Below are 72,089 nucleotides of genomic sequence, written 5' to 3'. Positions count from 1 at the left end.
AAAGAAAGAGATGATAATATAGACGTATTTAAACAAAGAATTAATGAATTATTTGAAATAATCAAAAAGAAATCAAAAACAGAAACAACTTTTGAACAGAATATAACTTCCAAAAATAGTAACCTTAAATCAAATAAAGTTTCAATTGAAAAACTTTTACCGAATGGATTAATTGATGCAACAGATCAAGAATTAGAAGATTTAGATATATTTTCTGATGAAGCAATTAGAGAAATTATTAGTATAAGAAATGAAGCTGATAAAATTGAACATAATAAAAGTATAAGAGATCAAAAAATTATGTATTTGGAAAAAGAATTAACTAATGCAAATAAAGAAATAGAACAACTAAAGTCTGATTTAGATCATCAAGTAATTGATGAAATAGAGTATAGGCAAAAAGAATTACGAATTAAGAAATTAATAATTTAAAAGATAATTTAGAAGTACAGAAAGAAGAAATTAAATTATTATTAAAATCATATGATTATAATATTAATAGATTAAAAGTTATTTTTAAAGATTTATTGATAAAACCAAATTCTGAAATATCATTGAAAGATAGAATAAAATTATTATTTAAGTTAGAAGGAATAACAATTCTTTCAATTATAACAGCTGTAACTATGTTATTTACAACAATTGGTTTAGCAATATCAAATGCTTTAAAATCTACTCCTACTCCAAATAAACCAGATAAACCCCCGAATAATAATTCTATACAAGATAAAGTTAAAGATGGTTTAAAGAAATTAGCAAAATATTTATGGGAACTATCTAAAAAATCTGCTGCAGCTTTACCAGGAATTATTGCATCAATTGTTGGTTTTATATTGAAATCTGCAGGTAATATTCTTAACTTTGCTGCTGAACATATTATTTTATTTTTAATTACAGTTGTAAGTGCTATTATTTTAGGGTTAGTGAATATGATATCAAAAAATATCAAGAAAAAAATAATAAAAAATTAATAATTAATTTTTTTGTTAAATAAATGAGTGGGGGTTATATAAGTCCTAAGATTTCTAGAATATCTAATGCTATTAAAGCAGAAAGATCACATAATATAATTACTCATAATCCTTCAAATATTAATCCCGATGAAACTTTATATGTTAGAATCCCTCGATTAACACAAAATACTTTTTATGTTCCAAATAGTATTTATTTATCAGCCGATATAAAAGTAACCGGTCATGATAATAATTATGTTGTTGATAATGTTGGAAGATATTTGATTAAAAAATTAACTATAAAGATTGGTCCAGAAACAGTTTTTTCATTAGATGATTATAATTTATTTATGCATTATAAAGATTTATGGTTAACTAAAGAAAATAGAAATAATATGATATTTCAAGGCATCCAATCAGAAAACCATAATAAATTAAGATCAGGAGCTAATGACGCAATAGTAACTCGTGCCACAGATAATTTGTTAAAAAGATTTATGGAAGCAAATATAAAATTCCATTAGACTTTGAATTGATAAATAATAATGCACCTTTATATAAATATGTAATTCAAGAAGATATTATATTTGAGATAACATTTGCTCCTGTAAATGAAATTGTGTTATCTAGCGTTGTTAAAGATATGGGTTATAAATTATCGAATATATGTTTAGAATATAACACAGTAACTAATGAAAATATTGCTAGTATAATTCAAACTCAATACAATCAAGGATTTTCATTATTATATGATTATATTGATAAATTTAAAATTGCAACATATTCTAATGGTGCAATAAAGGTAGATAATTATTATAATCCTGAAATAACAAAAGTAGAAATAACTATCGAAGGAATAGCAAATAAAATATTTTGTCAAGGAATGAGAATGATAGATCAGTGGCCAGAAATTAGAAAACATTTTATGAATGAAAAAGTAAAATCATTTGAAAATTGTAATATTAATCAAATTGATTATTATACCGGCAATAAATATGCATTATGGTTAGATTTTAGAACAACAGAGGATAATTCATTACATGGTTCTGGGAAAAAACTACAGAACACTAAAGATGGAATACAATTATTCATAAAAAAGAAAAGAGGAGACAAAAATTTTAAAATCCACATTTATATTATATCTGATGCACAATTAAATATTGTAAATTCACAGTTAGATAGTATTCAATATTAGAAATATAAAGTTAAAATTAACGATATATAAATGGGAGGTAAAAAAACTCCTAATACTAAAGAACAATATTTAAGAAATTTATATTACAACCCTGAGAGTTCGGTTGCTTATTCTTCTACTAAAAATAAATGGCGTAAAGTAAAACAAGATAAATTAGATAAGATAATCCCACACAATTTAGTTAAATATAAAGATATAAATGAATTTATGTTAGAACAACCAACATACACAACACATAAAAAAATTGTTAGAAAATATAAAACTCGTAAAACTATGGTAAGTTATGTAGATCAACAGTGGCAAGGAGATTTAATTGATATGAAAAATGTTAAGAAAGATAATGATGATTATTGGTGGTTATTGAATATAATTGATATTTTTAGTCGTTATGTATGGAATTTCCCACTTTATAGAAAAGATGCTGTACAAACATCAAATGTTTTAAGAAAATTTCTTTCGGATGATAAACTAAAACCAGAAAAAATACAATTTGATGATGGAAAAGAATTTGATAATTCACTTGTTCATGAACTCTTAGATAATCATAATATTGAATATTTTTCAACAAAATCGGATAAAAAAGCAGCAGTTGTTGAACGATTTAATAGAACATTAAGAACAAGAATGTGGAAATATTTTACAGCAAATAATACTTTTAAATGGATTGATGTTTTACCAGAATTGATAGAAGGATATAATAATTCTTATCATTCTTCTATTGGAATGAAACCTATTGATGCTAGAAAACCTGAAAATGCTGAAATTGTTTGGAATAATTTATATGCAGCATTTCTTGTAGATGATTTTGGTGAACCTAAATTTAAAGTTGGTCAAAATGTTAGAATTTCTAAGTATAAAAAGATATTTGATAAAGGATACGATCGAAATTTTACTAGAGAAATATATAAAATAAAAAAGGTAATAACAACAAAACCATATGTCTATAAATTAGAAGATTTAAATGGCGAAGAAGTTGATGGGTGTTTTAATGAAGAAGAATTGAGTTTAACTACTGAAAATCTAGAACAAGAAAATAAAAATTGAAAAAGTATTAAAAACAAAAACTATTAAAAGAAAAAAATATTCTTTAGTAAAATGGGTTGGATGGCCGGATAAATTCAATGAATGGATATTATCAAGTAAAATTAAAAATATATAAATGAATAAGGAATTATTCATATTTGAGCCTCATAATATGTTAATTTCTGGTGTAACAAATTGTGGAAAAACTTATTTTATATTAAATTTATTAGAAACTGTTTATGAAAACTATTTTGATAATATAGTATCATTTTGTCCAACATATGAATTTAATCAAACTTATGATAGAAATATTACTAGGAATAATAAATTTATTATATTAGATCCTAATACAGTAAAAGAAAATTTAGATAATTGTATTAAAATAGCAATTGATATTTATAAAGGATCAAATACATTATTCATTATAGATGATTGTGCTAATCTACATGATTCAAAAGTTAGAGAAAGTGAGTTATGCTATTTAGCTTTTTCTGGCAGACATTTTGGGATAACAACTTGGGTTTTAAATCAAAAATATAATTCAATTGTTAAAGACTTTAGAGAAAACATTAGATTTCTAGTTTTATTCTACAATAAAGATAGAAAATCGATGAAAAATGCACTTGTGGAAAATGATATTATTCCACATGATTTACATAATGAATATATGGATAAGTTGAAAAATATTAAAAGATCAAAATTACTATTTATATTACAACACCCATTTAAATATGAATTTATTTAAATTCAACTAGCTTGTTAATCTAGTTGAATTCTAGTTGAATTCTAGTTATTGGTAGTTGGAATAAAAATCAACTAGATTTAACAATATTTCAACTAGCTTGTTAATCTAGTTTAATTCTAGTTACGTTCTAGTTGAATTCTAGTTATTAGTAGTTGGAACAAAAATTAACTAGATTTAACAAGAAATAAATAAAAACAACAATATTTCAACTAGCTTGTTAATCTAGTTGAATTCTATTTACATTCTAGTTGAATTCTAGTTGCAACAACACAACTAATTTATTTGTTATATAAATGGTAGGTGAAAAGAAAATAAAAACTAAAAATGGTGATGTTCCAATTGAAAAAACTTTAGATGATTTAGGAATAACAGAAAACAAATTAATTCCAGATGATGGTGCTTTAAATAATGTTACAACAAATAATAATTATGAATATTATCTTTATTGTAAACATCAATTAGAAATATTAATAGCATCTGGAAAATGTAAAAATTTGTCGGTAAAAATTTAACTTATAATGAACTAGATACAATGAAATCAGATGAAATTATTAGATTATTTAAGATTTATGAAACCGCGAGAACAGCTAGAATTAATGACGCGATATCAGAAAATGTAGTAAAAGGTTATAGTAAATTATGTAATTATATACTAGCAATTGAAGATGAAAATAGATTATATTCCGATTTAAAAAATGACTATTTAGTTATGACTGAATTAAATAAATGGATTGGATATTTATCATTTCAATTAGGCGGATTTATGACATTATTATCAACTGGGGTTATAACATTTTCAAATATTGAAAGTAAAAATATTTCTATAATAAATGAGCGAGGTGAAAGAAGTGAAAGAATTAACTGTGAAGAAAAAACCTAGATCACAGAAACAAATTGAATGGTCTCGGCAATTAGGAATTAAATCACAAGAATATAAAAAAGCTGTAAAAGAAAAAATAATAAAAATGTCAATAAAAATAGTGAAAATATTGTTATTTTTACTCCTTCTGATAATAGAATATTTGATAAATATTTATATTTTACAGTTGGATTTGTAATTGTATTCATTTTGATTGGGTGTAATTGGTATAAGAAATCAAATAAAATTCATGATATTAATAATTCTGAAACAACTGCTATTAAAAATGAAAATACTTCTGAAATTCCAAAATTGACAATAAAAAAAAATGGATTAATATTTTAGAAAAAAAGCAAAAAAAATAATTTTTTTTAATTAATTGAATATTAATTGAATATCTCACTACTTTTGTCTATCACTGTGTGGGTGCCGTTTATGGCACCATCTATGCGGAGCAATTAAATTGTCCAGATAAGTCATTTCGGATTCTAGATATTCATTATTTTTATTAATTTATTTTTTTTAATTTAATCAACAATTTCTAAATCATGATGGCCGTCTTCATTTTTTCCATGATAGATTATTTTAAATCCTTCTAAATCTTTTAATTCCTCTGTACTCAATGAAACCCATTTATCAGGTAAAAATACTTTAAATTCTCGCGATGTACTAACATTACAGTAGCTTAAATTAGCTGATACTTTCTCTCCATATTTAGTTTTTATCTTTTCTAATTTCAATATTTTATGTTCAATTTCTTTTGTAACATCAACTAACTTTTTTATTTCAAATTGTTTTTTTGCTGGTTTTATTCTGTTATTTATTGTTGCTAAGAATGCTTTTCTATCTCCCATTTATTAGGAAAAGAAATTACTTGTAGTGATGAGTGGGGATTACTTCCCCTTGTATATAACAAACACGCTATTAACCGTTCTCACCCAAGCCTCACAGCATCTATTAGGAGCAGTAATTATAACTGTCTAGATAAGTCATTTCGGTTCCTTGATATCAAATTCCTCAACGTATTGTTCATTATTTGGATCATTGTTCCATAATTCAATAAATTTCTTTGCCTTTGTTAACTGTTCTAAATATAACTGTAAATCTAGTTTATTAGATTTGATTTGATTTTCTTTCTTTTCTAAAGGCCGTAAATTTTTCCAACCCCACATAAGTTTTTTATTGTATTCATCATTCCTTTCCATTTATAAGGAAAAAAAATTACTTGTGGTAATGAGTGGGGATTACTTCCCCCTATATAACAAGCGCGCTATTAACCGTTCTCACCCAAGCCTCACAGCATCTATTTATCCGGGTACAGTTGACACGCAATCACTGTACTACAGTAATAGCACACGCGTTAATAACCGTTCTCAGTAGAGACTCACTGTATCGATCAATCCACGCGCAGATGTTGTTACGCGCACTCACTGTATATGTGTGTCACAGAGCAATCGTCCGTTCTCACTAGAGCCTAGCTGTGATGAGTGGTGTCTCATACTCAATTGAATTATTACTTGTGGTGATGAGTGGTGTTTAGTACTCTAGTACTCTGGTATGAAACCCCACTTTTACAATTACTCCAAATGTATTCTCTAATGCCGAGATGGACACCTTGCCTGAAATTCGAACGCTCCCAACCTTGTCTCGATATAAATCCAGAATTCGATCAAATACGCTAAAAACAGCCTACAGCACTACAGATATGTCAATCTTAACTCGTAGTAATGAAATAAACCTGAACCGCTTGCGAGTGGATTTACTGCTGCCAGCACACTATTTTCGTCATAATTTTGAAAATGCAATTCACTTATGTGAGTTTTGTTGTCAGCGTTTTGATACAATCCACCTTTTTATCAAATGTCGTAAACCCACAATAGTTAACCTTAGAAACCGCCTTCACCTTTCCTAAGAAGTATGACATTTATTCAAACTTAAGCCAAAAAGATAAATGTAATTTCCTCATTCATGGAAGCAATAATCTTGATCATGCTGTAAATCTACAAATAATAAGTATAAGCGCATCTTTTATTCAGCATATTGTCGTCTTTGAGTGACCATGAATTACTTGAACATTTATCTTCTTGGCTTAAGCATGTTTATTCTATATTGTCACCGACTTCGTTAAGACCCATACGATGAGAAAATACCTTCAGATTCTTGAAACCTGTAGAATGTAGACTTTCAACAATCATGTAACTAATATGTCATGTAACCGCTATATTTACGTAATATTTTGTTTTTCTTCTCGTTCCGAGACCACATGTAATGTCCCCGGACGATTTGTGGTTGTCCATTGTATATTGTTAATGTTATGTTTATAACAAAATTTCAATGGTTAAAAAAAATAAAATCTCCGCATCCGTTTCTTTCTCATTCTTCCTTCTCTGCTGGCTTCGCCACCTTGTCTCCTGCTCTCTCTTCCAATTTATCTACTATCGTCAGCTCGCCCACTCCGATTTCCGTCTCATCTGACGCTCCCGAGGACGACTCAACCTCCTCCAAACGCGGTTTCTCTTCTTTTTCCGTCTCTTGACTGACTGACTTCCGCTTCGGGATCGGGTCTAGAATACTGACGTCCGGCGGGTTGTCCCATTTCTCCATTACCAATCGAGAGACGCACTTCGAGGAACCGTTGGCTCGCTGGGCGTGACGCATCGGGCGTGACGTATTCTTCGTATCGGAACACGATACCATCGTGCGCCAGCAATTAGCACCCTTCCTCGTGTCTTCTGAGGCTGTCTCGGTTCTTATTCTCGTAACGGCAGCCTCGACATTTATGTAGAGACCTTATAGACAAAAAAAGATTTTGTGTTGATTATGATGAGATGGTAAGGATATAGCATAGTTTCCCCGGGTTGGTATCGTCTACATTTAATGAAATTCAGGAGATCGGGTTATAGGGCGAGCCCGTCTACTCTGCCACGTACTAGAGGTTGTCTAGGGCTCCTGGTCGCTGGTTCTCTCCTCTTCCGTCGTAGCGATAGGAAGGGTCCCATAACAAACGCCTAGGTACAGTTTCAAACGGTCAAAGTGCACCAGCTTGGCCAGTTGCCAGTTTGCCACTGGGGTGTCCGTAAGAAAGCTTGGGCTGGTACAGCCATACTCGGTCTTGTGAAGTGTACGCTTTATTCTCTGCCCAAAAACGGGAAGAGCGACCCCGAAAACATAGGAATCGCTACCAGTATCACTGTGACAACTCAAGATCGGGATGTAACCAAAATCATTTCATAGGTATTTTCATGCATTTGTGGCCTTAGTTACCATGGAGACAGTCAACAATGTTGGAGTACAACTTTTAACAGTATGTGCTTCCATGGTGATTCTATTTGTTTGATGTTGATGTCCCACCGCAACAGGAAAGTCGGTTATCCATTTATTGAAAGGATGGAGACATCAAAATCTATGGTGTCATAGCAACGGCGTTTCAACAATGACGGCCATTATGATTCTTCATATGATTTCAAACGTTCAAACGATTCATGCATACATATATATATATATATATATATATATATATATATATATATATATATATATATATATATATATATATATATATATATGCATGAATCGTTTGAACGTTTGAAATCATTTATTTTTTACAGGGCTGGAAATTAAGTTTCTGTTTATGCAAAGACACGGGAATCATATTTGTCAGTTATACATACATACATACATACATACACACATACACACACATACGCACGCGCGCACGCACGCACGCACGCACGCACGCACGCACGCACGCACGCACACACACACATACATACATACATACATACATATATATATTTATATATATGACGATTTTTCTTACGAATCCCCGTATTTAGCGCCCCCTATACGCCAAAAGTGAAAACTCCCAGAGTGGCAGACAGGTGTTTCAAGGTGGGGGGGGGGGGGCTCACCATTCATTTAAGCCCGGGTGCCAAGCTCTACCCAAAAATCCCCAAAGATTGATGAATGAATGAATGATTTATTTACTTATATGTACAAGATTATAAAGATAATTGAATTTGGATATAATTTTGCCCATTTCTGACAAAAGGGTGTAAGTCAAAATTTTTCGAAAATCAGGTTTTGATTGATCTTACCTGATTTGGACCTGCTCTTTCATTTGGTGTAATCCTCAGATCATTATCTCTCACCGTTAGGGAGATAAAAAATGAGAAAAGGAAGTATGTCTTATCATTTCCCTCATATTAACTGACAACATGCAGTAAGCTATTGTTTGAGCGACTGCTAGAAGTATCAAATGACAAAAAGAAGTATGTTTCGCTAAGTAACCTGACTTACTTCGTTTTGTCAGATAAATCATCTGATATACTTCTTTTTGTCAGATCATCGCACATACTTCCTTCTGCCAGGTAAATTGTCTGACCTACTTCCTTTTGTCAATGCATTTTTTGAAACTGAAACAGTTTTAATTGTTGGAATTTATGTTGTTAGGATTCTTATTTCAATCATCCATGATAGCATTAGGTTAAAAACGAATAAATTTGAAGTGTCTGGATCTTGAGTACTGCAGGTATGTATCTAAAGTTTTCACGAAATAATAGAAAAATTTCCTCTGTTCCAAGCATGGATGTTTCATCACTGTTTTATCATTATCATTATTATTATAAGGCCTATCACTGGATTGCAAACTGATCACTGGATTGAAAACTGGCCTATGCCATGTAATTTCAGAATTTCTATCATTTTCAGCATGGCCAGAGCTATATAATGCTACAAATTTCGATCTCTCATTTTTACACTTTTCAGGATGTCCCTCCTTAACTTTAGTGACGTTTTTAGAACCCTTTGAGAGGCAGGTATTGTGGATGACGGAGAGAAAATTTTGAATGCGTATTCAACGCAAGCCACTGTACCGGTTGAAATTGAAAGTAGCGCTTCAACGGGTGAAAATGACCCTCAGCATAACGACAGAGAAAACGTAAAGGCCGCCCCCTAAGAAAAAAAGGCTCACTCCAACTGAACAGCACGAAAAACTTGTTTTGGACCATCCATTACTTTTAAGCTGTGCAGAAATCGAAAGACGAAATATTCATGACAGCTTTTGGAATATTACTGATTATAGTGAGCGAAAAGCTTGGGTATTCTATCATGTCAAGTGCTGCGATTCCAAATCTGCAAGCGATAGAAAAGTTCGTAAATTCTATCTGCCAGTGGCTACGGCTACTCTTGATGTTGAAGTTTGCCAGACATTCTTCTTGCAGACCTTAGGGTATAAGAGCGATCGGATTCTTACGCATACCTTGGCAGCACAACAGGGTCAAAATGTATTTTCGCCACCGAAAGACAAGAGAGGAAAACATGCTCCAAAACATGCCAAAACCACAGAACTACATGAGAATCGCATGTTGAGTCCTATAACCCATCTATCAGTCATTACAGAAGAGAACACGCTCCTCATACTCGATATCTCACTACAGAAGTAAATGCCACAGTAATGCATGATGATTTCAACAAACTCTTTCCAGATTCCAAAGTCTCCTATGTTACATATATCCGCATTCTAAAAGAGATGAAAATTAGTTCCAAACTGGGGGAAGAGGAATGTGAAATATGTATCGAATATAAGAAGCATCAATGCAGTATGGAAGATTGTCAGATATGTCAATTCCATGATAAACACCAAGATTGTGTGAAAGAAGCAAGAAGAAAGAAGAAAGAAGCAAGAAGTATGTATAAGAATATGCCAGTAAAATGTATGATGGTGAAACTATGATTGTATCCGCTGATTTAGAAAAGGTTATAATGTTACCCCGGTTACCTGGTGCGAAGACGGCTCTGTTTACAAGACGACTGGTTGCCTTCAATGAGACTTTTGCGCCACTTGGAGCAAATCATTCGAGTATGAAACCTACAGGTGTGATTTGGACAGAGGCAGTAAGTGGAAGAAATGACGAAGATATTGCCAGTTGTTTCGTCACATTCCCGAGATCGGCCCCGTGCCCAGATACGGAAAATATTATCATTTACTGTGACAACTGTAGTGGTCAGAATAAGAATTGGACCCTATATAGTGCTCTGTGTAGAGAGGTTAATATTAATGACGAAAACAAAACTTGTAGTCTTGAAATACCTTGAGAAAGGTCACACATTTATGAGTGCGGATACATTCCACAGTAAAGTTAAGAGAGAAATGAAAAGGCGAAAAAATGTATATGATTTCGACGATTACAAATCAGTCATTGAAAAAATGGCACAGCTATCGTCATGCAACATACCGACTTCGTTAGGTATGAAAATGAAATGTCCAGTGGAAGATATACTTTGAAACCACACTTAGCAGCGGTTAAAATCGTTATGTTTAAAGCTGGATCGACTAAGATTTTTTCTGGAAAGAATCCTACAACTCAGTAGAATATAATGAGGGAGAGTTTCTGAAAAAAAGGTTGCTGCCATGATCCTTAACCGCCAATATATGTATCAGCATCGTGAAAATGACAGAGGTATACCAGATGCAAAGAAACAGGATATTTTCTCAAAACTATGTCTACTTACACCGATGAACAGAAGGTCGTATTGGGAAAACTTAGCCATCAATGATAGTTCTCGCGACTTGATGAGTCTATATGAATAGACTAAAGAGCATGATTAAGCATAGGCTAATAATTATGAGTTTTTTTTACAAAGTTTGTATTCGTTATATTAGAATTATATCTAGTATAACGAATAATATAATGATGATCTCTAGGGTGAGATCGAAACGTCGTGTCTTTTATATATTTTTGATTGAATAAATAAATTCTGGTTTTTAAATTCTTTTAATCTGTAAATAGTGGGATTTTATCTTATTATCCGTTCACCACGTTTGAGTGTGGTTATCGTTCTATTATCTCTTCAGTTTCTGGTGTTTCAGTTATTACTTCAATGTCAGCTCCAATGTCACAGGCACAATCGAACTGTTCTCTATAAACAACAACCTTTTCTTAAATCGCTGTTTTCTTTTCTCAGCAGAAAAGAAACCTGTCTCCAGGGAAAAATGTGTGGCACTACTCCAGCTTTTAAAATTTTATTAACAGCGGTCTCCTCTGCAAAACAAAATGAAAACAATCCCTAATTATCTAGCTTTTTGAGAGTAAATGAAAACGAAAAATAATCCCTTATTAGGCCATGCAAAAAACTAGCTTGTTTCTCATCAGTTTTTCATTTTCTGCGCTCATCAAAAAATAGTTTGTCAGTGAAAAACAAAAATAAAATGCGCATCGCACATCAAGAAATCTTGTTTTTGTTCCCCTTTTTTTGAATAAGTAAAACATTCCCTGATAAACAACCTATCCCTATAAACAACCTAATCACACTTTTTCATGCTTTTCTTCATGGTGGCAGGTGAGTATTTCAGCCTGAATTTTCCCCATTTGAAAATTAGTTGCCCTCATCACTTTTGGAATATGCCTCTTTTATTTCTCCTTTTCTTTAAGAGAGGTAAAAATAAAGACCTGCCGCCCTCGTCACTTTTCCAAAAAAGGCTGACGAGAAACAAGGGTATTTTTGCGTGGCCTTATTTGCCTTTTTGAGAATGAATAAATTAATAGCAAAAAAAGTATTTCAAGCGGTGATGCATGTTGCAACAGCGGTTAATAGTGAACCGGCATTGCACTCAGATCTATCGATTTCTGAGGGTTAAAGTGTAAGGTTTTGTTCTAGAATCTAGAGTAGGCCTATCATCACACATCGTAGCAATAGCTGGATTGCTTTTTTAAATTAAATAAGCAAATAAGAAAAGCAGTTTAGATACAGGCAATTCAGTATTCACATTAAAACATGTGTAATGGTTCTTTTAACTTACTTTCTTTAGTTTGCAAGATGTAATCGCCTTCGTCGAAATGGGACTTACACACGCTGCTTTCGGTAGCCAACCGGGCTCGCCCCTTTTCACAGCTTGAATCCACCATTTTTTAGTTCTTCGTCCTTTGGAAAACGATGACCACCTTTTCCGACGCATTTGGGTACACAACAATGGCCTGGCATTGAAGAATTTCGAGCTATTTTGTCAGACACTTCCGGGTTTGTGAGTCGTACTATCATCGCGCGCCCTCTGACGGGATAGCTGGTGTGCCGGAGTCCCATTAGTTTCCAAGTTTTCCGACTATTTGTTCCAAACGATTCAATTTTCTGTTAATAGTAATTTATCTTTTTTCTTCTTCTTCTTATATAATTTAGTTGATTTCTATATGTTATGTAGTTTTTATAGCGTTGATCAGATCGGTCTAGGTTCATAACCTTTTAAAACATCTTATTACATTTCATTGAACAAATGAAGGGTATAGGGTAAAACTAAAATGGTGGTTATGGGGAGTCATTTTGTTATCATGTATTGCGTGCCGTGGAATGTGCACTTTTCTCGTTAGACCCCTACATGCTACTATATTCAGTTATATCAAAAATACATAATAGTCCTGTTTATGTATTTTTGGTTAAATTGATTTAACTTAACCAGGATGACATGCATGATGTATCACCAAGGTGTATCACCATACGAATATGATTTATGAACGGCTTAAGATTAAACAAAAATAATTTTCATATACATTAAATTTCAATTTTATACTATACATTCATTTATTTTACTATCTATCATCTTTATAGGTTATTTGGAGAAAAAGGTGACCCAATGCTCAGGCCAAAATTTTGGTTGAGCGAAAACATTTTTTTTCGAACGAATGTTTGAATGAACACAATTCTGTTCGATTGAACGAAAGACTTAATACTTTTGGTTCGGAGAAAAACTTTTTACAATATACTTGTTCGAACGAAAAACTTAATGTTCTGACAAGAAAATTCTGTTCAAATTAAAACGATTCTGTTCGATCGAACGATTGTTCAAATGAAAAACCTTTCGTTTGGACAAAAAAAGTTTGTTCAACTTTGTTCTAACGACTTTTTCAAATTGGTTCAATCGAACAGAATATTATTGGTAAGAACGAAATAAATTTTGTTTCGACGAAAGAATTTTCAAGCGAAAGGTCTTTTGAACGAAAAAAAAAAGATATTTCTGGGGCTCCGCAGTAACTTAAAGCCGGACGTAGGTCGGCCTTGCAACGCGATGCGATCCTCGCGTTGCAGTTGGCCTTTTGACAAAAAGGTGTGTAAAAAAATAATGATAATAATAATAATAATCATGCGACTATCAATAAGGTTTTCTGTGAAGAAACAGAAAACCCTAATTAACCAGCCAAATAAATAACAGGGACAATCCCTATTGTTAGATAAAAAAAAAGATGTGCAAGGCACAAATCAACATTAGTACACAAGGAGTGTGTGCCTTACGATAGCATGCAATGGGATAGCAACGCAAAAAAGATGGATTCTATGAGGGGACAGGCCAGTTTCGCATTTTGAAAAAGGTGGGACTCCCGACTCAAAAAAAACTTTGGATTCTGTCACGATGTACTAATCGGCCTTTTACGTATGGTCAAATAAAACCAATCCTTTTCTACCAGTGATGTTCTTTGCAGTATTTATTGTATATATTTCCCGATGATAAGATTATTAATATATGAGTCTCGGAAGCTGCTTATTCCATCACATTTGGGCTTGCACCATATTGTATCAATAACTTGCAAGCAAATGTTGGCAAGGCACCATTTTGCACGTTACTGTACGATGAATCGACTTCTCAAAATATAAAACAGGTGGATTTATATGTTAGATTTTGGGATGTTGACAGAGGTTGTATTGGTAGTAGATATTTAGGGACAGTTTTATGGGTCATGCTGCTCAGATATTATTCTTGATGCTTTGGTAGATTATCTAGGCAAATCTAATTTGTCTTTAGAGAAACTGATCAGTCTGAGTTCAGATGAGCCGAATGTGAACAAAGCTGTCCAGGGAAAGATGGATGAACTGTGTGTTGAGAAAGGTGGTAGTAACCTGATAAATACCGGTTCTTGCAATCTACATGCTGCCCACAATTCCTTCAAGGCAGGATTTTCTGTGAAGGAATGGAAAGTCGATGACTTCCTGAATTATGTATTCTACTTGTTCAAAAAGTATCCATCTAGAAGGGAAGACTATCAGAATACCGGGCGAGCAATTGACTTTGCAGGAATCTTCATACAAGCTGTTCAGTAGAGGTAACAAGTCATTCTTCCGAGCAACTGTCCAGCTGAAGAAACTAACCTTGGAAAATACCCTGCTTCGGGATGCCGTATGCCTCCATCTGTTGTTAAAAGAGGAACTAAAACAACTCATATGATTGTTCCACACTTGTCGACTGTGTCTCAGTTCTGTGATGATGTGTTAGGTAAATGGAAGGAATACTAGAAAGAAGAAATAGAGAGGAACTGGTTTGTTGAGAATGAAGGCAGTCTTCCAAATGGTGATTCTTTTGTCACATTTCGGCCTGTAGATCAGTATTGGAAAAAATCTGTCTTCTCACAGACAGCATGGAAAAAGCAAAATACTCATCCCTCATATATTATAAACCGGTTAAATCAAAGAAATTTGAAGTATACCTTCAATGCTTCTTAAATAGAATATTTTTGTTGTAATCAGCTGGGAAAATAAAAATTAGTTTTTTTCTTTTCTGTTCAAAAATTTCCTTTGATTAAGTTGAGATTCCTGCATCACAGTCGCTAAAGATACGCGGTGGGGTCTTTTGGGCTAATTGAGCCAATGGAATTTCATGTAATATGTCCTATTACTGGCATGCAGGTAGCTTGAATTGGTCATTTATTGAAGTAACTGATAATAAGTACTGAATAACTATTTCAAAGATTGAAATATGCTGTATAATACAGAAGTTCTTCGAATCGGAAAATATAGAGAGCACAAGTAGAATGTCCCATTTATGCCTGTAAAAATATGAATAACCGTTGAGTATTGGGACTAACTGTTAACGTCATATGTGAATTATGTATCAAAATTTAACCAAATCGGATCGCCATCTTTTAAGGGTTAATCTTGTTAAAAAAGTAAACAATCATAATCAAGTGTAAACTTTATAATATGTTAATGACTCTGCCCGCGTATCGTGTAAATATATCATGTAAATTAAATGTTTATGAGATTGTGATTGAATATAGTTAAAGAATTAAATCTTATCTATTCTAGATTCCTAATGAAATTTAAGATAATGAGTGACAATTATTCATCTAATGTCTGAATTGAAATTATTCTTTTTTCTAAGATTATTCTGATTATTAACAACAAACCAAGTAGAATTATCAACCTTTGAAAATTCAAGACAATTGATGACAATTCTTAATTCATTTTCACAGAAAACAGATCGGGTCCTCTCACGCCATCTGCAGAATATTCTGAGCTTGACACGCCATATAGAAGGCATCGTGGTTTTAGGAACTTTTTCTAATGGTATCCGTAGTAAGAAAAATAAATTATTTCCTCGTGATGGGTGGTACAAAACACGGGTTCGTACTGTCATACACTGTGGAACGCAACAATCATTCGGGATACGAAGCGTTTGTTCGAGAAAGAATCAGAGCAAGTGTCATCCATTGATTCATGCGGTAGAAATAGGTTGTTATAGGCAGCATTAACTCGGGTACGATAAAACTCATTCATTGTTGTTGTCACTTTCAAAAACCCCATATATGAAACGTACGTAACACATGAATATTTCTAATTAGGATAAGATAGTCATAGTCGTGTTGATGATACATCAATCCCGGTAAGAATTCATATTTCGCCACGTGAAATGCCCGATGATACGCGGAATGAAATGCCCAATGATACGCGAAATGAAGTCCATTCCCAAGGAATGAAATTTCCGATCGACAGCGGATTGAGACGAACGAAAAGGAAGGAATTGGCTGAAAGGTAGCCTTTAGGATAATTCTCATTTGATGTGCTGTTTTAACCCCGACATACCGGCACTCCCGACATACCGGCAATCCGACATACCGGCACTCCCGACATACCGGCACTCCCGACAATCTGACATACCGGCAATCCCGACATACCGGCAATCCGGCATACCTACACTCGCGACTTTCCGACACAGTGGCACTCCCGACATACCGGCAATCCTGCAAACCTACATACATACATTCCAGTCATGATCATACCAGGACAGTTGCTTTGAAAATATTTATTTGAAAGGCTGGGGCGTTCGGCTCCTAATTTTTCCCTTTAAAGAGGTGCTGGGATCATGGGGCGTTCGGTTCCTAATAATCCCCGGTAGAGAGGTGCCGGGATCGTGTGGCGTTCGGTTCCTAATAATCCCCTGTAAAGAGGTGCTGGGATCGTGTGGCGTTCATTTCCTTATAATGCCTTGTAGAGACGTGCTGGGATCGGATTACCGGTAGGTCGGCATTGTCGGGTACGTCGGATTCCCGTTATGTCGGGATTGTCGCATTGCCGGAATGTCGGGATTGTCGGATGGCCGGTACCCGGGAGTGTCGGAATGTCGGGATTACCGATGTTAAAATTCAAATACAGAACTATGAACCGAATCACTCATTCATTTTATCTTAAGCTTTCGAAATGAGGCACTATATTACCGTATTTCCTACGTGATCCGTTATTACATTAACAAATACACTTGCAACTTATCTCGAAGAACCAAATTGCAAATAATGCATAATATGCATATTACTTATAATACTTATAATATGCAAAATGCATAATACATTACTTATTATAAAATACCTATTACAGAATGGTACAGATAAGGCGGATTTCGTCGTGTATCCGTATTCAAATTGGAAAAGCTATCTGCACGCCATGACAATGAAAACGACGTGGGCATAGTCCGGACCACAGCAGACAGCTTGGTACGACAAATAATTATTTATACTAGTTCTCTGGCTTATACAGTTAGTGTGATAGATCCCGACACAAATAGGCAATATTCCGATTAAAATAGGACATTTACAAGACCTGCATCATGTTGCTCAGACCTGCGGAAAAAAGCGAACAAACTTTCGAAGAAATCCAATTCCAAAGTGGGTATAGGGAAGTAGCCAGTCACCAGGCGCCATTTTGAGGCGGTCCCGCGGATCCCGCATTGTTGGAAAGATTTTAACTTTTTTTGCACTAAAACCTCTAGCGCGACTTATTGTCATTCATTCCCCTTTTGCCACAACTATCTAAATGATATATCGTTAGAAAGGTGACATTTTCTGTTTGTGTTTATTTCATTTTTCTAGGCTGCAACAATCGGACCGTTACAGTTTTGAAATAAAACGTCACTTTAAGGAAGACGGTAAGTTAACCAAGCGCGAGGTAGTTAACATCAAAGTCAATAAGTCATTCGACCCGCGATCGGAAATTGGAAATGTTTTTGAAATGTACATATTCTAGATTTCGACGCACTGTAAGGACACTTTTCCAAACACGCTTCGACCCGGGGAGGTGAACGACGACGACGACGACGACGACGACGACGACGACGACGACGACGACGACGACGACGACGACGACGACGACGACGACGACGACGACGACGACGACGACGACGACGACGACGACGACGACGACGACGACGACGACGACGACGACGACGACGACGACGACGACGACGACGACGACGACGACGACGACGACGACGACGACGACGACGACGACGACGACGACGACGACGACGACGACGACGACGACGACGACGACGACGACGACGACGACGACGACGACGACGACGATAATAACAATAAAAATAACAATAACAATAGCAATAGCAATAGCAATAACAATAACAATAACAACAATAACAATAACAATAACAATAACAATAACAATAACAATAACAATAACAATAACAATAACAATAACAATAACAATAACAATAACAATAACAATAACAATAACAATAACAACAACAACAACAACAACAACAACAATAATAATAATAATAATGATAATAATTGACATTTATATAGCGCAGGTATCCAAACAAGAGTCTGTCCAAATGCGCTCCAAACTTGGTATTATTACCCCCAGCCTATAACTCTATTCCATGTATCAGTCATCTCTCACAAATTACTCATTTAAAAAGATATTCGACTCCTTATACTCAGAAAAAAATCTGTACTAGCTTTTGTTTATAATTTCACCTAGCATTTCACCTTGTCCCGGACTGGTGTTGAAAAAAATAATTCATTAAAAAATGTAAGTAAACTGTTATAAATTCTCCAAATGTTTGTTTTAAATAGATTATTTTGTGGTAAATAACTACTCAGAAAGGATGAAATGAACATTTAAAAAAAACATGGAATAAATCGTGATGGAAATCTTTATTTCGCTTGTCCCAATTTTTTTCTCATCTACGTCACGCTTTAGAAATAATGTTGCCTAGCAACAACAAGATATATTCACACTGTCACGTGATCACCAATGAAGCGCGGGGCGCGCCATATTTGAATCTAATCAGTAATCAGTAAGCAGTAGTTTAGACGTGTGACCAGCGATGGTCTTTCGTCACTAATTGAAGTTGATGTAATTCGGTTAATTTGATAAATACGATAATTTGTCTTTTGACCCATGATAAAAATTTCGTCTTTTGTTTCGTTGAAAGTGCGCGAGAGGTCGCTAAAAGTCGTGTACGTCTGCTCCGGTCGCTTCCCAGTATTTATCGAGGCGGGCTTTGAGAGAGTTTAGTGAAGGTGCCTCGATTACATCGGCGGGTAGACTATTCCATTGATTTACGATTCTGAACGCGAAGTAGTGCCTTCGTAGGCTGGTCTTACATCTCAATTTTCGAATCATTAGTCTATGACCACGGGTGCGAGTGTTTGTTTCCAGCGGCGGTACGAGTTCCTCTGCATTTGAGTAAAGATTGTAGAATATCTTGTACGCTTCGATCATGTCGTCCCGCTTTCTCCTGTGGCTCAAACTAGGGAGTTTAAGATATTCGAGTCTTTGCCTGTAAGGAAGTGAACGTATATTCTTGAGAAGCTTAGTTGCCCGACGTTGAACCGATTCAAGTTTCAAGATGTCTTTACGTAACGACGGGTTCCAAACTGCAACGGAGTATTCCAAAATAGGGCGAACTAAGGCTTTGTAGAGTTTCAGGAATAGTGATCTATCTAAATGATTGAAGGAATGTCTTATCGTATAGAGTACCCTGTTGTTATGTTGGTTATGTTGTTTATATGGGATTGGGGTTTAAGGTCGTTTTGGATGAGGACACCTAAGTTACGTTCTTCACTACTCGATTCAAGTGTCACGTACTGTCCTGTTTCGTCTGTCATTTTATATTCATACGGTGGGTGGCGTTTTCCGATTCTCAGACATTTACATTTTGCCAGGATTAAACGATAGTTGCCAGATTCGAGACCAAGATTCGAGTTTATTTAAGTCACTCTGTAGTGTCTCACAGTCGGAGTTTTTATTCGGCGGTAAAGCTTACTGTCGTCGGCGATCATCTCGATATGGCTGCTTACGTTCTCCATGAGGTCATTTACAAAAATGAGGAAGAGGGTCGGGCCTAATACTGATCCCTGAGGGATGCCACTCTTGACTCTGGTTGGTGCGGAAGACTCGTTTTCGATCACAACTCTTTGTGTTCTGCCAACCAGGAATGCTTCGAGCCAGTTTAACAGGCGACCAGTTATTCCGAAGTTTCGTGCCTTCGGCGTTTATGTGGTATCGAGTCAAAGGCTTTTTGAAAATCGAGATATATTATGTCAACGGACTCTCCGTCGTCTAAAAATTTAGTCCAGTTGTTGTGACATATTAATAGGTTTGATGTGCAATTTCTCTTAGGGAGGAAGCCATGCTGATTTGAAGAGACGATGTTTTCGGTTGCCAGGTGGTTCATAATTTCGTCCCTAATAAGTGTTTCTAATATTTTGCAACATATGCATGTGAGACTAACTGGTCTGTAGTTGGATGCTCTGGATTTATCGCCCTTTTTATGGATCGGCTTAACTATCCCCATCGACATCGATGGCCTAGATCCCATCGAGGGCCTCGCTATCTTGTCGGCTATTTCTTTCAACAGTCTGGGGTGGAGGTCGTCTGGGCCTGGGCTCTTGCTCACTTTGAGGTTTTTCAGTTTCTCTAAAACTGATGCAGTTGTGACATGTTGATCCACATGGTCTAATGTGCTACCTACTGTCAGCGGCGTAGGGTGGGGGATGTTGTGAACATCCTCTGTAACGAACACACTGCTGAAATATCTATTTAAAATCTCAGCTTTTGCGGTGTTTTCCGTAGCGATGCCCTCGTCATGAAGAATGGCTGCAACTTTTGATTTTGTTTTAGTCTTTGACATTGTGTATGCCCAGAAGGCTTTGGGATTTGTCTTTGCCTGGCATGCCAGTTTATTTTCATATCTTTTAGTAGCTCTCCTAATTTCAATTCTAGCTTTTTTTCTCAAGGTATGGTATATTTCGTTATCTTGATTAGTTTTAGTTTTCAGGAATTTCCGCCAGGCTTTTTGTTTGTCTTTGATGGCTTTCATTGTTGTTGGTTCCATCCATAATGGTTTTTGAATCCAATTTCAACATTGTCTGTCGCCTCGATTTTGTTTGACAGTTCTCCCGTATCAATGCTCTGCCTCATAGTCGCCGCGGTCGTATTTATGTATCACCGTGGATGACACTGGGGGTTCTCTATATTTAGCGCTGTACTTGAAGGTGATAACTATGTGATCGCTTTTTCCTATGGGGTGGTCATAAGTTACTTGATCAATGGCGTCTTCACGGTTTGATAGAATTAGGTCTGAAAGACTCGGCTGTTGATTAGACCTGTACCTAGTTGGTTCGTGTACGAAAATCGTAGTGATCGCGCGCGATCCACTCAATATCCTCCGAAAATATGAATCTTCACGAGTTGAGCGACTAAATCGGGAAGAAATTATGTTGGTTCAATGTCAGTTATTTGTAGTTTAAACGTCCTGGTTCTCGTACGACTAGACCACTCCTGCGCATGCGCACTCTCTAGCACAAGGTGATTACCAAAATAACATTTATCATATTGAAATTCTCCGACGATATGTTATATATAAAGCGTACTATTATGAAGACGTTTAGGATATATATATATATATATATATATATATATATATATATATATATATATATATATATATATATATATATATATATATATATATATATATATATATATATATATAAATATTATTGGGCTTTCATGAATTATACCAATAAAGCTTTCGGGAACATAGTAGTAGGGTTCAGTTATCAGCGGTTAAACAATATCAACAAGTAGTGCATGGAAGCTGGTGTTTTCATGGCCAGTATTGCATTATCAGACAACCTGCGTGGATATGCACATACATGAACATAAATAGAAATTATATAAATACACAAGTGTGGAAGTGACGTATGTGTCTACGTAGGTAAACCAAATATGGTGCGGCCATGGACTCCGTTGAGTGCAAAAGTATATTTTTAGAAAATTGTGACGTGTGCAGACACGTCATCGCCCATATATGGATGGGAGGAATGTTGTGACGTATGAATACGTCACAATCCATGAATTCCAAGCCATGTGTGGAAGAGGACTTGCACACGTTACAAAAGAGAAAGTAATATAAATAGGGAGGTTTTGTAAGCACGATAGTAGAGCTCCGGGGAATGATCTGTATACATCTAGTAAGAAGAATAAACGAAAGATAACTTAAGCAATTGTTAAGTTATTTCTGGAGCCGTGTAGAAGTCAAGACCAAGGACGGAGATCTGATCTAAGAGAGTGTCCTCGCAACATCATCAAGAAGAATTATTACCACGACGCTAGTTGGACAACCCAATCCGGATTCAGCACTGGAAGATATACGAACCATAACATAGGTGGAGGAGAAACCATACACACAACATTGGTGGAGTAGAATCCATCACCACAACACTGGTGGAGAACAGTGGTGTATCCTGCACCACTCGCTGCCAAGCGATCCAGTATATTTGGTGAGTGAACACGGGGTGAAAGTAAAAGTATAAGATGAACGTTACATTGCGTACATTTTATTCATTGACATACAAAACATTACCGGTTAGATTAAGATATAAAATCAATGTAAAATTATAATTTGCTAATAGAACATACAAGTGTGATTAAAATATGCCAAGTGGTCATCAGAAAAAAATATCATATAAAATTGACTATAATCGTGTTATCAAATAAAAGTGAAGTAGAAGTCATTTGTTAAAATTCATTAGACAGGAATTCATAAATGAAAACTAGTGGTCCAGAGACACCATGCTCACTTAGGAAGTGGTTTGAAATGCTCAACAATCGGTCAAACTCGCCATTTCTCAACGTCCCCTGGTGAACATATACAAATACCAAGTCCGTGGTGGTGAGAACATAACAATATGTAATCCCAATCCATGTTTCCTGACTGCATAACAATGGACTGATCCAAACACCTGAAATCTGATATATTAAAGGTCTCTCTCCATAGTATTCCAATCAAAAATTTCTATGTTGCATGAAGACAATAAAGAAGCAAGAAGCCACAGAATTCAGACATATAATGACCTCTTTAAGAGCAAGAAAATTCATAAAACAGGCATCTAGTTTCGGACCAAACCAATTGTTATTGTGGCCCTAAGGGCATTATTATTTGCTAATACAGTCACCCGCTGATATACTGCCCTCCCACATACCGCCATCCCCGCCTACCGCCAGGTTTTCTCAATGTACATCTTTATAAAAATACATGGTAAAACACCCCCGATATAGCGCCATACTCTCTATACTGCCAAAATTGTTCTGCACCGATGTGATCGTGTATTGGGGGTTGAATGTACTGTAAAACAAACGTGTGTGATTAAGATCATGCAGGCAGTCAGAAGATAACAAAACAACATATTAACTATAATTGCATGATCAAATAGAAATTCATACGGAAAACCCAAAGACACCCCAAAATAAAAGAATCTTCAACATTTCCCACTGAAACATCAAAAATGTGCAAGTGTGGATTTGCGGGACAACTGGCCATCTTGATTCTGATCGGGCCACTTTAGGGCCACAGGTGCATCAAGGATAGGTACACACATAAACCAAATATCAAGACCATACATCAAAGTGTGTTGAGAACTTCTCAAAACTAAAATTTTGACCAACATCGGTAGGCCTACAAAGTGACCGATGACAGACAAAAGTGAACACAATAACCAACAGCAAATTTAGTCCCAAGTGGGTTTAAAAGAATATTTTTCTAAACACGAAATTGCACAAAAGTAGAAAGCCCATATTCCGTTAGTCTGAGATGACCAGCGAAAATCGCCTTACAATTCTTTTCTAGCAGTAGTAATTTACTGATTTTTTATACACAAATATAATTGTTTACATCTAACAAAAGATACTCAAGTAATCATCTGACTTGAATAGAAGCTTTCTCAAATGAGATTAAAACTGTAAGAGGTGAGATCATTTTTGTAAAACTCAAAAAATACATATTTACTAATTTGCATAATTTTTGAATAATTTCCAAAACTTGCTCTTTTACCAATGTACTTTCGAGGCTAAGATTTTAATAACTTTTTGTAAGTTGGGTGATAAAATGAGTAATGCATGGTATTTGGAAATAAACATTTGTAGGTTCATATCGATCTAAAATATATGTAGTGTGGCCTTAACACAGGTGATGTTTCGACGATAGAATATTTGTTGAATGGTGATAATGGATCAAATTTCTGAAGGGGGTCGGGACCGCTGCCTATACAAAAATCCAGATGCAGTTTTTCTAGACAGGAATATGATGCCATGTGGCCAGTGAACCATCAGCCTTTGTTGGACTTTAGTGCGACCAAGGCTAAGATGACTTATTCACAAAAATACATAATTAAGTAATCAGCCCACCGTCCCATGTATATTCTGAAATGATAAAATGTCTTTATAAGTGCCTAATTGCCAAATTTCAAAAATATGTGGTACCAAGTAGGTACAATTACCTAACAATGCTCATGAAATGGGTCTTTGCATCATAAATTTCAAAAATTATCTTCTAAAACAGATACTGGCCTCTATCAAGTACACGGCAGCTGAGATTTGGAAGGTTTTGATGTTCCATCATTATTGACATCATTCATAATTGATTGTACACTAACAACTCCAAGTATAAATGTTCCTAATACAATGAATATAACGGCAGTTATCACTAGAACCCAATACTTCCAACGTTTTATTGAACTCTCTTGAGCGAAAGCCACTTGTAGCAGACATAAACCTGAAACAAAAGAAAAATACAACAAACATCAATAATGCAATCAACAACTAGAATAAGGCTATGCCCTGCACCACATTCAGCACCGCATGTGTAGTAACAGGGTTAGAAGTGAAAGCATTGGAAATATTGTGGCTGCTATTATTTCTCAAAAATAATATTAGGCAATGGGTGTACGAAGGTAAAACAATTGTGTGTCAACAGTTGCAGCCTCTAGCTGTCTTCCCCTAGTGGCCATAATTTGAATTGCACGGACTAAATTTCAAAGAGGGTTCTGCCCCAAGTTATGCCCTACTTGTGTACCAAGTTTGAATGAAAAACCAGTCAATAATTGCAACATCTAGGCTGTTAACATTTTTTGACGCCTTATAAAACGTTACCATTATGAAACCTAAACAATGTTAACCATTCAGCGTCATTTTACAAACGACAGCCGTAAATCGATGTGCAAAACGTCACAGGTCTATGTGTACACAAACAAGCTATCTGGCAAAATATTATTGACATAGATGTAGAATGGCTTCCTGTGATTATATAATGACCTATATTTGAACGTCGAAATGTTATATTGCATTGAATATCATTAGAAGACGTATTGTAATAGTAAAGGATGTATGATTATATCAGAAGCTGCAGGCATAAATAGAAATGATAAGTAAATCGGATTATTCGGTTAAATTGCGGATGTATACACGATTTCGAAGTCTGATATAAAAGTCAGATCCTGACGTGGGCATGCCGGTGGAATGACGAAGCTATCTACGATGTGTGTAGGGCCGGCGTGAATTTCATCAGCGGCTACAAGCGGTCAAAATGAAAATGTGTAAACACATAATTTCAATATTCAAACGTTTTAGAAAATATGTTTGATATTAGGAGTATGCAGGTTTCGTGAGATTAGCAATTTATAATAGCATAGCTGTCATATACGGCTCCGCGTCCTCTGATGGCATGTGTATTAGGTGACAATTCAATTCAATTCTTTATTGATCCTTATTACATTGAAATTCCGGGATAAAATTCCCAAATTCAATAAATACAAATTTTAAAATAAATTAATACAACATACATGACACACGGGTAATTCATACAGAACAACATACGCATGTTATTTTAAATGACAATGTCTACTTCAACCCACCCAGACTCAAGACTCTAGGATATCGAGTGACAGCCAAACCCGTCACCCGGGCCCGGGGACCGGGCCGGATGGCTAGGCCACACGATATGCTCGAAGTCATGATGAAGCAGACATCAGAAGAGCTCGTTCTTCAACCATGGAGGCAATGAAGTTGCAGACCAGCTTAGAGGCATAAGTAAATGAAGTCGGTCGCAAGTTCGCGATCAATTATTGAGAATTTTCAATAAAAAAATTTAAACCACTACTAGAGTCGAAGAGCTGTATCATCTACCCAATCGCCAAATCTCATCATTCCCCAAATTTATTAAAACTTCGATTTCAAATTTGCAATTCCACATTAGCTTAGCCCAGAAATTCTACATTTTTTTCGCAGGCGTCAAATAATTTTCTAAAATTAATTTTCTTGTTCAATTTGTGCCCTGGTGGCCGTAATTTGAATCGCATCAACTAAATTCTAAACAGTTTTCTGCTTCAAGTAATGCCATTTAGTGAACCAAGCTTGAAAAAATCAGTCGACACTTGTGGCCCATAGGATGTTATTCATGTCAGCCCCTAGTGGCCATAATTAGAATCAAATCGACCTAATTTTAAATAAAATTCTGCCCCAAACGATGCCCTACTTGTGTACCAAGTTTGAAAAAAAAAATGTATCGACCATTGCAGTCTCTAGGCAGTTAACATCAGTTGCGGCGGCAGCAGCAGCGTTTCCGGGCAGCGTTTTTCAAATGTGGCTAAATCTATAAGTCCCTTTCAACTTTAGTTGAGCCGGGGTTAGAAAAATTTACGAACAGTTAGTTTTGTTTCAAAAGTCGGAAATGCCCGGGATCCAGTTATTTCATTCTTAACACGAAATTGAAGACACACAAGATAAATCAAGAAGAGACAGACTGTGGACGATTTTCAATTTACCTTGTAGAGTGTTAGCAACTTACCAGGAAAGAGAAATATAAATAGTGCCGCTAGACTGCCTAATAGTGATATCACAACTCCAATGTTTGGTATAAATACCGCGAGTGCTAAAGATGACAAAAACCAAATAGTTGTTTGAACAATTCGCCTTCGTTTCTCATGCATGGCAATTTCATCAGGAGGTAATTTCAACATTGAGCACCAAACGCTGTCAAGAGCTGATCTGAAAAAATACAGACATATAATTAATCAACACAGATACGCATTAATTATCTAATCAACAAGATCAGGAGCCACTTCAACACACTACCATTATAAAAGATCTTGACCTTCCATGTCAGCTGACAGTGTCATGAAGGGCGTCTAACTTTTCTGTTATTGCCTCAGTGGTACAATATATCTCATAGGCTAGTAGGTTCATTTGGATTAGTTTCCAGAAGGATTTTTAGGTACATTTGTAAATTATCCAAATGGGAGTACCATGTTTACAAACATTTGTGGGAAATCCTTTAGAAGAACCATTGGTTTGCTGTCTTTCGAAATCCAAATATTGTTACTATTGCTGAATATCCAATAGTATTTCAGCTTGGTAGTAATTCTAGGTCAAAAACATATGGATCGAGTTTTATGGACTAGGTCACCCTAGAATTAAATACTTGGCATATGCTACGGTATTATCTCAGTGAAAAATATGGAATTATCATATTGATGAAAAGAAATATGATTGAAACAGTACCTTCCACAAAAAGCAAGAATCGGAAATGTAGTGTACGTCTTTCCAGCCATCATCGCTATAGCGACAAGTACTGCGGCATCAGGATAATACGAAACCAGAATATCGCTGTCAACATTATCTCCAAAAGTCAAGTATCCGAAACTAGCAGTTACTGAATACGCTAATGCACAAATGATCAATGCAAATACCAATGTCTTTGAGAATTCGATGACTGAGCGATTTTTTAGACATGAGTATATAGGGACTGCACTAACATGGCACTGGAATTAACAAAACATTATAAGAAAATCTTTTCATATATAGAACCTACTTGAACTCAATGCATGACAAAGGTCCAGATCAGTATGATCAATAGATAAAACAATGTTCTTTCCACTCCAAGGACCTTGGTAGATTAGGTGAGGATCATAAAAGTAAAGCACTGCTAAAAGGTAGGCATAGGTCACAACCAACAGCTGCCCTTGCGACCTACCGTAGGACCCATTAACACACCGTTCCCGCCCAAATAACGTACAGCTTTCACGCTGCTACAGTAAACCATGCATAAGTCAGATTGTTTGGGTCCAAGAATCCTCTGACTTAGAAAGAGTCCGACTTAAATAAGTCGGATTTCTAACTTTTTTCTGAAAACTATGACTTAAACAAATTAATTGCTGTATCAGGAAAAATTAAATAAAAATCTAAGGTACAAGAAACGATTTAAAAACACAGAAATATTTCGAATTTATTTTTCTAATCTAATACACTAACCACAACTAACATAACGACTGTTGGTATGTATTGTCGAATTAAAGCCAGAAATAGGGGTCGAAACAGAGAAGAAATCAAACTACATGAAAAAAGGGAAAAATGGGAAGAAAATAGTAGGGCCCTCTGACTTTCGATGAGTGACTATAAGTAAATGTTTATTTGGGATCAAGAAAAGTACTACCAGATAAGTAGGTTGCCGACTTTTAATATCAAACCTTGGAATATAAATTTCTTTGAAATATAGGAAAAAATCGGGACTATCAATATTCAGCTGATATAAGGGATTATCCGACTTTGCTGATCCGACTTGCGCAAGGTTTACTGTATAGTTTAAAATAAAAAAACCCTGGATTTCATGTCCTGATTGATATTTTGGTGGAAAATGATCAATGAAATTTCTTTCAACATTTGCAGTGGTTTCGAGGCAAAACAAAAATTGGGATTCAGTCTCCAATGTGGATGAGGGAATGAAAAATAACCACCAGCCACATGCAGGTTTCAGGTGAAGATTTCTCATGGCTTTCATAGGTTCGAAATTATACGTCAAATATGCTGATTTTTATTGTTGGCCATATTCAGTACCTGATATCCAAAGCAAATTACTGGCACAACAATGAATATATCAGCAAAGTTGTCTGGTCTGAAAAAAGAACAAAAGATTTTTTTCACTTCCAGTCTTTATGAGAAGCATCGCTGAGAGATGGAAGGTTTTGTAGAGCTTGATTCTTTTTGCAGTTGCCAGAAGCTGGTATGATTGGAGTATTTTTCGACTCACAAATTGAATTGCAATTTCACAACTTTCACTTTAGCAAAACGAATCACAGAATCTGGAGATTTGCAAGGTTTTTAGGGGGGTGTATGCTCTTCTCTTAATCTGCTGCTGGCTGCATGTGCTTAAGATGGAACACAGGGGGTTCTGAGGATCTCCAAAGTTTCATCCGCACTTTTCAGCTAAAATATCTCTAATTATTCCACTTAAGCTTTTAATATTTGTACATCAAATTTTTGTAACGGTAGAACCCTGTCAGTGCTTTTCAAATAACATGAGTTCCTTCAAAGCACATTTTGCAGTTCAAAGGCAGGGGCGTAGCCGCCGGTGCGACAACTGCGACATATGTCGCACCAATAATTGAAAAACCCATTATGCTAAAACGTCATAATAAACCTTATTCTGTATTCATATGGGGGGGGGCGTTGGTAATGCACTTGAGATTTTCGGTGTAGGCCACATCCAACCCAGTGACTCCAGCGAGTTTTGTTTATAGTATTTATGGTATCACATCTGGACCATGCACCTGATCTCACAGTATCAAAGTTGCCGAATTCAGAAGACTTTTTCATATTACTTAGAGCGACTCAAACCGGTATTCTTCTGGTTATGTTTCACTGATTCTGTAGGTGTTTTTGTTCATGAAAAATGGACCATAATAAGGGATTTGACCAAATAAATTCTGCTCAAGTGCCGAAACATGGAAACCGAGAAAATCGAGAGTTACAATAAGCTAACATTAGTTTACTATTCATCAATAAATGGTCAAGGGCAGATCAAGCCTACCACTTGTATCGAGGGGTACTCAGGTTTGCCCTTCTATTTTTCTAGTTCGTGATTTTGACAGGCTCTTCTACTTACATGAATGTTTTATTCCGGGCAAGTATTCTGGAAGTAGTATAGAAAATGGTCTAAATGAATCTAAATGAACATAATTAACTTCAAGGGGGATAGACTTTATGCCCGAAATATGCTTAAAGATTGCATCTCAGAGCCTTGAAAAATCCAAATTTTCTGGGGGGAGTATCCCAAAGTCCCTCATTTTGTGCTATGATATAGTTGCCCTTCCGGTTCAGCAGGACTCTGGGATGGTGAAACATCTGGATTTGTCCCTGGACCAAAGATAACCTTACAGGCATTATATTATCTATAGAAAAATTATTCAAATATGAGCTCTCATAGCCATCAGAACGCATCTCAGACGTTTTAATGTTCAAAATTTTCTTGGGGGAGGGCCCCAAAACCCCCCTTCCAGACATCGCGCCTTCAGCGCTTGTTTGGATGTGCGCTCCGGATTGTCACACCATTGAATTTTAGGTGACTACGCCCCTGAAAGGTACCTATCAATTTCAACCTCTGGATCCACTAGATAAAGGGTAACCTTTTATGTACCCATTCCCATGACTGCTGTTGAATGTATTTAATACAGAGGAATGGTAAAGGTCGGTAATCTTAATCATTGCAAAGCGGTTCAAATCAATTGTCTGCTATCAACCACAGGTATGAACCTTTACTATGTACATGGTGCAAAGGTCATAACTAACCATAACAAGAGCCCCAAGGGGCACACTATGGTCAGCCTGTCAGCTTTCATAAGATGGCAAATGATGTATTCTGTGGGTTATATTTGTCAAAATACACTTCCAGCTCTTGAGTCAATATCTATAATTTACACAGGGAGCTGGCAGGATCAAATACCTCAGATCAATCTTTTCCCTTGGTTTTATTGATCTGAATGCGGAATCGAATTGAATAGGATTTACTGAAATTTGCTCAATAAATAAATATTTTATATGTTCAATAAAGTAAAATTGAATTGGATTTGATATTTTTCGGATTAAAATTTGATTGAATTTGCAGTTTGCGCACATGGCTAATGAACATATCAAGGTCATCCATGCATAAGTGTCAATGATATTTTCTGTAGTGTAAATAAAATCATTCCTCTCAAAAACCAAATCAACTAAAGATTTCACAGAAATCGATCTTAAAATACAATATAAATATCTTAAATATCTTATAGTTTGGAAATGGTTCAAAACTTCAACGAACGAACTATAAACGAATTAACACGGCACGAATGTAAAATGAATTGCTCGCCATTTTGTGACTATCCCATAATTACATCAGAACCCTTACAAAAAATTCACATATGTTATATGTGTGAATAACACACATTACATGTGTGAAAGGTGTGAAAGACACAGAAAACACATGTGATTCCAGCTATCACATGTGTGATCTGTGTTGTGGAGCATATCACATGTGTGAATAACACATGATCACATGTGTGATTCTGAAATACATGTGTGATTGAGAAATACATGTGTGATTCACACATGTTATTGGCTCAACAACACAGATCGCATGTGTAACCGCTAGGATCACACATGTCATTAGAATAACACATGTGATTAACATCAGTTATTCCAATCTGCAACACAGTGTGAATGTTTCGGATATGAACCATTCCCATGTTGGTTCCAAATTCTGAACATCTGCATTTTTGTCATAGAATCTATGTTGGAATAAGAATATAACTGCGCAATAAACCAAGTACCAATGTCCACGGACTATTGAGTTTGTATTTTCATTCGGCTTAATAAATAAAATAAGGTTATGATATGTTTTTACATTCGCTGTTGAGTTCTAAAAAAATATAAATATTCAACTAGGGGTCCAGGGACATCATGCCCACTTGGGAAGTGGTTTCAAATGCTCAACAATCTAACAATTTCAACATTTAACGCCCCCTGGTGACCATTTACAAAAACCAATGACCTTGAAACTCACCACAATCATAGAACATGTCAGCAGCTACGATTTTGTAATTGATTGTGATAACAAAATATGCCTCGTTACCAATTTAATATGGAAATACTAAGTCATTCTACTATTCAACGCCCCCTGGAGACCATATTCAAAACCCAATGACCTCGAAACTCACCGCAATCATAGAACATGTCATGAACTACAACTTTGCAATTGATCATGGTAACAAAATATGCCTAGGTACCAATATAATAAGGAAATACTAAGTTATTCTACTATTCAACGCCCCCTGGTGACCATATAGAAAAATGTCCTTAAAACTCGCAACAATCATAGATGATGTCATGAGCTACACAACTTTCCAATTGATTGTGGTAACAAAATATGCATAGGTACGAATATAATAAAGAAATGCTAAGATATTGTATTATTCAACGCCCCCTGGTGGCCATATACGAAATCCAATTACCTTGAAACTCACCACAATCATAGAACACGTTATGAGCTACAACTTTCTATTTGATTGTGGTAGCAAAATATGCTTAGGTATCAATATAATGTGGAAAAACTTTTTCCCATTTACGAATGAGTACTGGTGACAACAAGATGGCCGCCAATTGCGTCATAATTGGCTGATGAAAAAATATATGTCTCAGGTATAAAACATCCCTTTCCAAAGAATACCCATCACAAATTGTAATGAGAAATGGCAAACCAGTAGGAAGCTACAGGACTCAGAATTCGGGCCAAAATTAACATTTTTGGGCACTAAAAAGGTCATAGGACGGCCATCTTGAGTCCAACCGACCCAATTTTTGTTATGTTGATGGGCCCTGAGGGGATTCACATAAATCCGAAAGATCAAGGTAATTGATCAAAGCGTCTTCAAAATTTCCCTCATAAAGTTCAAAAATGTGTAGAAAGTACTGATTTTGGCGAACAACAATGGCTGCCAGTCGGCCATCTTGATTCTGACAGGGCCAGTTTTTGGGCTGAAGATGTGTCTAGGGTAGATACATGTGTAACACAAATATTAAGACATTACCTTGAAGCGTGATGATTGATGCATGATGGTTGATGATTGATGCATGCAAAGTACAACATGTCCATGCCTAACAAGTAGGCCTAGATTACACCATGAACTATTTTTAATCCACGATATGTCCAGGAAAAAGACACTCGTTTGCATACTATAGGCCTACTGTATAATTACTAAACTGAATGATCAGCCGGTATTGAACAGTATTTGCCAATTCTTTCTACATTGGAATAAATCATTTACAAATTAAAATGGAATTTTCCGTTATTAATCTAGGGAGTCAATACATTTCCTCGAGTAGTAATTTATCTACATGGAGAATGAAACATATACTTTCAGCCGGAACAAATTACTGAAAAAGAGGTTTTGAGTCCTGTTATGGTAAGTGTTGATTGAAAAAATTTATAAGCTAGTGTAAAAGTAGCGCCGTTTATTTTTCGTCTGGTTTCACTTATCATAATAATGTAACTTTGGCTTTTTTCATCAGATGATTGATATTAGGGATATTGATTTATTGTTTGGAATTGTGTGTAGTATTTAAATGTTTTATAATTTTGTCTCATTCCAGATCATGTTCTGAATTGTAGATTGGGGGTTACCGCGGCACAAATTAGAAAGAAGATTGGACAAATGCTGAAACAGTATAAATTGACGAAGTAAATCTGTAAATATTTGAAAATAAAATTCCCATTAACATGTAAGCTTACACAAGTGAGTTATTACATTTGGTTGGTAATTTTGAAAATTCATTTTGTTTTGCCACTACGTGGATCTCCTTTCAGGCAATGAGTTTTTAGGAAATAGTGAAGTATGGATGAAACATCATGTCCAATGAAAGAAGTGGTCAAATTTTGACCATTATGAATGTGAGCTTATACTTCTTCTTGAATACAGTCGTGTGGAGCTTGAACAAAGAGGATGACTGCAGATCACATGCGTTATAAATCACACATGACTGTGTTATGTGACATGTGTGATTTACATTCAGGGCTGTATCACACGTGTGATTCACATGTGTAAAAATGGGACAATTAGATTAGAAAATCACACGTGTGATACAGCTTGAATGTGAATCACATGTGTGATTCACATGTGTAAAAATGGGACAAAATCACACGTGTGATTCATATACAAAATCACACGTGTGATAATGTCCCATTTTTACACATGTGAATCACACGTGTTTTTTAAAAAATCACATGTGTGATTTTTTTGTAAGGGAAGCACCAAAATTCCTGGAATTTCCTAGGGTTTCCTGTATTCACATCAAAAGTTCAGGTTCAGGTCAATGCAAGTAACTTATCAAAAGCGGAGAATTTTCAATGTTTTTCGGGTTTTTCTCAGAAAATATTGCAATTCTACGTGCTACATGATAAAAGACAACCCCATAAGTCTTACCACTAAATTTTTAGCTGCGATTTTAACATTCTTCTGGCAGGGTATCAGGATGATTGCCCCCCTGGACAATTGCCCCCCAAATAAATCTTTTTAATCTTAAAGTAACCTCCAATATTAACTTCTAACTAATTATTTAATTACTCTCACCAACACCAACAACACCCACAGCATAGGTTAACTAATTGGCAACCAGCCGGCTCAACTTTTAAGCTCAGCAGAAATGAGAAACAAGGTATCGATTTTTTTTAGCCTAAAGACCCTATTTCACAAATATCTAAAATAGCTCTGATATTGCAGGGTTACTGAGGTTCGGTAGTAAAAAGGTGTCATACATGGCATAGCATTTATTGTATCTATTGAAGAAGTTTCAAATAATTGGAATGTTTTGTAGCTTACTTCTCTTTGATTGTTCCTGGAGTGATATCACTTGTAAAATATTTCACGATGACTAAAATCACAATGTAAATAATACCTATAACTCCCAGGAAACTGAAATGCAAAAATGACAAAAGGTTCAGTAAAATGGTCACTTAAAATTTTCACGATCTAGTTTTATAAAAATCACTTTATAAAAATTTCCCAGGAAATGGTGAATCTTGTGAGGGTCCAGGAGTGGGAAGCATAATGGCATATACTATATATCAGCCTTTGGGATGTACGTAGGTGATGTTCATCCACAAAACTGGACCCGGTAGATACAACCATTAGAAATGTCTAATAAATACCTGGCATATTTTAGGAAGTCAATCCGTTTGGCATAACACAGTGGTAGAATTAAGAATATAGAAGTTGCTATCATCGTAAACACTCGATTAAAATACCAATAATGGCAGAAATCATCTCCATGAACAAAGAAAAAAACTGCAAAGAAATTATTAATTATATTTACTAGATATTGTTAACTAGTTAAAGGATATAGGCATAAGACATAATGCAGGAAGGCAAAGAAAATCTTGTGGACGTGGGGATGCTGGTGGAATGACGAAGCTATCTATGATGTGTGTAGGGCCGGCGTGAATTTCATCAGCGGCTACAAGCGGTCAATATGAAAATGTGTAAACAAATAATTTCAATATTCAAATGTTTTAGAAAATATGTATGATATTAGGGGTATGCAGGTTTCATGGGATTAGCAATTTATGATAGCATAGCTGTTAGATACGGCTCAGCGTCCTCTGATGGCATGTGTGTAGGTCAAAATTTGATTCAATTCTTTATTGATCCTTATTACATTGAAATTCTGGGAGAAAATTCCCAAATTCAATAAAAACAAATTTTAAAACAAGAAAGTACAACGTACAAGACACACGGGTAATTCATACAGAATAACATAAACAAGTTATTTTAAATGACAATGTCTACTTCAACCCAGCCTCAAGACTAGGATACCGAGTGGCAGCCAAACCCATGGCTCGGGGACCAGGCCGGCTGGCTAGGCCACACGATATGCTCGAAGTCATGATGAAGCAGACATCAGAATGCTCTTTCCTCAACGATGGAGGCAATGAAGTAGCAGACCAGCTTACAGGCAAAAGTGAATGAAGTTGGTCGTAAGTTATCAATTATTGACAAAAAAAATTAAACCACTACTAGAGTCGAAGACCTGTATCATCTACCCAATCTCCAAATCTCATAATTCCCCAAATTTCTTAAAACTTCGAGTTTCAAATTTGCAATTCCACATTACTTTAGCCGAGATATTCTACATTTTTTTCAGAGGATTGGGACCTTGAAATAATAGGACTTTGGGTAATGATGCTTCGGCACAATGGGACAGCGGAGTATTGGGACTTCCGGAGCAATGGGACTTCGGATTAATGAGTAAGCCCCAAACGGTCTTAGAACTATCCATTTCAATGGGATTCAAAACTATGTGTCACTTCACAGCGCTGTTGGCTGGCTCATTAACAGCAATCCAAAATCGCAAAAAGAAATATATGTGGAGGCATCCTATCACGTGCTAACGACTTCGTCATCCTAAAAACACTATGTTCTATCTGGAATCAAATATCAACAGTTCAAATATCCTTCTTTGTGCATGTAAAGGGGGAGGGAGGGGTCAAAATCTACATGCTGGTTATTAGTTTTGAAATGACTGTTGCGATTTTGCAACACTGGCTTATACTTGAATACACGGTGTCTCCGAATAAGTTTGTCAATCCTTTTGATTGCTCATTCTGGCTTTGAGTATGCCTTTTATTACAGCTACGAATGCCTAAGATGTTGACGTCAAGTACATTGTTGAATCAAATGAATCCTGTCATGGCATGAAATAACTGAGGAAAGTCATTTCAAGGATTTAAATATCTTAGCATTCTATCTGATATGCATCACGAGCTAGACCATACGAGGACCCCATATAAACATAGCAAAGCTAGAAAAGCTTAACATATCAAACGCTGGGCAGAATTAAATACTGTACAGTTTGAAAGGTCTGAGAGGATTTCTTAGCATACTATTTTACTACTGCTGGTACATAGATACATTCTAAAATGGCCACAAGTCAGCCATCTTCAACTTCTTCATAAAATAAATCACAAGTGCACAACTACATACCATGCTCAATATGAATTTCCTCCAAATACAACAACATACCTGTTGTCCCACGCAAAATTCACTACATAGATAGATGCCAAAATGGCCATCAGGTAGCCATCTTTGATTTTGCAAAAAAATAAATCGCAGATGCACAACTACAAGTCGGTACCATACCAATGAGCGCATAAGAACTGTTTTTAAAGGATTTTTGTGTCTTTGACTTGTATCATTATTGTTAATTTGATTATGCGTATCGGTTAAGTTCCGTTACGAAAGCTGAATCGCAACTTAGTATATAAGGTTTGAATTCTGTCAATGCAATACGTGTGTTTCAATTCCCTTCATTTAGAGTGGCATGGTGTGGCTGTGCAGAAAAACCCATTATCGCTGTTTTGCAACAATATTTAGGGTTTTCTGTTACACCACAGAAAACCCTATTGATATTTGCGTGTTTATCATTATTATTTGACAACTTCGTCAAAACTGCAAACGCTTTCTTACCTTACCGCTGTTTCCGATACAATCCGTTTTATTCCATTTAGCTCACTTTGATCTACAGATACTGCATGGGAATTTTGATGAATCAACATTACAAAAGTACTGTCGGACCGTAAACATCGAAAATTGAGCCCCATTCAATGAGGCAACATGTTTTTCTGAGTCGTCATCCCTAAATCCACCGCAGGCTGCTCGTCACTTCCATTCAAGTATAAATGAACAAATTTATTGCTGCAAGACTTCACTTTCAGCCGCGGTCTTCTAACAGTTATTTTAACAATTAGCCTAACTCTTTTCTTGATCGCTACACTTCACCGATCCACAGGATATTTACTACTCTAAATATTATACGCACTCTCAAGCTGTAAAGATCGATGAATCATCGTGTGTCTTTACATCGTCATTCCATGGATCCGCTGCGAGTTCTCCTTGCCATGAGAATCAAATCAAGTACAAATAAATTTATTACTCCCAGTGATTTTGCCGCCGGCTTCATACAGTTAGTCAAATAATATTCTAATTTCCTTTACCAAATTTGCCGGATATTTACTACAATGAATCATTTAAGTACCGGCGCCAGATGTAGGCCTAAACTAAACAGATGCAGCGGAGAAAAGCTGTAGTGTTGACGAGGTATCAAAATAAATGAATTTATTACTACCAGTGATTCAGCCGCGGACTTCAACCATATATCAATATTCTATTTGTCCTACAATACATACCTATTTTACCAAATGCACAGGTAATTTACTAAATACCTGTATATAACACATTCTTATCCGTAAGCCGAACTCACGCTTTTCGGATTAAGTGTTTCCAATATCGCGATCGAACAAAATGGATTTCGTTCGAACAAAACTTTTGTTGAAAAATTTGTTCGAACAATTGTTCGAACAAAATTGTTTTCGCTCAACAAATCTTTTTGTCGGGACAAAAAGTTTTTCGTTCGAACAAAAAGTATATTGTTCCATCAAACAGTTTTGTTTTCATTCGAACTAAATTTTCTTGTCGGAACATTAAGTTTTTCATTCAAACAAGTATGTTGTACCATCGATCAGTTTTTCATTCCAAAGAAAAAGTTGTTTGTGGAACTAAATAGTCTTTTTGTTATAATGAGTAATCTTTATTCGATCGAAATAATCTTCTCTTTCGAACACAAAGGTATAATATGCCACTGGGTTTACTTTGTATCCAATATCCATATTATACATTTTTAGATTGAAGTTTATCTTCAATGTTTCTGACCATGTACGGATAAACTTGGTAAGGTCGTTTTGGAAATTTACTCGGTCCCGTACATTTCGGATTACTCTGTAAATCATTTATCAGGACTGTGAAGAGAAGACCACTTAGGATACTTCCTTTAGTGACTCCACTAGTCAGATCTACTTATTTCCAAGAATAGACAGTTCAGTTGATTTCGGCCCCCTGTTTTCAGAGAAAACAACTGAGCCATTTAAGCGACCCATCATTGATACCATTTCCTAGAGGCTTGTTTAGTAATTGCTATGTAGTGCCTTATCAAATGCTTTTTGAAATCCATAAAGACTAAATAAGGCCTAACAATCGATTTTCCAGAGTCAAATTACCATCTGGTCCAATCATCCATGGTACAAGTAAGCCCAATTGAATGTTTGCAGAGTTTCATTTTCTAAAACCGTGTTGACCGTCGAACAGGATTCTAAATTCCCTTCACGTTCATGGCCTGGTGGGGCCGCGTCAGCATACACACGTTCGTGTTCGACATGAACAAGGCTGTGCAGAAAACCCATTATCGCTGCTTGAGCTTTATTTCGATCTTCCCTTTCCCACACGATTTTCGTTGAAAGTACATAGGCTTTTTTAGCTTACCACTGTTTCCGATACATTTCGTATAATATCCTTTAGCTCACTTCGATCTACAAATACTCAGTTGGTATTTTGATGAATCAACGTTATAAAAGCACTGTCAAGCCGTAATCATCGAAAATTAGGCTCCATTCAATGAGGCGACATGTTTTTTTGAGTCGTCACTTCCATTATCAATTGACTTCCATTATATCAAAGCATAAATACGCAAATTTATTACCACAAGACTTCACATTCAGCCGCGGTGTTCAAACAGTAATTTTAACAATTACCCATTTTAATATCAAAAGCACTGTCGAGCTGTAAAGGTTGATGAATCAACGTGTGCCGTGAACATCGTCATTCCGCGGATCCGCTGCAAGTTTCTCAACACCATTAGAATCAAATCAAGTACAAATAAATTAATTACTCCCAGCGATTTTGCTGCGGATTTCAAAGAGTTAGTTTAACAATATTCTATTTTCTTTTACCAAATGTACCAGATATTTACTACGATAAATCATTTAGGTACCGGCGAGTTGTAAGCCTAAACTAAACACGCCGAACTGATGCAGCGGAGAAAAGCTGTTGTGTTGACGAGGTATCAAAAGGTGGGCAGAGAAATGCTATTGCGGTGACGAGGTATCAAAATAAATGAATTTATTACTACCAGTGATTCGGCAGTGTTGTCAAATCGCGAAACGACGGAATCGCGGAATTTTTCAAAAACACGGAATTTCGTCATTTTCACTATAAATAGTAACCAGGTTTTCCCGTGGGGATACTCACTGTCGGACAAGGCATCGGACACATGTTTTCATAAACAGGTACCAGTAGGCCTATGTGATAATTCATTATATTGCCAGTCAACAACTTAATCTGTGATGCAAAGTATCGCCGTATCGTACTACACTGAAAGACTCAAATAAAAACGGTGGTAAATGAATAAATAGACCTTATGTATATTTCATTCTGGCTTTAGGATTGATCATGCGTGTTGTGTTTCTACGTTGTTATAAGCATAAGTAGTGTATCTGGGAAAGTTTATGAAAATTAAATGATATTAGAGATTATAAAATGGTTTGGTTTTATGAGATGTTTTCTTAATGACTGCTATTACATATTTGTTCCTAAGTACTGATTATTTGGATCAAATAAGAATCTTATTGGTACTAAATCGGTACTTGTTTGGTCCTAGGATCTCATGTTTGGAACCACGTAGAACAACGACCGGGCCGACCTACCGTGAATGTGCCCAAATTCAACTGATAATATTCCTTCTGAAGTTCGCAAAAAGTCAACTAACGTCGATAACCAAAGTACGCCTAGGTGGTCTCTTTTTCCTACTTGATTCTGACTGTGCTGCAGGTTGCAGCTGGCAGCCAGTCAACAGAAGCGTAAAATAATTTCCGATAAAATAGCCTGCAAATAATGGGATTCGAACCTAACTCAGTGCATCGATCGGTCTGGTGCCTTGTCCGACAATGGGTATCCCCATGGGAAAACACAGTACTCTTTATAGAGAAAATAAAGAAATTTTGTGTTTTTTTTCAATTCAGCAATTCCGTTGTTCCGCATTATTACAACACCGGTGATTCGGCCGCGGGCTTCAACCATTTATCGATATTCTATTTTTCCAACAGTACATACCGATCTTTACCAAATCTACAGGATATAGACAAAACACCTGTATAGAACAGATTCTTATCTGTAAGCTGGACTCACCCTTGATATTCGAGGTAAGTGTTTTCGATGCAGTGGGTGATAGGACATCGCTTCTAGGCCAACAATGTTTCTTCATAATCCGAAAAATTGATTTTATGAATGGAATGCGAGACCTACCCCTGTTAAATAAGGTGTAGGAATACGATGTTTAGGAGGGTTGATTAGCAATAGGCCTAAGCGCCTTCTGTCAGGCATATGCGCATATGTAGGCCTACATATAAAGATTTTTTTAAAGCTTTTATAGCATTGTCTAACAGGCAGCTTTATAAACTTTAAGTTTTCATTTAAGTTTTTTCATCATTAATGAAACTGGTATTTATTACTAATGACTTTTGTTATTCCGGAGCCCAAGATGAAAAAGATCCTTTCTTCGTTTGAACATCTTTTTGAACAAAAAATATTTTGTTCGATCAAACAAAATTGATTTCGAGCGTACAAAACTTTTTTTTTTATTTGTTAATTGTTTTCGCTCAAAAGGTTTTTTGTCAGAAAAAAGTTTTTCTTTCGTACAAAAAGTACATTGCTCGATCGAACAGAATGGTTTTCATTCGAACAAAATATTCTTTTCGGGACATAAAATTTTCGTTCGAAGAAGTATATTGTTCGATCCAAGTGTTCATTCCAAAGAAAAATTTTTCATGGAACTCAATAGTCTTTTTGTAGTTAGTAAGGAGTTATCTTCATTCGAACAAAATAATCTTTATCACTCGCACGTATAAGACAATGAACCTCGGTTTTCTTCGTACATCCATATTATGCCTTGTTTCAGACCATGTATGGAACAAACATTGTTTAGTTCGTTTTGGAAATTCACTGGACCTGTACATCTTGGATTATTCTGTATATCATTTGACAGTGAAGAGAAGGAGACTTAGGATACTACCTTGCATTACTCCACTGGTTAGACCTTATTTCCAAGATGACACAGTTCCGTTGATTTCGGCCACCTTTTTTGTTCGTAGAAAAATGCTGAGCCATTTAAGTGACCCATGATCATCGATACCATTTTCAAATAGCTTGTTTAGTAATCGCTGATGAAGTACCTTATCAAATGCTTTTTTTGAAATCTATAAAGACTAATTAAGGCCTATCCAGAGTCAAGTTTTAAGTAAGCCCAATTGACTGTTTGTAGACCTTCCTTTTATAAAACCGTGTTGGCCGTTGAACCCGATTCTAAATTCCCTTCATTTTCATACCATAGTGGGGCTGCGTCGGCATACACGCATTCGTTGGTTGACACATTATCCAGACAAGATCAAGAATACGAACAAGGCTGTACAGAAAACCTGTCATCGCTGCTTTGCAGCTATATTTAGTATTAATGTTCTATGTAATTGTTTGGTAGCGCAAAATTGAGCCGCTACTGAACTATGGTAAACCCACAATGAACACAAGCAAAATAATCAACAATTTCAGTACAATATTCAATGGCCCTCAAGGTGAAAAATACAGAAACAAATATCTTTCACATGTTCACATAGATCATGTCACGACCTGCAATTGATTGTGGTTACAAAATATATACAAGTACGAATAAATGAAAATACTAGGGGTCCAGGGACACCATGCCCACTTGGGAAGTGGTTCCAAATGCTCAACAATCTAACAATTTCAATATTCAACGCCCCCTGGTGACCATATACAGAATCCAATGACCTTGAAACTCACCACAATCATAGAACATGTCAGCAGCTACGATTTTGTAATTGATTGTGATAACAAAATATGCCTCGTTACCACTTTAATATGGAAATACTAAGTTATTCTACTATTCAACGCCCCCTGGTGACCATATTCAAAACCCAATGACCTTGAAACTCACCACAATCATACAACATGTCACGAACTATAACTTTGTAATTGATCATGGTAACAAAATATGCCTAAGTACCAATATAATAAGGAAATACTAAGTTATTCTACTATTTAACGCCCCCTGGTGACCATATAGAATAACTAATGGCCTTAAAACTTGCCACAATCATAGATGATGTCATGAGCTACAACTTTGCAATTACTTGTGGTAACAAAATATGCTTTGATACGAATATAATATAGAAATACTAAGATATTGCATTATTCAACGCCCCCCTGGTGGCCATATACAAAAACCAATGACCTTGAAACTCACCACAATCATAGAACACGTTATGAGCTACAACTTTCTAAATGATTGTGGTAACAAAATACGCTTAGGTATCAATATAATGTGGAAAAACTTTTTCCCACTCACGAACGAGTACTGCTGACACCAAGATGGCCGCCAATTGCGTCATAATTGGCTGATGAAAAATACCTGTCTCAGGTATAAAACATCTCTTTCCAAAGAATACCCATCACAAATTGCAATGAGAAATGATAAACCAGTAGGAAGCTACAGGACTCAGAATTTGGGCTAAAATTAACATTTTTGGGCACTAAAAAGGTCATAGGACGGCCATCTTGAGTCCGATCGACCCAATTTTTGTTATGCTGATGGGCCCTGGGGGAATTCACATATATCCGAAAGATTAAGGTAATTGATCCAAGCGTCTTCAAAATTTCCCTCAAAAAGTTCAAAAATGTGTAAAAAGTGCTGATTTTGGCGAACAACAATGGCTGCCAGTCAGCCATCTTGAATCTGACAGGGCCAGTTTTTGGGCTGAAGATGTGTCTAGGGTAGATACATGTGTAACCCAAATATCAAGACATTACCTTGAAGCGTCTTCAAAACTTCCCAAAATAACTGGATTCCGTCTACGGACGGACGGACGGACGCTATGACGGACGGACGAAAAGTGAACGCAATAGCCCGCTGGGACTAAAGTCCCAAGTGGGCTAACAAGGTATTTGACTACTCAATTCCTGGTGAACATATAAACAAAACGAATGACATTGAAACTGACCACGTTCATAGAATATGTTATATGCTACAAATTTGCGATAGATTGTGATGACAAAATAGGTACCCATACGAATTGGTTATATTGTAATTTCCAACTCCTTGATAAACAGGATAATAGAAAATGTGTCTCTTGACAATATGAGCCCTAATTTAAAAATAAATGTAAGGCGATTTCCTTTTGGCATTTTCCTCAAACAACCATTCTCCATCAATGAATGAGGTGTGGGTTGACTGCGTGTTGGCTGCCGATTGTAGAAGAATTTACTGATCCAAAAACCTTATATTTAAAAAAACCCTTTCAAAAGTAAACCTATCTACCCGTAATTTCCATACCATCCAACTGAATTGAGACCTGTATTGACTTTTTTTGGCTCATAAATTCTATAGGACAGCCATCTTATTTCTAATTGATTTTTTTCATAGCCTGTGTGCCAAAGGTACATGTATATGTGTTAAACAAACATCAAGAAAATGCATCATCATTTTTTCAAATCTTCCCAAAATAAATCTTCCCAAAATAACTTGGTAAGGCCTACGTCTAGGGAAGAAAAGTAACGCAAATAGACCTTAAAAGCTTCACCTAAATGGCGCAAGTGGGCTAAAATAAAAATACTTACATCTGTCCCACTGATCACCGACCACGATGAAAAATGTGATACAAGTTCCAAAACAATACAGTACAATACACACTGAACAGATTGTCTGTGCAGTCCTGCCTAACAGCGAATAGATCACATCCTGATAGGTGGCGCTTTGATGTACATCAGAACAATAGGCTAATACGAGTAACGAAGAGACAATAAACACCATCAATACCTGAAATAAGGTTTGAACAAGGTTTAGAATATCAATGATAGATGTACGTTAAGTAAGTACCAACCATCCATTAAAATTATTGCATTGAAATAAAGCTTTCAAAATTAGTAACTTACAGCTTGTACAGAAATTGCAGTAGTGATACCTCCTGCAGCACTAAATGCTGCTGGCAAAGCCAGCAAACCCGCCCCTAAAGCAGCATTTACAACTAAAAATATTGATGCATACCAGGTAGTACCTGAAAAATGAACAACAAATATTCTTCAGTAGAATTCTCCTAAACCTGTACTATTGGAAATTTCATTTTTCAATGAATTAGGCGGTTACCTATTTGGAAAACTGAGAAAATGAATGAATAGAAATATGGAATCAATGATCCTATGGCCACCTCAATTATACTTAGCACTTTGTATTCCATAAGATTATCTATAGACTGTAGAAAATAACTGAGTGTGCTTCTTTATTGAGCAAAGGCGGTTTAGGTGTCGCAAATGGTTATGCCAGTGGATTATTGTATCTCCGGCTATACGTGCCGCATCGATATTATCACTTTTCCCGGCTACAAGTGCCGAGCGATTTTTCGTCTTGCTTCCTGCAAGTGCAGCGATCCATCTCGGACCGCATGATTTGATGCAGCAAAGATCATTATTGCGCCGAATATAAGTATCTGTCTGCTACTATCTGTATATAGTGTAAATAAACATATTCATTTCCAACGTGACAAGTTTCCGTTAAATGGTTTGAGGTTTCCCAGTCACGTGGCAATCGGGACAATGGTGGCAGCGGTGGGATACCTCATTTAGCCATATCAGCACCACAGTGCTTAATTTAGAACGGTAAACAGTCGTTGGAAGTTATCTCGCGAAGCATCGTAACTGATATCGTATAAAGTTCGTCTGAAGATTGTTGTCGCAACATATAAACACAACACGTATCTCGTTATTAATGTGCGAAGTTGCTGCTTACATTGTTTGCCGAAGTTGGTATGGGATGTCGCTGTTCTGCTGAGTTAAAGTCGTCGAAGCAACTCTAATTGTGGAATTGGACATTGACATTATAAATAATTTGAAAAAAACTTTATTGTGTATGATTAATGTTTACGTGTGGTTCTGGTTTTTCATCTGTTTATCTTATTGTTTGTTTCAGGGCTATAACTGTACTTGAACAGTCAACGTGGGTTTGTAGGATTTCCTCCATGACGGGCAGCGCGTGCATGATCTAACGAGTCCCCTGGTGTATTCCAATTTTACGGTAATTTCGCGTAAGTAGGGATCGCAGAGTGAAGATTGCAGTTCTATACGGGTGTTTGTTTTTATTCACTTTTATCCCGTCGCTCACGGTTGAAGGGTTTCCTCTAGTACAAGGAAACTGTCCTGTTTCATTCGTGTTTAAAATTGCTTCATATTCAACTGTTTTATTGTTAAATATGGATGTTGAAAAGTTTGTTAAAGTTGGTAAGGAATTAAGTTTGGAGAATAAGGAGCTTCAAGAGTTTATTGATATTGCTAGAGAGGAGCGTAGAATGTAGCGCGAACAGGAGCGAGAGCAGCTGGTCCGCGAGCAGGAGCGTGAGAACATGAAACGCGAAGATCGCGAACTCCAGCGGCGTCACCAGATCGCACTTCTCGAGGCGCAGAATGCGCAAACAAACTCTGGTAAGTCTGTCTTAACTCCTAAAATTCCAAATTTTGATGAACGCAAAGATGACATTGATGCATATCTACTGAGGTTTGAACGTTATGCTGAAAATGCTGGCATAGAACGGGATGTGTGGAACACATACTAGAGCGCTCTACTGACCGGAAAGGCGCTGGAGGTTTATTCCCGTGTTCCTCCCTCAGAGATTAGAGATTACGATCATTTGAAAACCGCCCTACTTAAGAGGTTTGAATTGACTGAAGACGGTTTCAGGGAAAAAATCCGTCAAGCAAGGCCTGAACAGGGTGAGACGTTTACACAGTTTTCTGTGCGTTTAGAACATTATGTAACGCGCTGGATCGAGATGGCTGGCGCAGAAAAAAAACCTATGAGGGATTACTTGATCTAGTGTTGCGTGATAAATTCCTGCAAACCTGTAACAGTGATCTGGTTTTGTTTTTGCAGGAAAGGGTGCCCGAATCATTGTCTGAGAAGATTAAGCTCGCTGACCAATTTTGCGAGGCCAGGGGCGGAAATAGTGTAAGGTTGTCCCGGCTATGGAAGGATAGAAATAGTCCCGCTCAGGACAACAGGAGTAGGTTCAATGGACAGGTCGATGGCCAGTATCCAGGAAAAGGTGAGTCAAAAGTGGCGAAACCTGTCTGTGAGTTTTGTAAGATAAGCGGTCATACTGTGGAGAGATGTTTTAAGAAACATCCAGAACTAAAGCGTGGGCACCGAGGTTCAGCGGCAGTACATGATGGCGATGATAATTCACCTGTATATAATTCAAATATGCCAATTTCTCAAGGTAAAGTCGGTGGTCGGATCGTCACGGTTCTTAGGGACACCGGTTGTAGTGGCGTGATCGTAAACAGAAGTTTAGTAAACCCCGATCAATTAACCGGCGAGTACCAAAGTTTTAATTGCATAGATAATAGAACTATTTTGGCCCCTGTCGCGAAGTTGTCGGTGGATACGCCATATTTCACAGGTGAGTGCGAGGCTTGGTGCCTGAATGATCCATGTTATGACCTGGTAATCGGGAATATTCCTCAAGCCAGACAACCCAACAATCCTGATAGAAGTTTGCGAGTCTGCAGTACCGTCAAAACTAGAGCCCAGAAAATAAAAGAGTCGTCCTTTGTCTCCGTTACAAATTTCTAATTTAACTGGTGCTACGGAAGTTACGCCTGAAAAGTTGAAGAAAGCTCAGCAAAGTGATGAGTCATTATTTAAATGTAGAGGGTTGGCAAAATCCGGTACTATTAAAAAGGAAGTTAAACGGGGCAACAACTTCTTTTGTTCACAAGAAGGGATTATTATACCGTAAGTACAGTTCTCCAAAGGTGAACCAAGGTCGTGTTTTTAATCAAGTGGCTGTTCCTGTAAAATATCGGTCCATGGTGATGGCTATGGGTCACGATACGTGTCTTAGTGGACACATGGCTTGTGCGCGTACAGAAGACCGCGTTACTCCCCATTTCTATTGGCCCGGTATTACCTCTGATATAAGACGGTATTGTCAGTCATGCGATATATGTCAACGTACACAGAAGGGTCGCGTGTCTAAGGCATCGTTGGGTAAGATGCCAATAATACGCACACCATTTGAACGTGTAGCAGTTGATATCGTTGGTCCTTTGAATCCCGTGACTGAAACTTATAACAGATATATTCTTACTCTCGTAGATTTCGCAACGAGATATCGGGAAGCTGTGGCTTTGCCAAGCGTGGATACGGAGCGGGTTGCCGAAGCTCTCCTCGATATTTTTTCCAGGATCGGAATTCCAAGAGAAGTACTCTCCGACAACGGAGGGCAGTTTACGTCAGATATGATGGGTGCCATCCACCAACTGCTGTCTTTAAAGGGTATAACGATTACTCCCTATCACAGTATGGGCAATGGCTTATGTGTAAGGTATAACGGAACCCTTAAAGTGATGCTAAGGAAAATGTGTGCAGAGAAGCCTACGACTTGTACGAATGTGACTCCGCATTCTACAGCGGTGGCTGTGATCGAATGTGATAATATGGTTAAAGACGAGGTGAGTGATGATTTTGTAAAATCTCTTTGTCCGACCAATGACGGCAAAAGTTTGCATGATGTTGTCGTCTCCCCTGACCTGAACCCGGAGGAGCGGAAAGGGTTAGTTTCCTTACTACAAAGGTATGATGACGTTTTGACCGACGAGCCAGGTAAAACGGATTTAGTGGAACACGACATTGTTTTGTCCACTAATGAACCGATTCGAACCAAGCAATACCCCTTGCCCTTCAACGCTAACGAGGTGCTTGAGAAAGAAATAGATGCGATGGAAGGGATGGGAATCATTGAAGATTCCGATTCTCCATATTCTTCTCCACTGTTAATGGTAAAAAACCCGACAGTTCGAACCGAGTGTGTATTGATTTTAGAAACATCAATCGGGTGACAACATTTGATGCAGAACCCATGGGTGATACAGAACAAATATTTGCAAAATTGTCTGGTTATAAATATATCAGCCAGATCGACCTGACAAAGGGATACTGGCACTTACCTTTGAAAGATGGCGCGAAAGCGTACACGGCTTTCTCGACCAGTAAAGGGTTAAAACAGTTCAAAAGAATGCCCTTCGGCCTGGTTAATGCTGGGGCTAGTTTCAACCGTTTAATAAGGAAAGTTCTCAAGGGAATGTCCAACGTAGATAATTTTGTTGACAATATTATTTTCACAGTTACTTGGGAACATCACCTAGAGACGCTTGAGGAAATCTTCCGTCGACAGGCAAGCTGGCCTAACGGCTAGACCAAGCAAATGCGAGCTTGGTTTCAGCAAACTAAAATGTCTTGGTTTCATTGTAGGATCAGATCGACTGGAACCTTGCAAAGACAAAGTGAGGGCTATCGTTGATTCACCACCCCCTAGAACGAAAAAGGCTGTGAGGTCGTTCCTGGGAATGGCTTCATTTTACTCGAGATTTATTCCCGACTATTCGGCAATTGCCGCACCACTAACTGAACTGACCAAAAAGGGTCAACCAAACAAGGTAAACTGGGAAGCTGCTCAGCAGTGTGCTTTTGATAGTCTAAAGCAGGCCCTTACTTCCGGTTCCATATTGAAGTTGCCGAACTTCAATGAGAAGTTCATTCTCAGAACTGATGCATCAGACATATGTCTGGGTGGTGCGTTGTACCAGAAGGAAGACGGTATAATGTTTCCCGTTATGTATATAAGCAAGAAGCTCAATCCTGCTGAACGCGTATATTCAGTTATCGAAAAAGAGTGCTATAGCATTGTTTGGTCCATCAAGAAGCTTGAGCGTTACTTGTATCTATCTGAGTTTGATCTAGAAACGGATCATCAGCCGCTCATATATTTAAACAGGGCGCGCGTAAATAATGCTCGTTTAATGCGCTGGGCATTGATGTTGCAGCAGTTCCGGTTCCGGATAGGAGCAATTAAAGGTTCGGAGAACGTGACGGCAGATTACTTAAGCCGATCACCTGTCCCTACGTGAATGTTGACGTTAACTTACAGCACATGCTAATGTTATGTACATAATCACTTGTATTTTAATTTTTACTTTCAGAAGTAGTACCACCATTCTTCCGTGAGCTTTTTAAAAAAATGTTGCCATTTTTTTTTCTTCCGGGGAGCCTTTGTCACGACCGAATGGGGTCGATAAATAACTACGTGTCAAATCTATATATCTTCACTCAGCGTATCCTTGCTTTATTATGTTACCTAGGTGTACCTTGCTCTGTTGACCGTAACTTTTACGGCATTTATAAGCCCTTACTGAACATATATCGTGGCAGTATATCATAAGCCTGCGTCCAGTGTATGTCGCAGCTGCCACGAGCGCGCTTTGCCCGATACGTGGGCTTATATTTTGTAGCTAACGCCTGCCAGTGGATTATTGTATCTCCGGCTATACGTGCCGCATCGATATTATCACTTTTCCCGGCTACAAGTGCTGAGCGAATTTTTCGTCTTGCTTCTTGCAAGTGCAGCGATCCATTGAGGACCACATGATTTGATGCAGCAAAGATCATTATTGGGCCGAATATAAGTATCTGTCTGCTACTATCTGTATATAGTGTAAATAAACATATTCATTTCCAACGTGACGAGTTTCCGTTAAATGGTTTGAGGTTTCCTGGTCACGTGGCAATCGTGACATACATAACTTAGCTCCATCATATCTAGCTGACCTGTTATCACCTTACCCCCATCTCGTTGTCTCCCTTCTGATTTGCAAAATCTACTGACAGTTCGCAGATACAAGCTCAAACCTATGGTGGCTGATCCTTTTATGCCATTGCTCCTGAACTTTGGAACTCTCTGCCGACTCCCATCCGTCTCATTGACAACATCTCAGCATTCAAATCAGGACTTAAATCTTATCTGTTCATTCGTCATTTCCAGCCATAGTAATCATTTCTAGAGAATGCCTTTGAACATCTATGAAATTGGCACTATATAAATTTTGACATTTATTCATTCATATGGTTCTAAAAATCTATGGATCAATTGCTCTTGAGGTAAATAAGTTAAACAAATCATTTATCTATTTTAAATATGCTGTGGAATGCTCAAGCTTTAAGATGTTGCTTGTTTGGGGAACTTTTTCCGGTGACATCAGTGAAACCAGTGTAATAATCTGACACTACACATTTTGCCTGAAGACTTCAACAAGATCGGCCGTTTTTCTGTATAATTTCTATGCCAACTAGCAAGGTTTGAGTGTGAATGTTTTGTGCCAACTAGCGAGGTTGGACTTTGAAGATTTTGCACCAACTACCGAGCTTGGGCAGTGAAGGTTTTGTGCCAAATAGTGAGGTTGGGCAGTGTAGATGTTGCGACAACTAGTGACATTTGGCAGTGAAGGTGTTGCGCCAACTAGTGACATTGGATAGTGAAGGTGTTGCACCAACTAGTGAGGTGGGCAGTAAACATTTTGTGCCAACTAGTAGGGTTGGGCAGTGAAGATTTGTGCAAACTAATGAGGTTGGACATTGAGAATTCAGCTCACAAATCCATACATTTTATCGTTGTTATAATGAAGATCTCTCAGGCTGCGACACTTTTATTATTATAGTAAGCTTATATCATTGTTATCTGATCCATGGCATGCAATATGCCTGCACTCAAATTTGGTCACCCAGTTAACCTTTGTTTGGCTCGAGCTGTAATTTCCTTTCGTTCTCAGGGTGACTCTAGTGGACTTGTTTCATGCGAGTTCAGCATGTGGCTTCGCACCCCTGGTTATGTTTCGTTTTATTTGACGCAAACTGCATTCATTTTATTACTTACCGTATTTGTTTTGATTGAGTAGCCATGTTAATTGGGTTTAGAATAAATAACAAGACAAGAAGTTCTATATAGGTTAACTATTTATTTGACGCACAAGCTTCTGCTACTAATGTATAGGTAAATGAGTGGGTGAATTTGCTTTGGTTACCAGGGATAGAGTATTGCCAAACAGGTTGAACTTGTGGCTTGTGAACTTTTGGCAGCCTACCATCAAGAAACGGCTTCTTGATTGTTTGAGACCTGTCTTTGGAAACCTAGCACTCACACGCAAGTCCCTTTCTCTCGTGATTTTGTGACTTTTGGGATGAGAGGTTTGCTGCTAAGCACGTTATCTTGTTTGGAAATAAACCTATGTGTCCTATCATCCCTCGCTTTTTTGTTGATGAGTTTTGGGAATAGAAAAGAGGAATGAGAAACAGAGATAGAATCTGTCCTATTTGGTCATCTGGCTCACGGCATATTCCATTGAACAGCGAAAGTAATTTCCTCCCAATACTCTACAGTGGACGAGTATACATGGGAGTTGGTGTCACTGGGGAAAGGGACAGTTTCTGGCTTTATCAACGACAGTTCATAGAATGATTGGCAGTTGTTTGGAAGGCAGCTACACCATGTGTCTTAGGCATGTTTTCACACAATGCACGCTGACATACAGTACATTTAAATACAACAACTGATCACAGCTTTGATATTGATATCAGACAAGATATTTCATAGCCGTCGCAGGATTCTTACTAACAGTCGGATGCAACGGCATTTCGTTAAAGTATATTATATATAGGTGTCACTAAACCTAAGACCCATAAACCTAAGACTTGACTCTAAATCATATTTCGTAAGCCCTGTATTGTGGCTGGATGGGCCCTCACGTTTCCCCGTTGGTTTTGATTCTTACAGTTCGCTTATTTTAGCTTTCGTATAACTTTTCTTTGCTATCAATATTCATGTATAAATGTAAGTTAAATGAAAATAAAATCATTATTATAATCATATGTATATTTTGGAGACTTGAAACTCAAACACAATCATACAACATGTCTTAATAAAACCTAGCTAATCCGAATTCCAGGTGAGATGAATCTTATGACAGTGATAACATTTATCAAGACTTTAAGTTAAAACCTGTACATATTTTCCTCAAAAAACCTACAAATGAGGAGTGATGGCACTAAGATGGCTTCCAATTGTGTCACGCTTGACTGATCAAAGAATCTGTCTAATATATTCAAGAGCCCTTCACAAAGTATAAGCTTCAAGAATATCATGGAAAAATGGCAAACCATTCGGAAGCTACAGGTCTCGGAATTCAGGGGAAAACATGACCTTTTTGATGTTTCTAAGGTAGATACTATAAACCAAAGAACAAGACAATTCATTGAAGCGTCTTCAAATCTTACCGAGATAGCTGGATTCCGCTTACAGACAAATGGACAAAAAGTGAACGTGATAGCCTGCTGGGACTTTGGTCCCAAGTGGGCTAAAACTAGGTTCAATGCAATGCAATGCAATAGCAATCTGGGGCTTCATTGTAAGTGGGTTATAAATTACCTGTAGGGGGTGATATAATGTCGATCTGACTTTCATGTGAAGATAACAGTCTTGTGGTTTCTGTTATATCGTTCATAGTTGATTCAAATTCTATACTGCGTAAGCTTAGGGTTCTCTTTCTTGTTGACATTCTAGAAATAGACCAAAAGAAAACAAGTCACTTCAGGAATTACTTAGTTGGCTACTTAGTTCTCAGGATCCAGTCTCACAAAGACGATTGACCCCTAAAACTCATTTGAGAAAAACCAAATCAATGAGAATAAAGCATTATTGGTCTTGTAGGCCACTTGCACTACCGCCAGATGAGTTACAATTTATGGGTAATCTGTACTGAGTAACGTTATTCAATTATTGGAATTCATTGTCACAGCGATTTAGTAGAAATACATTTACAGCCTTTCGTCCCCTATTGGACATGTGCCTCATATACATATAGCTTGAATTAGGGAAGAAGTTATTGGTGTTTGCAACAGAACTTGACACTTGGCACTTGCTTTTCACAATAATTCATGAATAGTTACAAGTTTTATCAATGGAAGATACGGGTCATTAGACAACGGACCATTTGCCCAATGCTTTTTCGCTTATGGCGTTCTAGTTAAGATACCTAATCATCATTGTTGGTGAGCTTTTATAATTGGATGAGCTTAAACTAGCAGGAACCATTTGAATTAATCCAATTTCATGAATGCTTTGAGCGATTAATCAACATTTCTTTTAGAATTTCATCAATTTCTACTAAAAATTCTGTCAGAGGCCGCATTTTTCTTTGTATTGCATACACGTGACATGACAAGGTTTTATGTAGACTTCCAAAAGGGTGTCACTAAACCTAAGACCCCCTAAACCTAAGACCTAAGACCTAAGACCCGTTAGGTCTTATGTTTATGGGTCTTAGGTTTAGTGACACCTATATATAGTATACTAAACCTAAGACCCATAAACCTAAGACCCCCAAATATCTCGTCTCTGATAAATGAACTAAATTTTAATAGGCCATCGATGGATCATTTTAACTAATATCTATATATTAGAACCATTTTGAATAGTCTAAAGTACACAAATAATGATTTAGAGTCGGGTCTTAGGTTTATGGGTCTTAGGTTTAGTGACACCTATATATAATATACTAAACCTAAGACCCATAAACCTAAGACCCGACTCTAAATCATTATTTGTGTACCAAATATCTCGTCTCTGATAAATGAACTATATTTTAATAGGCCATCGATGGATCATTTTAACTAATATCTATATATTAGAACCATTTCGAATAGTCTAAAGTACACAAATAATAACTTAGAGTCGGGTCTTAGGTTTAGTGACACCTATATATAACATACTAAACCTAAGACCTATAAACCTAAGACCCCCAAATATCTCGTCTCTGATAAATAAACCAAATTTAAATAGGCCATCGATGGATCATTAATATATATCTATATAATATCTATATATTAGAACCATTTTGAATAGTCTAAAGTACACAAATAATGATTTAGAGTCGGGTCTTAGGTTTATGGGTCTTAGGTTTAGTATATTATATATAGGTGTCACTAAACCTAAGACCCATAAACCTAAGACCCGACTCTAAATCATTATTTGTGTACGTTAGACTATTCAAAATGGTTCTAATATATAGATATTAGTTAAAATGATCCATCGATGGCCTATTAAAATTTAGTTCTTTTATCAGAGACGAGATATTTGGGGGTCTAAGGTTTATGGGTCTTAGGTTTAGTATATTATATATAGGTGTCACTAAACCTAAGACCCATAAACCTAAGACCCGACTCTAAATCATTATTTGTGTACGTTAGACTATTCAAAATGGTTCTAATATATAGATATTAGTTAAAATGATCCATCGATGGCCTATTTAAATTTGGTTCATTTATCAGAGACGAGATATTTGGGGGTCTTAGGTTTATGGGTCTTAGGTTTAGTATATTATATATAGGTGTCACTAAACCTAAGACCCATAAACCTAAGACCCGACTCTAAATCATTATTTGTGTACTTTAGACTATTCAAAATGGTTCTAATATATAGATTTTAGTTAAAATGATCCATCGATTGCCTATTTAAATTTGGTTTATTTATCAGAGACGTGATATTTGAGGGTCTTAGGTTTATGGGTCTTAGGTTTAGTATATTATATATAGGTGTCACTAAACCTAAGACCCATAAACCTAAGACCCGAATCTAAATCATAATTTGTGTACTTCAGACTATTCGAAATGGTTCTAATATATAGATATTAGTTAAAATGATCCATCGATGGCCTATTAAAATTTGGTTTCTTTATCAGAGACGAGATATTTGGGGGTCTTAGGTTTATGGGTCTTAGGTTTAGTATATTATATATAGGTGTCACTAAACCTTAGACCCATAAACCTAAGACCCGAATCTAAATCATAATTTGTGTACTTCAGACTATTCGAAATGGTTCTAATATATAGATATTAGTTAAAATGATCCATCGATGGCCTTTTAAAATTTGGTTTCTTTATCAAAGACGAGATATTTGGGGGTCTTAGGTTTATGGGTCTTAGGTTTAGTATATTATATATAGGTGTCACTAAACCTAAGACCCATAAACCTAAGACCCGACTCTAAATCATTATTTGTGTACTTTAGACTATTCAAAATGGTTCTAATATATAGATATTAGTTAAAATGATCCATCGATGGCCTATTTAAATTTGGTTCATTTATCAGAGACGAGATATTTGGGGGTCTTAGGTTTATGGGTCTTATGTTTAGTATATTATATATAGGTGTCACTAAACCTAAGACCCCCTAAACATAAGACCTAACGGGTCTTAGGTCTTAGGTTTAGGGGGTCTTAGGTTTAGTGACACCCACTTCCAAAATGAAGCGACGATGTTATTTTTGAAGGATTTCCAAAATATCCACATAGGCCTACATTTCAAAAACTTTGTGTTTTCAATAATAATTGATAAAATAATAAATTCCTGTTGATAAAAAATATGAATAAGTCTTGATGATTTCATTTTTTCGATTTCTACGTTTCGTTTCATTAGATTGTTAAGTGGAAATTTACTCTCACTTTACGGTCAATTTGCACAAGACCGTCAAGTGAGGTGTTATAGGCATCAAACAAACAACAAAGTCATTGTGAATTGATTAAAACAAGTGGCCTATCAGCTTATATAGCTCCGCTGTGTGATTTGAAGAAATAGAACTGCATACCTAGGAGTGCCCCCTTGGGGCCAAATCCAAAAAGAGCTCTGTACCTTGAAGGTATTGGTCCATAGAACATTCATACTAAATTTGGACTTGACCTGAGTAAAACTGTAGGACTAATAGCAATTTGAAGAAATAGAAACTCCACCTCCAGGGGCGCCCACGAATCCAAAAATGGCTCTGTTACTTTATAGGCCTTGGTCCATTGAACATTCATACTAAATTTGGAATTGATGGGATTAAAACTGTAGGGCAAGTAGCGATTGAATAGAAACTCCACCCCCAGGGGCGCTCCCTGGGGGATAAATCCAAAAAATGGCTCTGTAACTTCATAGGACTTGCTCCATAGAACATTCATACCAAATTTGGAATTGATCTGATTAAAACTGTAGGACTAGTAGCAATTTGAATAGAACTCAAAAGGTAAACCAAAAACTCAACCCCCCGGGGCGTCCCCTGGGGGACGAATCCAAAAAATGGCTCTGTAACTTTATAGACCTTGGTCCATAGAACATTCATACTAAATTTGGAATTGATCTGATTAATACTGTAGGACTAGTAGCGAATTGAAGCTAAAGTTGGCAGACGGACAGACGACCCCTAACCCATCAGCTCTGCTGCCCTTCGCTAACACTGTCAGATCGGTCGATAGCTATGTCACTTCAACAGTTCGTAACTTCGTTATTAACAATCCAATCCGCTTCGAGTAAGATTATTCTTAAAGATAATGAATTTCTGCGTTAGACCGAGTGGTTTGAGAAAGATTTGAGTGCCTTTGAAATTGTTAAATCGTGCGATTAATCCGAAAAAATCGACAAAATCTGTCTGTACCGCACCAGAACTGGAAGTAAAAATGACCATGATTTTTTAAAACAAACGGAGAGTTGTCTTTTTATATATATAGGGCCTAGTAGGCCTACCCAATGTCTATTTCAACCTGACTTGAGAGAATTCCAGGTGGCCTAGCTCGCTCATTTATGGTAGTACATACCTGATAAAGGCAGGCAGTCGACCTTAATCATCCTTTTTTTATCCATTTGAAACTGTATTGAAGGATATCCAAAAAGTCTTCACTGAAAGGGGTTAAATGAAGAGAAGTGACTTCATGATTTCAAAGTTTAACAACATGTTTCCTAGTCTGAATACCAGTCGTTGTAAGGGTTCCCTACAACGTCTGACGCTTAAGTATCATATAGAGGTTAACTCCTGTTAATTGCAATGCAACAACTGATATTAGTGTCAAATCAAACATTTGTATTAAAATAAATTAATTAGTTACCTTGTTGACTTTGAAAATGTGTTTTATAATAATATTTTTGATTTAAATCGCGAACCGGAGAATTTATTGATTTGATTTGAATTGATTGCCACAATCGGGATTTCCAATACGGACTAAATTAATAAAATGTGAAAATTCAATGTCTCTCAAAAATTACTCTAGGCCTAAATGTTAATTTTTGTTGATAAAACGCATAAATTTTGGTCAATTTTGACCTTAAGAATTTGAAACAAGAATATTATCTGCATTGGCATCAAAATCAGTCCAAGTTCAAGTCCGAATTCGTAATTTACACTCCCCTCATGCACCATGAAAAGCCGCCATATTTGTAATGTTGCTTCACTTCAACTATTTTTTGAGGCGACTAGTCAAAAGTTTTGAGCTACTACGATCGTCAAAAGCTACTTAAGATTACAAATTTATGCCCAAACAATAGGTAACTTCTGTCTGATTACAGAACAGTCCGTTTGAGGTAAGTTGATGGTGTTTTAAGGGGTGAAATAGACGCTCAAAGCCTCGGCCCTCAAAATGAGGGACGAAAATTAACCTTATATGAGCACTTTCGCCCTAGACGTTGTTTGTAGAACGACGGCTAGGTACTAGACTACATGTTTCCATGCCTACGTATCAAATTTCAGTTGGTAGGCATGGAGACATATTGTTAAACTTTCAAATCATCAGTGGCGGATCCACAGGCATAATATGACTACCGCATTTCGGCAACCGAGTGCCGAAGGCACGACGTGCCTACGGCGGGGGGTCTGAAAAATTTTAAGGGCTGAGATGACATTTCCTGGGTTTTGGAAGAGAAAAATCCTGTTTTAATATATGGGTACTTTTTTCCAAGGAATCAGCTAAGTCAAAAGGAAAAATGTTGACTACCGCATTAGCGGCAAGAGCGGTAGGCTAAATCCGCCACTGATCATGGAGTCTCTTTTCTCTCAGGAACCCCTCTCAATAATGCAGATTTTTTGGATATCCTTCATTACAGTTTCAAATGGATTAAAAATGATGATTTAGGTCGACTGCCAATGCATTCTGGTCCTAATAAGACTTTTATCAGGTATGTACCACCAAAACTGACTGAGCTAGGCCACTCTGTATGCTCTCAAATCAGGTTGAAATAGACATTAAGGATACTGGGGTCAAAATCCTTTTGTGTCAAGTCCCTGTGACGTGATCAGTGATAGGCCTATAAATCCAATCAACCCAGGATAAGTAGCAAATAAAGAGAACTTTCCCTTTCCCATTGATAGACGGACGCCGGGCGCCTTTGGCGCCCGGAGGACGTCCCTTTGGTAAACGCGTATATGTGGGTACTACGAAGTGTCTTCTTAACCGATTCTGACTAGCTGACAGCAAAAACCGTAAAGTTTCCCAAGTCTCTGTTTATAACGCATGCGCATTAGGAAGTGTTGGGGAAATCCTCTAAGTCCAGAAATCGGTCGCGTGCGCATGCGTCACTACATGTGTATTTTTTCCTAAACTGGGTCATGTCAGAACGCTGAAACATAGAACTATAACGGAATGAACCTGCGTGAACTTTTGCGCAGCGGGAAGGCGCAGTTTGTTTGGTCACTTAAGACTCTTCATGATCCTCTTAGAGGATCATTTGTATTTTTGGGAATGACAGGTGTTCAAGTGGTCTTGCCATAAGCTAAAAATCTAAGATATATATCGGTATATTAAAAAGGATGAATGTATTTTTCTGCTACACATTCGGGATTCGAACCTAATAGCACTTAAAAGTAAATCCTGGGGCTATCAAAGTTTATTATTTCATATTCGGGATGCTTTCACTTTTTTACTCGGCAAACAATAACCCAGTGACACTTTAATCATCAAAGTTCATGTCGTATTGCTTGAAGTACGATCAGTAATTTTCGGGTTTCGAATCTGATAGCGCCGCTTATAAGATGAACAGCGTAAATAAGATCAATATTTTTACGGGATTCGAACCTAATGGAAACTACAGCGACTATTAGTCATTAAAGGTTACATGTAGCTCACATGTAGTGCCGCATGCGCAATGTGCCGATTTCTCGACTTAGAGCAATTCCAGCACTGACTAATGCGCATGCGTTAGGTAGAAACGGAGACTTGGGAAACTTTACGGTTTTTGCGGCCTGACAAAGTCAGAAAAAAATGACATCACTTGACGTCCGGTTTGAAGTTCATGGGGAAATCGGAAGTAGAATTACGTCACGCTGAAATCCGGCATTCCACTAACTAAAATACGGTAACTTATGGATCGGGTTATTTCAGAATGTATTTATTTCATGAAATTTCGAACAAGATTGGGTTGATGAATAGTTTAACAATGAACCGCGTTGATCGATCGAGTTGAAAAAAGCTGAAATTCCCTTAGCAACAGGGGCGAATTCATAATAACAAAACGCGGCCGCGGCCCGGTGCCACGCGGTTCGGCGCGCAGGTTCGAATCCCGGAGAATTACGCTCTCGCGCGCGCAGCTGTCATTCTCAGCGGCAGCACTGAAATACACTTTTTTAATCAAAAGTAACGACCCTAAAAACTGCGGTGAGAGTCGCGTTAGAGTCGTAAAATTTCTCGGCCAGCGCGGCGGCGGATCGGCACGGCATAGTCTCGCTCTCGAGCAGCAGCAACATCGCGGTCGGCAAAAACATTAGTCTCCGCCCCTTCTTCACCAGATAAGGAAATCGGAACCGCTGGCCGCGTGCACTGCTTATTTTGAACCGTATTCCAGGCGGATTAGAAAGAAATGTATATTTTTCGCAAGAGAAATCAATTTTTGTACTGACATTCGCATTTCCTGCTAATTCTAGTTTTTTCTAGCAGAAAATAATTTTCCGATTTGTGCGTTTCAACGCGTATTCGATTTTTTTTCTTTTTGAAGGTAATTAAGAAATGCGTTGTAATCTTCTCTCATCTTCCGTTTATTTCCAAATGGAGCTAATTTCTAAATTAACTACCAGGTCAAAATTCTTCAATATTGCAAAAACCCCTCTCAGTTCCCACCATAGAAATGTCATTGGTTACATTATGGTTTCATAAAGAGTTTTAAACCATTAAAAAATGACACTTAATCTAAATCGAAAGAATAATCTTTTTAGCAGACAGTGGTACCGAGACCTGATTTATAAGAAATTTTTTTTCTCGCAAAAATTAGAATATCAAATTTCATTTGATCTTATAATATAAGATTAAAGAATTATGAGGTTTGATTCATTTCTGAAATTTGAGCTTATAATATATCAAGCCAAATTTCAGAAATGAATCAAAACTTACAGTTACATAGTTACAGTTTCATCTTCTTTCTTCCCACCCCTTAACTCGAGCTATCGTGAAGCTATCACTTCATTCAGATCTACCAGATTCAGATTACTCATTTCCGATTATCTGTACGTGTCTCACTGCCGGCAATACTTAAAATGCAAACTCGTGTCATTACCCTGCTGAAATGGCGAATACCATTACACCAGGGAAAAATCTATGATTGTATATTCCACAGAATATGTATGCATATTAATGTATTCTCGATTTGAACTCATTGCAGCACGGGGTTGTTTTAAAGACAATTATTCAATAACAATTTTTCATAACTTTAGAAGGAAGACTTGGCCGCACAGAAAACAGCAACGATATAATTCAAAACCAGGGTAACCCTTATGCACGGGTTTGGATCACTTAAATAGCACGTCAATAGGGTTATTCTCTGGAATGATAAATATTTTCAACCGGAAACAAGGCTTTATCGAACAAACAAATCATGAATATGCACATTATAAACAATTAAACTACGGATGGCGCTGAAACCAAAACTCCCAGCAGGTTCTTTATTATTCTATCATTGACAATAATAGTTCACACAACATAAGTTTAGAATACGTATCGCGAACGATGACGTTTCCATTCAATTCTGATCTTAATTATTAAGATAAGAATAAATTACATCTAATATAAAATTTGATAATGAGCAATTATAGAATCTGGCACCGCGTGTCAGACTTATTGACGTGGACCTTATAAAATGGATTAACACTTTGGTGAACTAATATTTTCATTTGAAACAAGGCTTTATCGAACAAACAAATCACAACATATGCACATAATTATGGTCATAATTATGAACAATTAAACTATTGATACGATGCGGATGGTGCTGAAACCGAAACTGCCAGCAGGTTCTTTGTTACACATCATTGACAATAGTTCACACAACACCAGTCTAAAATAAGTGTCGTGAACGACGACGTTTTCTTTCAATTCTAATCTTAATTACATCTAAATGTAAAATTTGATAATGAGCAATTAAAGAATCTGGCTCGATCCGAGTGTCAGGCTTATCGACGTGGACCTAGAATACCCCTTATAAAATCGAGTAACACTGGTTCGACCTTACACAAACCTTTTTGACTACATACGATCAACAACAGCGTTTTATATATTATATATATATTACATTTTAATTGAAAAAGTTTTACCTCCGTTCGATTTTGAGTTTACTTCATTGTCGTACAAACATTTGAGGATATTCGAAATTTATGTGAACTAACGTATATGTTTTTCATCTTATGAAATATCTTCCGTGCAATTGTGATTTAACATCATTTTCGAACAAACTTTGCGAGGATAAATGATTAATTCATCAACGAAATCATGGGACGTAATAGAATAACAAATCTGAAATATAGCTGCAAAGCAGCGATAACGGGTTTTCTGCACAGTCTTAGAATCCTGTTCAACGGTGGATTTCGACAAAGCATTTGATAAGGCACAACATCAGCCATTACTAAACAGGCTATTAGGAAACAGTATCAATGATAGGTCGCCCAAATGGCTCAGCAGTTATCTCTGAACCAAAACTTGAAATCAATGGAACGCCTCATCTTGGAATAAGTCGGTCTAACTAGTGGAGTCACGCAAGGTAGTATCCTAAACCGTCTTCTGTTTAATGTCCTGACAAATGACATACGCAGTAATCGAACATATACCCGACCGAGTTAATTTCCAAATCGACCTTAACACGCTGTTCGACCAAAAAATTTAATGTTCCAACAAGAAAATCTTGTTCGAATGATAACAATTCTGTTAGATCGAACAATACGCTTTTTGCTTGAACCAAAAATTTTCTTCATTCTGACAAAAAGATGAGTTCGAATAAAAAGCTATGTTATTGTTGAAATGAAAAATTTTTTGTCCCGGCAAAAAATTTGGTTGAGCGAAAACAATTTTTTCGAATGAATGTTTGAATGAAAACAATTCTGTTCGATTGAACGAAATACTTAATACTTTTGGTTCGGAGAAAAAACTTTTTACAATATACTTGTTCGAACGAAAAACTTAATGTTCTGACAAGAAAATTCTGTTCAAATCAAAACGATTCTGTTCGATCGAATGGTTGTTCGAAAGAAAAACCTTTCGTTTGGACAAAAAAAGTTTGTTCAACTTTGTTCTAACGATTTTTTCAAATTGGTTCAATCGAAAAGAATATTATTGGTTGGAATGAAATAAATTTTGTTCCGACGAAAGTATTTTCTAGCGAAAGGTCTTTTGAATGAAAAAAAAAGATATTTCTGGGGCTCCGCTGTAACTTAAAGCCGGATGTAGGTCGGCCTTGTGACGCAATGCAATCCTCGCAAGTTTCGGTGCAATTCGGTTGCGATACGATTGTCAGCGACTGTGTGCAACTAGTTTCTGCCAGTCGCAAGAGCGCGTCGGTTGGTTGTGACAGTCGTGTCACGTCGCAAAAAGTAGAACACGTGCGACTCCTTGTGACTGGCGTTGCTGACAGTCGCAACCCGTTGCAAGGGAGCTTAGGTCGATGAGTCGTTGCGACAGAATCGTCGTTGCGACAGAATCGTCGCTGGCGTCGCAATGATTGGCGTCGCAGTGAATCACAAGCCGTCGCAAGGCCGACCTACGCCATGCTTTAGTCATTAGGAATTAATGAAATACCAGTTTCATTTATGATGAAAAAACTCAAATGAAAGGGTGGCTTATAAAGCTGTCTGCTCAGACGAAATTTTCAAAAAAATCTTCATTTTTGACAAAAATCTTCATTTTTGGCAATAAAATTGATAATTGTGATTGATCGTTGCAAGTCACAACCAGTTAGGCCTAATCACTAATATGCATTTTAATAAATCTGATTCCTCCTTTACAGTGAACTTAGCTTTAACCTAGTAGAGGCTACTAGAGACTATGTAGGCCTATGTGCAAAGGCCTAACATCCGGACAGATTGGTCGTAGGCCTATCGAGCATTAATTTTAAATTTTCCAAGTTTTGACTAAGTTGATTTAATTTCTTCATTAATTCATTGCTTTGGGTTCAAATACAGCACAATTTCAATATGGAATATTGGAGTTGATTCTCTTTCCAGTTTCATTAACAACATTTAAGTAGCTCCTTGTCACTGACAATATTTTGAGTGTTTTTGACTTCGTTACCCCGTGTACTTGAGGTTGTTTTCCCCAATCGCTATCATTTCTTACTATGAAAAATTGAATCAAGCTGTGACGAGGCGTCCGTCACTTAGATTTCACGTATTACATATTATTTTTGGAACTTCAGCATTAGTTTTGTAAAGAGTGATAAAAAAAGGAACGGAACATTGTTCCAACATTGTTTACCAAAATATTAAACTGCCGGGCGCGGCCATTTTGGAATCATGTGACTGCCAATTACATTTTGTTGTACCAATTTGTTGTAGGTATATTTTGTTGTAGGTAGATCACTAACACTGCAATATATGCAGCGGGAAATCTTACACATCAATACATTATAAAATGAAAGAAATGCGTCTGACATTAATTCAAAACTACAAACCAAGTAATAATATTGAATTATTTATAATTCATTCATTCTGTTCATCAACACTAATCTATCGATGACTACAATCGAATATGTCCTATACTAAAAGCTGAGAAACGGATGCCTCCGAGTTTATCATAATCAATCCTTCCAACCAGGGATGGTTCGTCCTCGCTTGCCAGGGGTCAGGTATCACTCCCGAACTCGCTTCCGCCCACAGGGACTTGTCACAATTGATAGTGAATGAATAAAACCAATATCAATGACCAGGTCCACTATCCCTGTATAATATAAAGTTATTTTATTATACAGTTGCAGGGATACTGGTACCCCCATCATTGGTCTCATCCATTATCAATCGTTCAATTCAATTCAATTCAATTCAATAGATTTATTTGCATAGAATACAATATGTAAACATATATACAATCTGCACAGGCATAGCAAAGCCAGAAAGGCCGCTTTACGCTAGCACCCATACAAAAAAATCAAACAAAGTACCGTAACAAAAATATACACAAATTATACAAATATGATTAACAAAATGACTCAGCAGAATGTGGATGCGTAATTATCATGTGATTGATTATTAATTATACAGTTTGGGGATTCAATAATCTTAAATAACAGTTATAGCAGTTAATATTATCGCAAACAGTTAGGTTACTATAAGTGGAGATGAGATAGGTTTTTAACATACATTTAACGGATGATTTACTTAGAAGGTCGATAACGTTACTAATTGGTAATGTTCTCCATATATTAGCAAGATATTCTTTCGGTGATTTTGTTTCTTTAAAATGTGGGTTTGTAAGTGAAGAATAGTTGTGGTCGAGGTGAATGCTTTTAATGATTAGATAATTTGTTGAGAGAGAAGATCTGCAGTAAATAAGTTTTTGAAGTATTTTGGAGGGTTGTTTTTGAGTGTGTCATAGATTAAAAGAGTGGCTTTAAGTGTGTAGAGATCATTTATTTTGAGAAGATTAAGTTGTTTGAAGAGTGGTTCAGAGTGGGCAGTAAAGTTAGACTTAGTAATAATTCGAGTTATTTGTTTTTGAAGTAAAAGACATTTTTGCGTGTGTGGTGCAGGGGCGGATCCAGACCGTATTAGCCGTATTGCCCAATACGGTCTAGAATTTTTAAGTGCCCTTCGAAATTTCACCGGCAATATTTTTAACGGCATTATTTCAGCAACCGCTAATTCCGTGTCCGTAATCCGGGCATAATTATAAAATTAATCGGTATATACTGCTACCAAGAAAGTGAGGAGAGATAATCATATTTGTAAAGCCTTTAATTATGATAAATTAAAAAGGGCACTTTCCTTTTGCAAGGGGCACTCATTCTTTAGATGAGGGCACCTTGTCCTTCCTTGCCTTTTCAGAGAGGGCTAAAGGGGCACTCGTACTTTAGAAGAGGGCACTATACGCGGAAAATGTTGAAGAAAAGGGCACTTTTTTGCCTAATTTTTTAAAATTTTAGGGGCACTTTTGGTTTGGAAGATTGCACGACATAAGGATAAATGTGAAGACGAGGCAATTTTTGCCGATTGTTAACAATGAAGGGGCACTTAGCCGTATTCTGTATAATTGTTAAGGGACACTTTTAAAGATTATAGGGGCACTAGGCGAAGTTGGCGACAACCATTCTTTCATGGGTTCACCAGCTTCATTTTTATCCGCATGTGTTGAAATCTTGTCTCGAATTCGTTTATCCTGGATTGCTCTGCTAGCCTCTAGAAGCCCTCTAAAAGCCTTTAAATGGTACCATATTTTCAAAATTTTCTGGGGGTGGGCCCCCAAACCCCCCTCTAAGGACTTCCCCCCCCCCTTCGGCGCTCGCATTGACCTGGATACTGGGTGTGCCCTAAGATCAGAAAGGTGCCCTTAAATTTCCTTCGAATACTGTCTACCCATGCCCCTGGATCCGCCTCTGTGGTGAGTGACCCCATGATAATATACCATGGTTTATGTGAGGAAGGACAAGTGCATTGTAGATGAGGATGAGGTGATTTTGATTTAGAATTTGACTGCATTTATAGATCATACCCAGGCCTCGTGAAATTCGTTTGTGAACTTTTTCTATGTGGGGTTTCCAGTTAAGGTTTTCTTGTAAAATAATGCCTAAAAAATTAATGTGATCTACTCTACTTATCTCTTTACCTTTAATAAACAGTTTTAGGGGATTTCTCAATGCATTACTAATGAAAGGCTTACGTTGACTAGAGTGGAATAGGATAAATTTGGTTTTTTCCATGTTGAGAGATAGTGTATTAGCAAGTAACCAATCGTGAAGAGAGTCTAAATCCTTATTAACTTTTGTTAGAAGAGAATTTATGTCCCTGTCATACGCCAACCCTGTAGTGTCGTCCGCGAAAAGAACTAAGTCTAAGTTAGGTGTTGAAATGTACAAGTCATTGATATAGACGAGGAATAATAATGCCCCGAGGATAGAACCTTGAGGTACTCCACAGAAAATCTCAAGAACAGATGATTTAACAGATTGAAAAGAAACATATTGGTGTCTGTTTGATAAAAAGGAGGACAACCAATTAAGAGCAGTTCCTCGTATACCGTAGTGCTGAAGCTTATGAATAAGAATATCATGGTTGAGCGTGTCAAAAGCTTTAGAAAGATCAAGAAAGATTCCAATTGACCAGTATTTGTTGTTGATAACTGTGGATATACGCTCAGTTAATTCCACAATGGCATGTTCAGTTGAGTGGCCCTTTCGGAAACCATATTGAGATGAGGAAAGCTTGTTGTCTAAGTAGGTAATTATGCATGTAATCTATTATGCATGAGCTTTTCATAAACCTTTGACAGAGAGTTTAATAAAGATATTGGTCTATAGTTTTCTAAGCTCGATTTATCCCCTGTTTTGTGAAGTGGAATTATTTTTGATATTTTGAGAGAGTTAGGAAATATACCTAATTTAAATGATTGGTTTATAAGATTAGTTAGCGGGGAAGAAATTAGTAAGATAATTTGTTGTAGCAGAAATGTGGATAGCGAGTCATCGCCGTAACTGTGTTTCGATTTAAGACTGTTTACCGTGCGAATAACTTCCAATTCTGTGACTGGCGTGAGAAAAAAATTAGTATTGTGCCTAGGTGTACGATTTAGATAGTCAATATATGACTGCGTTGGAGTAAGTAATTTTCTGGCAAGATTTGACCCTATGTCGTTGTACTGTTTGTTGAATGAGTTAGCGATTAAATGAGGGTCCGAGGTTTCTTCATTGTTAATGTTGAAGGTGTGAATAATGTCAGACTTATTGTTAGTTTTACCGATGATAGTTTTGAGAATGTTCCAGGTTTTTTTAACATTCCCATTGGAAAGAGATAGTGCTTTTTGAAAGTGAAGTTTCTTCGAAAGTTTAATTATCTCATTAAGTTTGTTGCGATATTTTTTAAAGAGAGAGTTCGACTTGATAGGCAATTTCATTTTTTAGGGAGAGTAGATGTTTATATTTCTTATCACGATTATACATAGATTGTATGATACCCCTGGTTATCCACGGTTTTTTTGCCATTCTAAATTTGTGGAATTTCTTTTTGTTGGATGATGCATTGGAAATTTGACGGTAAATTTCTGAGGAGAAATTGTCGAAGTTAGTGTTTACTGTTAGAGACTCATCGAAGGAGGTAAGGATATTTGAGTCTAAAATGTTGTCGTGAATCTTTTTGATGGCAGATTTATCTAAGAAGTTGTTGGAAAAAGAGAATTTACTGTTTGGTGCTTCTGTTGTAGTCGTATTGCAGGTGAAAGTAAGGAAATGGTCAAAGAGCGGAGACGTGATTATACCAGAAGAGTATTTGTGTGAGCGGTTTGTGAAGATGTTGTCTATTAATGTAGCGCTTTTGTGTGTAACTCTCGTTGGAAGAGTGATAAGGGGTTTGAAGGAATTTCCAACCATCAATTCAAAAAATTGAGAACTATAGTTTTCATCGTTACACTTAAGAAGATCTATATTGAAGTCACCACAGATAATTATTTCCTGATTTTTGTTTTTTAATTTTGTGAGAGTTTGTTTAAATTTAGTAATGAAGTCGGATATGTTGCTATTCGGGGGTCTATACACTGAGCCAATGATCTTGTAGTCTTTTCTAAATTTACTTCTCCAAACTTTCACAAATTTCCACTGGAAGATATCATCCTTGCAAGACGTTAAATCATTCATTATAGAGTATCGAAGGTTCCTACATATGAAAGAACCTATCCCACCTCCATGAGCATTACGACAGAAGGCTTCAAAATTGTATGAATCTAACTTAATGGTAGAAGTCATTTCGGAGTCTAATTTGATCTCTTGAAGAGAGATAACATCAAAATGAAAGTTGCACTTAGATTGGAGCAAATATAAGAAAGTTGATAAGTCCTCAAGTTTACTTCTTAAACCGTTGCAGTTCCAATTCAAAATTTTAAGGTTACTGGTTCTTAATGATTTTTTCTGGAGTTCAATGGTATCAATTAGGGCATCTAATTCATAATAAGGAGAGGGCGTAAAATTGAAAATGTCATCGTTGATATGATTTTGAGATGCAGCTAAATTAATTTGGTTTACAACTGAGTTGAGGTCAAGTGGCTGAGTCGTTATTATATAAATTCAATCTTAGGGGTGGTGACACTAATTAGCACTTATTAACACGTAAAATAAACAAGAATAGTCACCGAGTGAGCAATTAGTAGAATACTGTAGAAGCAGCCCCTAGGCTGGGGAAATAATTGATATATAACAAAGGCTTAATTACATAGGGATAAACACTATACAGGCAAGGGAGCACAACAATTTGCTAACAATGAGAGTCCATTTGATATTCGAAAATTTTGGTTTTAGACCAGGTGTAACATTGGAGTCCGCTTATTACGAAAATAACAAATGTAGTCCAAAAAAAATATAAATATGAATATGAATAATGAATATTGAATAACGAATAACGAATATCTAAATCCGAGAAACACTGGTGAAACGAAAAGCAGTAGCGAGTGGTTGTAATCCAATACGAAAATCCAATTTAGCATCTGATCAGTAACGAGCGAAAATATGGCGAGGCAACAGATTTCGAGGGAATCCAGAAAGAATATTTCAATCCGAAGCGAACGATTGTAATAGTGAACGGTAGTAATCCAGGTAGTAGTTATGTGTAATTGAAATCCAAGTGTTGAAAATGTTTTAATAAGTAATGACCAGTAGCAATTCGAAAACAAGCTACCGATTTCGCATTCCGTTACTGGTGAAATAAGATGGTAATCCCGGACTCTCGAAGGTCGCAGTGAGGTTTTTTATATGCTTTTAAAGAAGTGAACTTAATTTCCTGAAGAGTGACATGAGGTCTGCGTTGTTGCCGCCGAAGGAGTTATAAGAGTCGGTCGCTGGTTTCCTCATCGATCTGGCACGATAATGTGGAGGGTTTAAAACGGCTTTCCAGGTCAGAGCTAGTTTGTAGATAGAGTCTTTCTTAACATGTTTGTTGTCGTGGAGATCATCGATGGAGATACGATGGCGAACGAAATACGCGTCTTTTTCTTTGACAGTTTTTTCGATTTTGTTGTTTAGTTTGTCTAAATCCTCGATTGAAGTGTCTTGACGTTGCAGAATTTGTAAGAATTTAGCTTTCGTATCGGGCCAAAACTCTCGCACAGCTTCTATAGATTTTTTAACATCGGTGATAATCTGTTTTTCCTGTTTAGAATCCCAGTCGTTTGTACCCACATGCAGCAAAACGGTTATCAGAGTTTCTTTTAGTAATTGTTTCTTTGACATCTGATAATAATGGACACGGATAAATGATATACTTACGATTTCCGAAGCTGAGTCCTGCGGGTGATACGTATTTCCTATTGCTATCAGCAATAACTAAACCGGTTATTTTGCGTTGATCTTGTCGGCGTTCGGAATTTGAACGATTTTTATCATTGTCTTCAGACATAACTTGATTTGCGTTTAGTTCCCTGTTTTCTAAGGTAGTCATGCGCGCGAGAAGAGCGGATATCGTTTTTTCCATATCTTCGACTTTTTGGTCAATTGCTGGTTAGATTCTTTTAGCGTTTGAACCTCCTTCTGCATGTCAGTTGATGACATTTTCTGCGCTGGTTTTTGAGACATGGCGGAGTTGTAGTATTATTGTATTGTAGTATTCTACTGGAGCTCGAGTGAAACACGTGTTATCTGGTCGAATGCATACAGTCTAAACGTGACAAGTCCCTGTGCTTCCACCAGCCCCCCTGGCCTCACGAAGCGTGATTTCATTACTGGCGCTGTTGCGCATGACGTCATATATCGATTTGCGAAATACTTCCTTGTTCAGTAAAACGTTCGCTGATTGGTCTATTTAACGGGAAAACCAATAGAAGCCTAAAGTCGTTTGTTACAAGCGCTGATGTTGGTACGACCAGATACTGGTCGGCTAGTAACGACTCCAACGACTCGTGAGGTCAAGGGGTTCGGCGAACAGCTAGCGTAGTGGGTTCGAATCCCTTGACGGGGGAAGATGGGGATGGTTCAATTTCAGAGCGGTAGCACAAACTAATTCGATTTTTCTTCCGTTTCTATGCGCCGCAATAGCGAAAATTAGAAGTTCGTTTGGTTTCTGCGCCACGCAAAAAAATGGATGGTCTACACCCTGTACAACAATTAATTTATTTTTTGTGTCCGAGCTACTTTGGCGCTAAATCACGTAAGACCTTTCCGTTCACTCTAGTGCTTCTCGACAAAAGTCATCATTTAGAAAAAAATCACGTCAACAATATTTTAAAGGCCTATTTTTTAACAATTATCTTTTTTAAATAAAACACCGTGTGACCTCCACGAATCGTACCTTCATGTCGGAAACCGGGAAAATTCCTATTGAAAGCGCTGTTTTAATCCTCCAAATCATTTAAATCATTAACTTTTTTATTGTTATTTTTTCTGTGATTGTTTCCATTTAATTTCTTTAACTTTTTACTCAATTTAATGTTTTCATTTAACAGATCTTTTGAAATATTTTCATAGTAAAAGTATAATGCAGCCAATATTAACCCTCCTGCAACTAAATAATGTTTCAAATCACTTTTCCCAATTGGAATGCTGATACCATCCATTTATTAAAAGAAAAAAATTAAATGTGATTTGAAATATCTTTTTGAATATTTAGAGTTGAATTATTATTTTTGAGTGATGATATTTTGATTTGAGATGACGTGATTTATTGCTTTGAGTATAATATTTTCCACAATAACATAACGCTTTTTCATTAGGTTCATATTTAGGTGTTTCGATTTTATTGTCTAAGTTACATTGAATTCCCACATCTTTGAATGATTTTTCATTTGGAATGTCAGGGGTAAATCTTTTTTCTTCTACTCTGAAAAACATTTTACATAGCATTCTCTGAAAGGGCAATAACGTAAGTGAAGAAATAATGTTTAATGTGAATTTTCATTATTTAAAAGTGATTGCATTTCATCTGTAATTATTAAATGTTGATCTATTTCATCAAATGTTGTGAATTTTGGAATTATTGTATTGAATACGATTTTATTTTTATCATTCGATAACTCTATCATTAGATAATGATTTTTAAATATTAATTCAGTAATATTATTCACTTGAAAACGAAAACGTCCAGTTTTAATCAAATCTTTAATA

General features: G+C 36.6%; 1 protein-coding gene and 1 pseudogene across 7 annotated transcripts; one reads left to right on the top strand and one right to left on the bottom strand.

The window, feature by feature from the left end:
• Positions 1-22,674: 22,674 nt before the first annotated feature.
• On the bottom strand, positions 22,675-64,294 carry LOC141901866 (sodium-coupled neutral amino acid transporter 7-like). 7 transcript variants are annotated; one of them, XR_012618866.1, is made up of 11 exons: positions 59,779-59,837; positions 53,176-53,306; positions 44,804-44,925; positions 44,489-44,687; positions 35,125-35,260; positions 34,796-34,888; positions 29,004-29,061; positions 27,672-27,931; positions 26,959-27,158; positions 24,614-24,888; positions 22,675-24,536 (listed from the first exon to the last, which is right to left on the bottom strand). XR_012618866.1 is itself a non-coding variant. In XM_074789400.1 (11 exons), the coding sequence occupies exons 3-11, from the start codon at positions 53,303-53,305 to the stop codon at positions 24,689-24,691; spliced, it is 1,398 nt and encodes a 465-aa protein (XP_074645501.1). In that variant the 5' UTR covers position 53,306; positions 57,377-57,458; positions 57,665-58,354; the 3' UTR covers positions 22,675-24,688. The 7 variants fall into 7 exon arrangements, 6 of the variants coding, with proteins under 6 accessions (XP_074645501.1, XP_074645503.1, XP_074645502.1 ...); XM_074789400.1 differs by lacking the exon at positions 59,779-59,837 and adding exons at positions 57,377-57,458; positions 57,665-58,354 and having other exon boundaries at positions 22,675-24,888; XM_074789402.1 differs by lacking the exon at positions 59,779-59,837 and adding an exon at positions 64,277-64,294 and having other exon boundaries at positions 22,675-24,888.
• Positions 45,633-47,492, top strand: LOC141901087 (uncharacterized; annotated as a pseudogene).
• Positions 64,295-72,089: the final 7,795 nt, after the last annotated feature.

This window comes from Tubulanus polymorphus, chromosome 3, assembly GCF_964204645.1.
Source record: "Tubulanus polymorphus chromosome 3, tnTubPoly1.2, whole genome shotgun sequence".
In the NCBI taxonomy this organism is placed as follows: domain Eukaryota; kingdom Metazoa; phylum Nemertea; class Palaeonemertea; order Tubulaniformes; family Tubulanidae; genus Tubulanus; species Tubulanus polymorphus.
This window is presented reverse-complemented; position numbering and strand designations above follow the sequence as displayed.

What these genes read in the sequence shown, in the direction of transcription:
- LOC141901866 (XM_074789397.1), bottom strand. Translation starts at nt 59,816, where the DNA reads ATGTCATTTTTTTCTGACTTTGTCAGGCCGCAAAAACC. An exon ending in ATTCTTGCTTTTTGTGGAAG is followed by an intron (nt 27,159 to 27,671) that starts GTACTGTTTCAA and finishes GTATTTTTTCAG; the next exon opens with ATCAGCTCTTGACAGCGTTT. An exon ending in ATTTATATTTCTCTTTCCTG is followed by an intron (nt 24,889 to 26,958) that starts GTAAGTTGCTAA and finishes CTTTTGTTTCAG; the next exon opens with GTTTATGTCTGCTACAAGTG.